Source organism: Numenius arquata, chromosome W, assembly GCF_964106895.1.
Source record: "Numenius arquata chromosome W, bNumArq3.hap1.1, whole genome shotgun sequence".
In the NCBI taxonomy this organism is placed as follows: domain Eukaryota; kingdom Metazoa; phylum Chordata; class Aves; order Charadriiformes; family Scolopacidae; genus Numenius; species Numenius arquata.
This window is the reverse complement of record NC_133615.1, coordinates 22088599-22160687: the sequence shown is the minus strand read 5'-3', so window position 1 is coordinate 22160687 and position 72089 is coordinate 22088599. Positions and strand designations below refer to the sequence as shown.

The 72089-nt window shown below is 43.3% G+C and overlaps 1 protein-coding gene across 1 annotated transcript; it reads right to left on the bottom strand.

The window, feature by feature from the left end:
• Positions 1-22682: 22682 nt before the first annotated feature.
• LOC141476565 (5'-AMP-activated protein kinase catalytic subunit alpha-1-like) lies at positions 22683-66672 on the bottom strand. The gene is made up of 9 exons (XM_074165259.1): positions 66470-66672; positions 41204-41345; positions 38767-38860; positions 31947-32091; positions 30016-30103; positions 28885-29109; positions 26343-26829; positions 25826-25952; positions 22683-22927 (listed from the first exon to the last, which is right to left on the bottom strand). Exons 1-9 carry the CDS (start codon positions 66597-66599, stop codon positions 22683-22685), a joined length of 1683 nt encoding a protein of 560 aa, XP_074021360.1. The 5' UTR covers positions 66600-66672.
• Between the last annotated feature and the right edge of the window lie 5417 nt (positions 66673-72089).

Sequence of the window (72089 nt, the reverse complement as noted above, 5' to 3'; positions counted from 1 at the left end):
CTTCTGTTGTTAATGAATTTATAGAAACATTTTTAATTATCCTTAACAGCTGTAGCTAGGTTGAACTCTAGCTGCGCTTTGGCTCTCCTTATTTTCTCCCTGCGCAGCTTTGCTACATCCTTATAGTGTTCATGAGAGACTTGCCCCCTCTTCCAAAGGTCGTAGACTCTCTTTTTGTTTTTGAGATCCAGCAAGAGATCCCTATTTAGCCAGGCTGGCCTCCTACCCCGCCTACTTGTTTTTCGGCACATGGGAACAGCCTGCTCCTGTGCCTTTAAGACTTCTTTCTTGAAGTATGTCCATCCTTCCTGGACTCCTGTATCCTTAAGGGCATCCTCGCAAGGGATTTTGTCTAGCAGTCTTCTGAACAGGTCAAAGTTTGCCCTCCGGAAGTCTAAGGTGGCAGTTTTGGTAACCCTTCTCCTTGTTTCTCCAAGGATAGAGAACTCAATCATCTCATGATCACTGTGCCCTAGACTGCCTCCAACCTTTACTTCCCCCACAAGTTCTTCCCTGTTCACAAGGAGCAGGTCCAGGAGGGCACTTTCCCTGGTCGGCTCACTTACCAGCTGCATGAGGAAGTTATCCTCCACACATTCCAGGAACCTCCTGGATTGTTCCCTGTCTGCCCTGTTGTATTCCCAGCAGATATCGGGGAGGTTAAAGTCCCCCACAAGAACAATGGCAAGCGACTGTGATATTTCTCCCAGTTGCTTATAGAAGGCTTCATCCACCTCACTGCTTTGGTTGGGAGGTCTATAGCAGACTCCCACAGCGATATCACCTTTATTTGCCCTTATCCTAATCCAAACACTCTCGACCCTGTTATCACTATACTTGATTTCTGAGCTCTCATAGCATTCACTAACATACACAGCCACTCCACCACCTCTCCTTTCCTGTCTATCCCTCCTGAAGAGCTTGTAGCCTTCAATTGTGGCACTCCAGTCATGTGAGGCATCCCACCACGTTTCTGTGATAGCCACTATGTCATAGTTTTCCTGGTGCATCATGGCTTCAAGCTCCCCCTGTTTGTTGTTCATACTGCGTGCATTGGTATAGATGCACTTCAGACGAGCTAATGGTTTCAACATCTTTTTGTGAGTGTGGGCCCCATTTCCTACCGGGCCCCATTTCCTACCAGGCCCCTCTCAGGTGTTTCCATAATTTCTAGGTGTCTATCACTTCTCTGAAATGAATTGGTAGAGTAAGAGTCCTTGCTAGTCCACCATCCCTCAAGCCCTGGCATGTTTCCCTTGAGTTTAGTCCTAACAGGCCCAGATATCCCCCCCTCCCCCCTCATATCTAGTTTAAAGCCCTGTTAACGAGTCCTGCTAATTCCTGTCCCAAAATTCTTTTCCCCCTCTGGGACAGGTGCATCCCACCTGCCACCAGCAGGCCAGGTGTCTCATATGGCAACCTATGATTAAAAAACCCAAAGCCCTGTCGATACCACCAGTCCCGAAGCCACGAATTGACCTGCTGTCTCTTCCTGAGCAGAAGATGGTGAGCAGAAGATCCAAATGCTCAATTAATTATTTTACCCCTGAATGTAAAGATGAAATTTGATTTTGGGATGTGCCCACCAGGGTATTTGCGACATTATTGGCTCCTAAAGTTGCGGTAGGGAAAGCCCTGGGAGACATCGAGAAACTGGCCTGTTGGAGTATGAAGCAATTTAATCTTACCGCGGATATCGTTAGTGCATTATTGACAGATGTAGATAGTGTTAGGCATGCTGTATTGCAAAATCGCGCTGCTATTGATTTTTTTTTTTTTTTGCTTTTAGTGCAAGGCCATGGCTGTGAGGAATTTGACGGTATGTGTTGTATGAATCCTTCTGACCATTCGACTTCGATTCATAAGCAATTAGACCAGCTCAGAGCTAATATGCACAAGTTAACCAAGGATCGTTCATGGCTTGACGAATTATTTGAGGGATGGGGATTAACAGGATGGTTAAAAGGGATCCTAAAACAAGGGCTATTGATTCTTCTTATAGTGCTGATAATTCTGATACTTGTGCCATGTATAATATCTTGTGTAAAGCGATCGATACAGAAATCTTTAGAAGAAGTTTGGGCCGCCGAACTAAAACAAAAAGGGGGAATTGTGGGAAACTTTTTGGAAAGCAACGGACACGTTGAACTGATGAGCTTATGAACTTTGTGTAACAGAAGAGATACCGAAATACGGAACGAGCTAGTACAGTCTGAAGGTCAACATGAAGGAGGAAATCACACGCTGATACTGAAACTGCTGCTACGCCTCAACAGATGCTGAATGTGTGTTAGTAAAAGATTGACTTGGCATAAACAGTAACATAGTGTAGATAATAAGTTACAGCTGTGTTTAACCAATAGTAGTTTGTGTGTATAAGTTTAGAAGCCAATGAGCACAGAGCACGGAGCTAACCCACGTTGTAGTAAAGTATATAATGGTTTAAGTATTTTAATTAAACGGCTTCAGCACGATCGTATTGGTCTGCGTCTGAATCCCACCGCAGGGCAACAAAAAAAGTTTTTATGAATACGTCAACAAAAAGAGAGTCAGGGAGAATCTCCATCCCTTACTGGATGCGGGGGGAAACATTGCGACCAAGGACAAGGAGAAGGCCGAGATGCTTAATGCCTTCTTTGCCTCTGTCTTCAGTAGTCGGACCAGCTACCCCCAGGGTGTTCAGCCTCCTGGGCTGGAAGATAAGGATGGAGAGCAGAACAACCCCCCCATAATCCAGGAGGAAGTACTTAATGATTTGCTTATGCACCTGGACCCACATAAGTCTATGAGGCCGGATGGGATTCACCCAAGGGTACTCAGGGAGCTGGCGGGAGAGCTCACCAAGCCTCTCTCCATTATCTATCAACAATCCTGGTCAACAAGAGAGGTACCAGATGAGTGGAGGGCGGCCAACGTGACGCCCATCTACAAGAAGGGCCGGAAGGAGGATCCGGGGAACTACAGGTCTGTCAGCCTGACCTCAGTACCAGGAAAGATCATGGAGAGGATCGTCTTGAGTGAGCGCTCACAGCAAGTGCAGGGCAGCCAAGGGATCAGGGCCAGCCAGCATGGGTTTATGAAAGGGAGGTCCTGCTTAACCAACTTGATCTCTTTCTATGACCATGTGACCCGCCTTCTCGATGCGGGGAAGGCTGTGGACGTTGTCTACCTGGACTTTGGTAAGGCCTTTGACACCGTCCCCCACAGCGTTCTCCTGGAGAAGCTGGCGAATCATGGCATAGACAAGTGTACTCTTCACTGGATAAAAAAACTGGCTGGATGGCCGTGCCCAGAGAGTTGTGATTAATGGGGTGAAATCTTGTTGGCAGCCAGTCACCAGTGGTGTCCCTCAGGGCTCAGTTTTGGGGCCAGTCTTGTTTAATATCTTTATTGATGATCTGGATGAGGGGATTGAGTGCACCCTCAGTAAGTTTGCAGATGACACCAAACTAGGTGGGAGTGTTGATCTGCTTGAGGGTCGGAAGGCTCGACAGAGGGACCTGGACAGGTTGGATCAATGGGCCAAGGCCAATGGGATGAGGTTTAATAAGGCCAAGTGCTGGGTCCTGCATTTTGGTCACAACAACCCCAGGTAACGCTACAGGCTTGGGGAAGAGTGGCTGGAGAGCTGCCCAGCAGAAAAGGACCTGGGGGTGTTGGTGGACAGCCGGCTTAACATGAGCCAGCAGTGTGCCCAGGTGGCCAAGAAGGCCAACGGCATCCTGGCCTGTATCAGGAATAGCGTGGCCAGCAGGAGTAGGGAAGTCATCGTGCCTCTGTACTCAGCCCTGGTGAGGCCTCACCTTGAGTACTGTGTTCAGTTCTGGGCCCCTCACTACAGGAAGGACATTGAGCTGCTGGAGCATGTCCAGAGGAGAGCCACCAAGCTGGTGAGGGGTCTAGAGAACAAGTCATATGAGGAGAGGCTGAGGGAACTGGGCATGTTTAGTTTGGAGAAGAGGAGGCTGAGGGGAGACCTCATTGCCCTCTACAACTCCCTGAAAGGAGGTTGTAGAGAGGTGGGTGTTGGCCTCTTCTCCCAAGGGAATAATGACAGGACCAGAGGAAATGGTCTGAAGTTGCGGCAGGGGAGGTTTAGATTAGATATTAGGAAGAATTACTTTACTGAGAGAGTGGTCAGGCACTGGAACAGCCTGCCCAGGGAGGTGGTTGAGTCGCCATCCCTGGAGGTATTTAAGAACTGTGTAGACATGGCACTTCAGGGCATGCTCTAGTGCCCAAGATTGTTGGTTTGTGTCTGTGGGTGGGTGCGTGTGGTGTGTGGTGTGTGGTTGGTTTTTTGGTTTTTGGTTTTTGTTTTTTGGCTTTTTTTGTTCTTCTTGTTGTTTGGGGGTTTTTTTTGGTTGGACTCGATGATCTCAGGATCTTCAAAGCCGCTGAAGGACAAGGTGAATTGAGCCAGTTTGCAGAGATGAAAGCCTTCCAGCTGGCTTTAGACAGTGCTGAACGAGAAAAATGGCCAGTACTTTATCATACTGACTCATGGATGGTGGCAAATATTCTCTGGGGGTGGTTACAGCAGTGGAAGCAGAGCAACTGGCAGCGCAGAGGCAAACCCATCTGGGCTACCCCGTTGTGGCAAGATATTGCTGCCCAGATAGAAAATCTGGTTGTGAAAGTATGTCATGTAGATGCCCATGTACCCAAGATTTGGACTACTGAGGAACATCAGAACACCCAGCAGGTGGATCAGGCTGCTAAGGTTGAAGCGGCTCAGGTGAATCTGGACTGGCAACATAAGGGTGATTTATTTATAGATACATGGGTCCATGATGCCTCAGTCCATCAAGGAAGAGATGCTACATAGGTGGGCTCGTGACTGAGGGGTGGACTTGACCATGGACACTGTTGCACAGTTTATTCATGAATGTGAAATGTGCTGCAATTAAGCAGGCCTAGTGGTTAAAGCCTCTCTGGTATGGAAAACAATTGCTGAAATATAAATACGGGGAGGCCTGGCAGATTGGCTATATCACACTCCCACAAACCTGCCCAGGCAAGTGCCGTGTGCTTATAATCGTATAGGCAACCACTGGATGGCTGGAAACATATCCCATACTGCCATGCCACTGCCTGGAATACTATCCTGGGCCTTGAAATACAAGTTTTATGGCAATACGGCACCCCAGAGAGAAATGAGTCAGACAACAGGACTCATTTCTGAAACAACCTCATAGACACCTGGGCCAAAGAGCGTGGCATTGAGTGGGTATATCACATCACCTATCATGCACCAGCCTCTGGGAAGATCAAGCGATACAATGGACTGTTAAAGACTACACTGAGAGCAATGGGTGGTGGGACCTTTAAACACTGGGATACACATTTATCAAAGGCCATTGGTTAGTTAATACTAGAGGATCTGCCAATCGATCTGGCCCTGCCCAATCAAAACTTCTAGGTACCGTGGAAGGGGATAAAGTCCCCGTAGTGCACATGAAGAATATGTTGGGGAAAAGAGTCTGGGTTGTTCCTGCCTCAGGTAAAGGCAAACCCATCCATAGGACTGCTTTTGCTCAAGGATCTGGGTGCACTTGGTGGGTGATGCAGAAGGATGGAGAAATCCAATGTGTACCTCAAGGGGATCTGATTTGGGGGGAGAATAACCAATGAATTAAACTGTATTATATTAATTGCTAAATTACTACTGTATGTCATCACTACTACAGTTGTTATATGCTATATCAATGGTATTACAATAAGAATCGTCCAAATTAATGAGGAATTAACTTTGATGAAACCAAGAGAAGTGCAGGCAATGGAACCAGAACTGGCTTCAGCAACTGGCGCCTGGCAACTTTCTCGAGATTGACATCTTCAACCCACAGACCATGGGCATGGGCCGTGCCAGATAGACCAGCTGTGAGTTCCAGATGCAGCTTGCCACAATTCAACACCACATATAATCTCTCCCACCCTGAAAGACTGTTATGACAGATGGAGCCCAAAGTCATGGACTAAATGAACTCAACAGACATTTCAGAGGGATGACCCATAGACTAAGGGAATGATATTTCTCTGTGTGTGTGTATATATATATAGAGAGAGAGCTCACTCAACGACAGGAAAAGTGGTGGTGATTAACTGAAAAATGTAAGACCTGGGTATGACATAGATGGTATAGAATAAGGGGTGGATACTGTCCTGGTTTCAGCTGGGATAGAGTTAATTTTTCTTGCTGTGTTTTGGATTTAGTATGAGAAGAATGTTGATAATCCACATTGTTTTAGTTGTTGCTAAGTAATATTTACATTAGTCAAGGACTTTTTCAGCTTTCCATAGAAGCTGAGAGAGAGCATAGACAGGACAAGCTGGCCAAAGGAATATTCCATACCATAGACATAATGCGCAGTATATAAATGGGGGTTGGCCAGGGGGCAGAGATCTGTGATCCCTGCTTACAATGGGCTGGGCAACTGATCATCAGGTGGTGAGAGCGACTTGTGTTGTATCACTTTATTCTGTATATTCTTTTACCATTATTATTATTATTGTTCTATTAAACTGTCTTTATCTCAACCCATGAGGGTTTTTTTTTTTTTCCTTTCCCTTCCTTTTCTCCCTCTTTTCCCTACCCTACTGGGGGAAGCAGGGGGAAATGAGTGAGTGGCTACGTGGTCCTAGTTGCTGGCTGGGGTTAAACCACAACAACCATCCACATCAAATCTTTCTTTAACTGTTATTAAGCTTTGATATTTCAGGAAACAATCTAAGTATTTAAGTCTTTACATGAATCTGCTTATGTTGTATAAGGGTACATTCAAAAATTAGACCATGTACATCTAAAACACAATTAGAATAAACGCTTTCCTCCAGAGAGGGTAAACATACCATTACAGGGAACTTGAAGAAGCAGACTGAAAGGAATGTTAACTTCCCACTATGTGCGTAGCATCTAATATTTGTGAAATCTCTTTTAAAATTAAGATCTGACTGAAAGTTGTGTGCCCTGACCACCATACACTCTACAGTGTGCTAGTGTAACTAATGGAAAATACAAGTTAGAACTTCTGTTAAGCCTCAGATATAAGTGTAAACACCAAAGCAAGTAAAAAGCCTCCTGAAAGTTGCATTTTTATTTCTTGTATTTCTCAGTAGCTGTCATAAGTGCTTCTGATATGATATAGCCCTCATTAAATTTGAAAAAAAAACCCACATGTTGCTACTTATGGATGTGTTAAGTTTTTGTATTGTTTCCTAACTGATAGAAAAAGGAAAACCTTAGTCTTGGAGACTGAGTGTTGTCCCAACTTAATATTTGAAGATCACCAAAAATTACCTGCTGTTCAAAATGAATATACAGCAGTCTGTATCTCCCTGCTGTAAACCACACATACAACAGATTATTTGCTGCCATTCAAGAGATTTATTGCACTTTACATAATACACAAAAGCAAATAAATCAAAAAGAACACCAAAATACAGAGAAAAGCAGGGTCTTCCACAATATAGAACATCCAAACCAAAATACAAGGAGGGCAAAGGTAGGAAGGGAGATATGAGAGAAATACATATAATAAACAGAAGTTGATCTTTAAATACAGTAATATTAGCCATTATCAAATGTAGAATGAAAGCATTTAGAAATACTTCTACTTTCTCAAGCTTAAAAACACAATCTCTATATTGTTAGGAAAATCTCATTCCCTAACCATTGTACCAATTAGTCTTTATAGTATGAAACTGTATGAAAGAAAGCATGAGATTTTACATTGTATACTGCATAGTCATGGTTAAGTAAGCATGACTAAAGGACCCCAGCTCATTGCAAGGACAGCCCTCATCCTGAAGAATAAAGGATACCCTGGACTACCAAGATAATGGCAGCATCCTAGCCCCTCTAACACCTCTGTGAAACCCTCCCATTATCTGGCATCATAGATAAGTAACCATAGCAAGACAAACTCCGGGGACATCTAGATCAAGAAAACAGCAAGCGGATGATGATGCCATAGAATTATAGTTGCTTTGCAAAACAGTAGGATGTGTGTAAGTAGTGATTGGTCAAACCATGTTGTATCCAAATGCTTGAAATGTATAACAACCATGTGTAAAACTGCATTTGTGGTGCCTCAATTTGAATGGGACACCTCATGAACATGAATAAAAGAATTACTCTTGTAATTCTATACTTAGTGGTCTAGCCTCTCTCTCCTCAGTCAGCATGGGCCAGTTGTGAAATTTTTGTGACAATATCCCAAAAAGGACAGAATAGACCTACCTTTCTGTAGACCACTGTATGATTTTTTTTCCCAGTGTTAATAACAAAGACGTTAACAAAAGACTCTTAATTTGTGTATTCTGTGTTTTAAACTATTAATATTAATGTAATCAACTTATGCAGCTACTGCATTAAAGGTATTGATAGCAACATGCTTAAAACTCATTTAGCTTAATTTGGTTTTAATTTAAGTCACCTTTAAAACACTTCAAAGTTTTATTCAGGAATTATAGAACTCAGGAACACAAAAGGATGTACAAAAGTGAATCACTGCCCCCCTGAAGTGTCACCATCAGACTGAACAGTACAAAGAGGAAACTATTTAAATATTTTAACAGAAAGCCTTTTCTCAAAGAAAGCATTTCATTTCTTTATTATTTTTTAAACCAGACCACACACACAGCATGTTTATTATTATAAATAAACTTGCCTGCTTTAAACTTCTAAGTTGTTCTCTCTTCCAGACTGCCCAGGGCATCTTTTTTTAGGCTGAAATTTCTTAACACAAATAGTTTAACAGAACAGGAGCATATACTGACTTATTATGGAATTATCTGTATCAGGAAAATAATGTCATCACTGGTCTGGGACAATGAATAAAGTGGAGATGCTCATACAAGTTAACTCAGGATACATTTTTAGATGTCAAGCATTCTGAAGATTTTAAGGAGACTGTTCTTGGAACTGTCCCCCACATCCATCTTCCCATCCCCCCTCCTCCAAGATCAATACTCAGTACTGCTACCAGAAGATGTTCAGAGTAGCTACCTGAACCTGACTTTCCAAAAGAATTAGACATAATTACAGTGCATTAGCTGTTTTGCATTATTTGCCTAGGCACTGTATACATGAAAATAAGTTTAGTCTTAATAAGAGAAAAGTAAGATTACCACACATTTACAGGAGAGGAAAAAGCTACCAGAGTAACTAAAGCATTACTTACAGTATGGCTTATCTCATGGTAAATTATTTACCCTTTCAACTTTCAAATACAGTCAGTTTTTCATCTCCCTCCTCCTATATTTTTTTTTTGTTATGTGAACGCACAAAAATGAGATTGAATACAGGCTTCATTTCACAGCTACCAACACCACCAAATAAAACAACTTATTTAGTACCAGACAGTAAAGGAAGAATGAAAGGAATGATCAATTTTTCAAATATGAAAAATGTGAATGCAGTCACTAGCAAATTACCTAGTGTTTAGAGAAGGGATTAAAATATTATTTAACACTTATTCAGTCAATGAAAAAAGGAGTAAGATAGTATCAGTACCTATTTGCAGCCAAACTTGCACCTTCAGCTGCTTACTTTTCTTTACACAGACTTCTAAGAGAATTCCTTTCTTCTTAGTCGCATGCACCCAGTTAACATCGTCATCATCAACCAGATCCTTGTCATCCCCAGCTTCTGCTTCAAATTGCTGGGAAATAACTTTTGAAACTTTTTCACCAGTCTTTCTCTTCCACTCAAAAGAAACCATTTGGAGAACTAGAGAAAAACATATTTTCAATAGTTAGGTAATTTAGTTTTTAAGTACGTAGAAAAAAAAACAATATGAAACTCACTTATCTTGATTCTAAAATATTAATACGTAACAGACTGCCACCCACCCACACAAATTCTGCCCATCAGCTTTACTAGAGGTGTTAGTCAGGCAATTATAATTTTGAGCCTAGCTAGAAGATATTCTCGAGCAAAAACACCACCACCCCCCAAAAAACAAACAAACAAAAAACCCCCAACAAAACCCTGCAGCACAAAACCAAACCAACCAAACAAAAAATCACACCACAAAAAAACAGACCTCCCACTGCACAGCCCTAAATGCCTTTGTCCCAGCCACCTGCAGGGAAGCTTCTCCACGCGGCCGCTCCTCAGCCAGTGAGATTCCCCCAAGATGGGCGTCTCTGGTGGGGCATGGCCATGAACAAGGCCAAGCACAACAGACTGATGAAGGAGATCATATCCTGCATCTGCGTCGTGAAGACAACAGTGAAGGGGAGGATGGGCAAGAGGTTATGTCCCCATCTAGAACTAGAAGGGGGACACAATATGAAGCACCAAGGGTGCCTAAAACCCAGGAGGCAAGAGTTCATCAGATGCCTCTACGCCAGGTCCCTTTGGGCGGACAAAGTGGGTTTGGGTTTGTAATTGTACCCCTTACAACTCAGGACATAAGAGGGTTGAAAAAGGAATTACCCCCATATTTGGATGACCCCATAGGGGTGGGAGGAAAAGGTAGACAAATATCTAGGGAACGCAGATTATACCTGGAAGGACTGGGATTTTCTTCGGGGAATTTTATTTGGGCCACAGGAAAAAATGGATGATTTTGCAAAAAGCCTGTCAGTTGTGGTAAGATGAACACCCACAGGCAGTGGGGAACGCAGGGCAGAATGCGCCCATGGTTGATGACACAATCCCACAAGTGGACCCCAATTGGGATCTGAATAATCAGGCTAACCTAACCCACCTTCAGGATTACAGAGCCTATTGATTAGAGCAATTAAGATGGCGGTTCCCAGAACTAACAACATGTCAAAGGCTATGTCCCTAGAACAGGAGAGAGACAAGAGTCCTTCTCACTGGTTGGAAAGGACCAGAAATGCCTTAAGAAAACAGGGACGGTTGGACCCTGAGGGACCAGCCTTTGACACACTGTTGAGGGTACAATTTGTCACCAAGTCCTGGCCTGACATAAGGAGAAGAATACAGAAAGATGAGGAATGGCAGAACAGGCCTTTGGATGAATTAGTTAGAAAGGCACAGCAGGTGTATGTAAGAAGGGATGAAGAAAAGGCAAGGATAAAGGCAAGAGTGATGATGCAGCTTTTACAGCCTCCAAAGGGAAAAATGCCGGGACCTCCAGGATTGAAGGGAAGGGGGCAACCGTCAGGATTTAACAGAAATGTGTCTTCCTCAGTGGGGAGGGTTCAGCCCAGGCCTCGGCTGGGAAGAAATCAGTGTGCTATTTGTAAGAAAGAAGGACATCGGAAGAGAGAGTGTCCGTGGAGGCAGGTGGATTCTAATGAGGAGGACGTCCACTGGTTGATGGAAATGGATTGTTAGGGGTGTCAGGGGCTCCCACTATTCCAGGGACCCACCACCTTGGAGCCCTTGATAACCTGTCGGGTGGGTCCAAATCGGGAGGAGGTACACTTTTTAGTGGAAACTGGAGCCTCTCGATCTACTTTAAACTTTGTGCCTAAGGGGGGACAGTTGTCAAGAGAATGTCTAACTACCCAAGGAGTAAGTGGAAAGGATGAACGGGTACATTTCATCCAGCTGCTATTAATAGATATAGGAGATAAGTCTGAGATGCATGAATTTTTGTTTGTTCCTAATTGTGATTGTAATCTATTGGGGAGGGACCTGATGGCTAAATTGGGGATGCAGATTAATATCATAAAGGGTGACGAAGAAGCGAGTACTGTTGTGACTTTGTGCAAATTGTCTGATAAAGCTTATGCTAAAATAAACCCAGAGGTGTGGGCAGTCCCAGGGAAATATGGAAAATTAGATATGGAACCTCTTCAGGTTACTTTGAAACATCCTGGTCAAGTGGTCTCTAAGAAGCAATACCCTATTTCAAGAGATGGAAGAAAGGGACTGCAACCCATTATTGAGTCCTTACTGAAGGCAGGTCTTTTGGAGCCATGTATATCTCCCTATAATACTCCCATCCTGCCAGTTAAGAAACCAAATGGAACCTACAGAATGGTACAAGACTTAAGAATAATAAATGAGTATTAAACCAAGGCATCCCACGGTTCCAGATCCTTATACTATCCTGAACCAAATTCCCTCCTCGCACCACTATTATTCAGTGCTTGACTTAAAAGATGCTTTTTGGGGATGCCCACTTACAGAGGATAGTAAACAATATTTTGCCTTTGAATGGGAACAAGAAGCAGCAGGGAAAATAGTGAAGCAACAATTGACGTGGACAGTCCTTCCGCAGGAATACACAGAAGCACGGGTTCTGTTCGGGCAGGCCTTACAAGAAATACTGAAGGAATTTACTCCACCCCTAGGGATTAGGTTGTTACAATATGTAGATGATTTACTCCTGACAGGGGAACAAGAGGAGGCAGTGGAAGAGACCACTGTGGAATTGCTTAATTTTCTAGCTAAGAAAGGGCTTAGAGTATCTGAAAAGGCGGCACAACTAGTGGAACAGAAAGTTAAATATTTGGGACATATTTTGACTGAAGGTTTGCGGTGTATTGATCCAGAAAGAATTTGAGGAGCTGTAGAGGTGCCATTACCTAAGACTAAAAAGGAGCTGCGACAATTTTTGGGACTAATAGGATATTGCAGGATCTGGATTGAGGACTTTTCTGCTTTAGCCAGACCCCTGTATGATCTCTTAACGCAAGACAGCCCCAATGTTGTAATATGGACACCAGAAGGGAAGCAGAGCTTTGAAATGTTAAAGAATAAGTTAACCAAAGCTCCGGCTCTAGCCCTTCCAGACCGGGAAAAAGAATTTGAATTATATGTGGATGTTAAACAAAGCCATACTAAAGGGATTCTAGTGCAAGAACACAGGGGTAGTCAAAGACAAGTGGCCTATTTTTCTAAAATGTTGGAATCAGTGGCCAGGGGATGGCCTCATTGTCTACAAAATTGTGCAGCTACAGCTTTAATGGTAACCAAGACTCAGAAACTGACGGCAGGAGGAGCTCTCATTGTTAAAGTACCACACCAAATTAAAGCTTTGTTAACTGAAAGAGCTTCTAAATGCATGACCAGTGCTAGGTTATTACAGTATGAAACTTGTTTAATGGAACAAGAGGATTTAGAATTAAAAAGCGGAGAAAGGTTTAATCTGGCCTCCTGTTTAGCTGGTCCTGAGGGAGGAGGTCCGGAGGAAATTCATGACTGTGTTCAAGTAATAGATCTTCAGACCTGGGCTAGGGAAGAACTAAGGGCCTTTGTCCTTGGCCAAATGGAGAAAATGTGTTTACTGATGGATCCTCAAGGGTAATAGAAGGAAAATGAGTTACGGGATATGCTGAGGGCAGTAAAAAGAGGACGCCCAGGGAGGGCAGTAAGGGAAAGTCGAGAAAGGGTCTTGATGACTGGGATGAAGATCCTGAAATACCCCCAGAAAGTCCCTTGGGGAGACTGTTAAGATCTTGGGGAGATCTACACGTTCACCCAGAAATAACTAAGGATATGATGGTAAAGTTTTGTTATTTCATCTGGCCTGAATATAATTTGCAAAAAGGTTTTAGATGGCCTCCTCTGGGGTCAGATGATGCTAGGTTTTGTCAGTGTTTACGCTTATACTTGAAGACACTGAGAAAGGACTTATTGAAAAAGAATGTGGGGAAATATGGTTAAGGACGCCACCAACAGGAATTTATGTAGTCAGAGGGAGAAGAAATAAGGGAGAGTTGGAAAATGGGGAGAGAAAGGGAACAGATAAGGAGACGTGGCATGTTCTTCAGTGTCTTCCCCTGCCTTATCCCAGAGCCCCTCCAGGTCCCCCAGGGGACCCAGGAGTGGCTGCTGGGCCTTTATACCCCCAAATCCCAGATCAAGAAAACCAAGGAGAAACTGTCCCTACAGCCCTTCTTGGTGAGGACAACAGTGAAGGGGAGAATGGGCAAGAGGTTATGTCCCCATCTAGAACTAGAAGGGGGACACAATATGAAGCACCAAGGGTGCCTAAAACCTTGGCAACAGGATTTTCTGCACATGCAGAAGTACTACTTGTGGGAATGCAAGAGGATGATTGTTGGGGCCGCACGACCTGGCCAGGAGGAGAGTGAGAAACCAGCCCCAGAGCCAGCCGAGCCTGTCCTCATCCTGCCAGGGACCCACTGGTGCCTCTGGGACTCCATGCATTATTGGGGCCATGCAGAATATTTGGAAGATCGATTAAGACTGATTTTGGAGCCCTTCTGAGCATGTCACAGATCAAGCAAAACTTGATTAGAAATAGGACTATATTGCTTTAAGAATAAGATTGTTTCGAGCTGGCCGGACAGAAGAGAAAAACATTGTGTGTGTGTGTGAAGGTCAGGCTGGAAAACCACCTGGAGGAGTGTGTGTAGAGAGATGTGGCTGAAGACAGTCGCATTCTGTGAGAATGAGAGTGCTCATCCTGTTTGGCAAAACAGCTCAGAAACTAGCTCTATATATAGAGCTTTGTGTATGTGAATAAAGTGTGGTGCTAGTGTTTGTGTGGTGCTTGTGCTTCTGCTTTTGCTGCTGCTTCTGCTGCTGCTTATTGCATACAATTGCATCCTGATCAATCATCGCTGCAGATGATAGTATGCAAGTCTGGGTGGTTATCACCTGCTAGTGATGCTCAACTATGAAGGCAAGGGAGAGGTGAAGGAAGATGGGAATACTATCTGTCACACAAAACTCTTGACAATATGTGACTGTTACGTATGAGAGCAGTCATCACTTAACAAGGAATCTGTTAAGAGCAAGAACTACAAGGGAAAATGGCCAAGAATGACGATGAGGAAGAAAAACAAAAGACAGACTATAGGGTTTTAAATTGCTCCCTAGTTATAGGGGCAAGTATCAAGATAAAAGAACCATCCATGGTGCACGAAAAGAGCAAAGTGCAAGATGCTAGATAAGTTGAGTTACCACAGGGCAGTGCAAAACGGGACTTTCCCAGTGTTCCTTCCATCTCAAATTCCATTTTGCTGTAAGGGAGTTTATAGGATCTAAGCGAAAATACTAAGTCAGTCACCAGGCTAGCAGTTGGTGACACCCAGCCTGCCTAGCTAGGAATTCTGCAATAATTTTAGTTGTCATGTTGCTGCTTACTCTAAAATGGTAATTAAAGTTGTTTTTAAAACAAGTGTAAGTTTGTATATTAATTTATAACTGCTATGGTTTGAGAATCACAGGAATCACAGAATTGCCGGAGTTGGAAGGGACCTCTAGAGATCATCTAGTCCAACTCCCCTGCTAAAGCAGGATTGCCTAGAGCACATTACTCAGGACTGCATCCAGGCGGGTCTTGAAAATCTCCAGGGAAGGGGACTCCACAACCTCCCTGGGCAGCCTGTTCCAGTGCTCTGTCACCCTCACCATAAAGAAGTTCTTCCTCATATTTGAATGGAAATTCCTGTGTTCCAGCTTGTGCCCGTTGCCCCTCGTCCTATCACTGGCAACCACTGAAAAGAGTCCGGCTCCATCCTCCCTCAAACCACCCTTTAGATACTTGTAAGCATTAATAAGGTCTCCCTTCAGCCTTCTCTTCTCCAGACTAAAGAGTCCCAGCTCCCTCAGCCTTTCCTCATAAGGGAGATGCTCCAATCCCTTAACCATCTTTGTTGCCCTACGTTGGACTCTCTCCAGTAGTTCCCTGTCTCTCTTGAACTGGGGAGCCCAGAACTGGATGCAGTATTCCAGTTGTGGCCTCACCAGTGCAGAGGAGAGGGGGAGAATGACCTCCCTCGACCTGCTGGCCACACTCTTCCCTACGTGGCCCAGGATTCCATTGGCCCTCTTGGCGACAAGGGCACATTGCTGTCTCATGGATAATTTACTATCTACCAGGACCCCCAGATCCTTCTCCTCAGTAGTGCTTTCCAGCAGGTTCATCCCTAACCTATATTGGTGCCTGGCATTCTTCCTCCCCAGGTGCAGGACCCTACACTTGCCCTTGTTGAACCTCATTAGGTTCTTCTCTGCCCAGCTCTCCAGCCTGTCCAGGTCACGCTGGATGGCGGCACAGCCCTCTGGAGTGTCGGCCAGCCCTCCCAGTTTGGTATCATCAGCAAACTTGCTGAGGATACACTCTGTCCCCTCATCCAGGTCATTGATAAATATGTTGAACAGGACTGGACTGAGTATTGACCCCTGGGGGACACCGCTGGTTACAGGCCTCCAACTCGACCCTGCTCCATTAATTACACCTCTCGGAGTCCTGTCACACAGCCAGTTCTCGATCCACCTCGCTGCCCCCTCATCTAGCCCACACTTCCTCAGTTTCCTAATGAGGATGTTATGGGAGACAGTGTCAAAAGCCTTGCTGAAGTCAAGGTAGATGACATCTGCTGCTCTCCCCTCATCCAGCCATCTAGTTATAACATCATAGAAGGCTATCAGATTGGTCAAGCATGATTTACCCTTGGTAAATCCATGTTGACCACTCCCAATAACTTCCTGTTCTTCAATGCGTTTGGAGATGACATCCAGAACGAGCCGTTCCATTACCTTCCCAGGGACAGAGGTGAGACTAACTGGCCTGTAGTTTCCCGGGTCCTCCATCATGCCCTTTTTGAAGACTGGAGTGATATTTGCCTTCCTCCAGTCCTCAGATACTTCTCCTGTTCTCCATGACCTTTCAAAGATGATGGAGAGTGGCCCAGCAATAACATCTGCTAGTTCTCTCAGCACTCGCCGGTGCATCCCATCTGGGCCCATGGACTTATGGATGTCCAGTTTGGCCAAGTGGTCTCTAACCCAGTCCTCCGCTACAGAGGGAAAATCTTCCTCTCTCTAGAGCTTCCCCCTTGTCTCCAGGGTCTGGGATTCATGAGGGACAGCTTTAGCAGTGAAGACCGAAGCAAAGAAGGCATTCAGTAACTCTGCCTTCTCTGTGTCTTCCACCACTGGGGCACTCACCTCATTCATCAGTGGGCCTACATTTTCCCTAGTCTTCCTTTTTCTATTGATATATTGAAAGAACCCCTTCTTGTTATCTTTAACTGTAGTGGCCAAGCTGAGTTCTGCTTGAGCTTTGGCCCTTCTAATTTTCCCCCTGCATAGCTTCACTACGTCTTCATATTCCTCATAAGAGAAAACCCATAACAATTTGTTGTTGTTTAGACGATTATTCTATCACCTGATGACCCCTTCCCAGTCAGAAAGGGGAATCAGGAAAAGCAAGGAAAAACGAGGGTTGAAATACAAATAGATTTAATAGAATAAGACTAAATAATTAACAATAATACCAAAGAGCCATTATTATTCCTGATACTAATATAGGATATACAAGAATTATACTCAACCAATTATATCAGTAGGAAGCTGTGCACGCCCAGCAGTGGACAGCAAATGTCAGACACTTCAAGCACAACGGCTTTGGGAGAAAAGGAAGGCCTCAGGGGTTTGGCACCGGGGCAAGGAGTTGTCTGGACCGCTGCTATCAAGGGAGAGAGAACTATACAGCAAAGTTTTCTAATTTATATTGAATGTGACGTTCATGGTATGAAATAATCCTGTTGGCCAGCCTGGGTCAATGCCCAGGCCTTGCTCCTCCTCGTCCCTGCACCTGGCAAGGCTCGAAAACACTGAGACCTTGAATCCCACGGAGCCTGGCTGGCTATAAAGTAAATATTTTTGTGACTTCAGTTACTAGAGTCTTCTAAAAATGCAGTTTTAGTTTTCCCCAGCATTAGAAGCAAAATTAGTCCTGTGTTGCTCAACCCAGGACAATCACATATATAACACTAGAAGATAACATGCACACAGTTTCAAACAAAACGGTTTAGTATTTTACGTTTACTTAGTTTTAATTTTTGAGAATTTAAAAAGCTATAGTTATAAACAAGCATTTGAGCCATTCAGCTTTGTGAAAAATCCCACAACACAGGAAGTAGGCACATCTTTGTTAAAGAACAGGATTTTATATCTTACAATAGTAATCAACTGGTAAAATAAAATTTATTTTCAAGTTTGTATTTAACACATATCAAAACAACCATGAAAGTTTTTTTAAAATATCGTACCACCAAGATGAAATTTTTATCCATTACCTAGTGAGTTATATTGCACATGGACAATCAGGTTTATCCATGTTTTTGAAAAAATTACAATACAAAGTCAAGATAATTCAACGTACTCCTATTGGACTCAGCTTGGGAATATAGAGTAACAGACTTGACTAATTTGTATATTTGCATAAACTGCCTCCTTACAATCCTGGCAGATTTCTCAGTGAATTTTTGTTTCACAGCCTATTGGCAGATACTAGTGTGATGTTAAAAAAAGGTCTGCAAGATCAGTAGGAACATCTAAAGAAAGCAGTTTCAACAGCAAGATCTACAAAGCATGGGAAAGTTATGCAACAGACAACTGTTCTGGATTCAAATAGCTTGTCAGTCCCCCTTTCTCCCTCCTCCACACTGTATAAAAAAACCCCAAACCAAATCAAAACAAAAAACCCCAACTGTTCCATCGGGAAACTTTTGGCCATCACAACTGATTTATCACACCAATAAAATTTACTTTATTTAAAATGGCACATACAGTGCACTCCTACCAGAAACTTACTTTAGCTTCCAGATACCAAGACAAAGTAAAAGCCATGGTTGCCTTAATGCACAAAAGGGCCATGTCAGCATTACAAATTTGCAAACCAGGAGCAGATACCATTTGCAAATATTTAGTTTAACATATGCAAGAGATTCTTTCAGTGATCCCAAACCAGTTCCAGATGAGGAATTACAGCAATAATAGAAATCTGTGCATTTGTTATGCTGTACAAGTGCAATATTTAACATTTTCAAAATAAAAGGGTAATGAAAATGAGTACAATGATTTATTCAGTACATCAGGACCAATTCTTACAAGGCTAAAAAAAACCCAACCAACAACCACCTTAAGTAGCATTTGCAGCTGGTCCCTCATGTTGACATCTCAATCTCAGGAGTTTAAACCCAAAGCTTTAATTAAGAGAAATCTTCCACTTTGAGATACAGTAATAGAACCTTGCATTACAGGGACTGTGTGTGACATGAGGATAAAGAACTGAAGTTGTAACTTGTACCTACATACTAGGCAGACCACACCATTGCCCAGTTCAGAACACAGCTATAGTAGCTGCAGGGTTCAAGCAGCTTTAAGTTTTTTCAAATTCTGTACTTTGCATATTCATAACATGAATTTCTGAACTGAAACCATTTGACCTGGATTAGACTGTTCTTACAGCAGTACCTAGCGGTTTTCAGCTAGTCATTAGCAAGATTCATTTCAAGAGTCAAGGTTTGACTATTCATAGTAATGCCTTGATTTCCAGTCTCTAACTAGGAGGACAATCTGAAACTGAGTAGGTCAGGAAGTGTAATTTGAAGAGAATGCCCTTCAATGAATGCAAAACTAAATGTTTAATTTAATTTTATTAGTTTATTGTTGAATGTTTACATCTATCAGTGCTAGATGAAAATGGAACTGTGGATAACTGCATCTAGTTTACAAGCTATTAAATGCTTTTGTGCAAGTACTAGCTGTGACATTAACATTTAAGGTTCAATTTTCTTCCAAAAACATTGCAAAAACCATAAACGCAGAAGGATTTATATCATTAGTAATGGCAATCTACTGTTGAAAAATTTTTTAATATTAGCAGTCAAGTTGTCATAATGAGTTTTAAATGTTCAACTGAAAAGTTGGACTGTTGATGTCACAATTTAAATAGCTGAGTTCACTATAAAGGGGGCCTGGAAAAACCTCAACCTAAATATTCAGGAAAACCTTTTTCACCATTTTTATAAAGGAACACCCGGGAAAGAACAGTCTGGCCAGTCTCACCTCTGTGCCCAGCAAGATCATGGAGCAGATCCTCCTGGAAACTCTGCTAAGGCACGTGGAAAATAAGGAGGTGATCGGTGACAGCCAACAAAAAGCTAATCATGCCTGACAAATTTGGTGGTCTTCTACGGCATGGTTACAGCATTGGTAGATAAGGGAAGAGCAACTGATGTCATTTAACTGGACATCTGTCCTGCATGACATCCTTGTCTCTAAATTGTAGAGACATGGATTTGACCGACAGACCACTTGGTGGATAAGAAATTGGTTGGATGGCCGCACTCAAAGAGTTGCGCTCAGAGGCTTGATGTCCAAGTAGCAACTAGTAGCATTCCTCAGGGATTGGTGCTGTTCATCTTTGTCAGCGACATGGTGTCCTGGGTTGAGAGACACAGGACTAACTTTTCTTCTAATGCTGGGGAAAATTGCACTTTTAGAAGACTCTAGTGTCTGAATTTGTGAAAATATTTACTTTATAGCCAGCCAGGCTCTGTGGGATTCAAGGTTAGTGTTTTTGAGCCTTGCCAGGGGCAGGGACAAGGAGGAGCAAGGCCTGGGCATTTGACCCAGGCTGGCCACCAGGATTATTTCATACCATGAACGTCACATCCAATATAAATTAGAAAAGTTTGCTGCGTAGCTGGCTCTCTCCCTGATGGCGGTGGTCCAGACAACTCCTTGCCCCGGTGCCAGAACCCTGAGGCCTTCCATTCCTCCCGAAGCCATTGCGCTCGCAGTGTCCGATACTTGGTATCCACTGCTGGGAGTGCACAGCTTCCTACTGATATAGTTGGCTGAGTATAATTCCTGTATATCTTATATCAGTATTGGGATTAATACTGGTTCTTTAGTATTATTGTTAATTATTTAGTCTTAGTCTATTAAATCTATTTATATTTCAACCCTTGTGTTTCTTTGTGTTCCCCGATTCCCCTTTCCGGGTGGGGAGGGGTCATCAGGTGATAGAATAATTGTCTAACGACAATAGATTGTTATGGGTTCTCTCAAACCATAACACATGGACAGTGGGATTGAGTGCACCCTCAGCAAGCTTGCCATCAAAACCAAGCTGAGTGGAGTGGCTGATACTCTAGAGGGAAGGGATGACATCCAGAGGGACCTGGACAGGCTTGAGAGGTGGGCTTGTGCAAACCGCATGAAGTTCAACCAGGCCAAGTGCAAGGTCCTGCACCTAGGATGTGGCAATCCCAGGCACAAATACAGGTTGGGAGAATGGCTGGAGAGCAGCCCTGAGGAGAAGGATTTGGGAGTGTTGGTGGATGAGAAGCTCAACATGAGCTGACAGTGCGCACTGGCAGCCCAGAAAGCCAACTGCATCCTGGGCTGCATCAAAAGAAGCATGGCCAACAGGTCCAGGGAGGCGATTCTGCCCCTCTACTCCGCTCTGGTGAGACCCCACCTGGAGTACCGTGTCCAGTTCTAGGGCCCCCAACACAAGGAGAACACAGACCTGTTGGAGCGAGTCCAGAGGAGGGCCACAAAGATGATCAGAGGGCTGGAGCACCTCTCCTATGAGGACAGGCTGAGAGAGTTGGGCTTGTTCAGCCTGGAGAAGAGAAGGCTCCAGGGAGACCTTACAGCACCCTTCCAGTACCTGAAGGGGGCCTACAGGAGAGATGGGGAGGGACTCTTTATCAGGGAGTGTAGTGACAGGATGAGGGGTAAGGGTTTTAAACTGAAAGAAGGGAAATTTAGATTAGATATTAGGAAGAAATTCTTTATTGTGAGGGTGGCGAGACACTGGAACAGGTTACCCAGGGAAGTTGTGGATCCCCTAGAGGTGGTTCAAGGCCAGGTTGGATGGGGCTTTGAGCAACCTGCTCTAGTGGGAGGTGTCCCTGCCCATGGCAGGGGGGTTGGAACTCGATCTTTAAGGTCCCTTCCAACCCAAACCATTCTACAATTCTATGATATGCAGTTTCAACTGCAAAGTGAATTCCATATAATATATGCTTAGTTAGCATACAATATAAACAGCTGTATCAGAGTATTAACATATATTTTAAAAAACCTGTAAACTTTAGCTTCTGGAATAGCATTAGGGCTGTGCTCTTAGCTACGTACACACCTTTATAAGGAGGATTCTCAGCCTGCTGTAGCAATGGGGAGCTGCTGTGTTGCTCCCACACTAAGGTGTGAGCTAGCAAATCTGCGCAGATCAGGAACCTGCTGACACAGTTCTCCTTCACAGAGCAACATCTTGTTTCAGCCTACAGGATGCCAAGTCTTCTCAGCATTACGTGTCTCACCACCGTTGTGGCCTCAATTGTTCTACTTACAGCCCACAGAATTTCACCCTTAGTGCATTACAGAGCACCTACATACATTTCCACGTGGATGGCTTTGCAGGCATTTAATCAAATTTATCCATTTTTAAAAGTAGTACATTATAATGCAATAAACTATTCTTTTTCATTTACTGTCAAAATAAGGGGGAGGAAACACAGCAGTTAACACATTACTGTTAGATGTTGACAATTCTGATCAACTGAGGCACAACTGTAGATGGTGACCAACAAGTCATACTTAGGTCATTGAACTAGTAAGTGTACATTTACTTACAGGGCATCAGATGTATGTATTACCAGTGAAAAAACCAAGAAGGTGCATGTAACTTTGCACATTAGGCTTCATATAACATCTATGTAAAGTGTTATGAACACTACCTCAGGGGCGTGTGACTTCCTGCACTCATATTATGCTATTGGACAGCAGACAATCAGAATTCACTCCAGCTTCAAAGTAATATACATAACTACCCATAATCATTCCAATCCCTCTGCAAATTGCATTCTGTGGCTAGTTTTTACAGCACCTTAATTTAACTTGATTATAACTGGAAGCATCTGACTATGATTTAGGCATGCTTATTGCTGTAAAAGAAATAAGCCCATCTTCAAAATTATTGTGCAAGTATTTTAATAAGATTCGCACACATCTCAAAGAATTCTATCGTATGACTCCCTGGTCTTGGAGTTAAGTCAGCTTTAGAAGAGTCAAATGAAGAGGTCACTGATGGTGTAAGGGATACATCTGCAGATTTTCCTTGAGCATCAGCATCTGAATCTTTTTGATAAGATCTACAGTTGCTCACAGAACCTGATCTCCGTGGAGTTGCAGTCCCAGATTTTGCTTCAGTAGTTTCATCTGGGTGGCAAGTAGAGAGAGGAGGAAAATTAGTTATCGGTATCAAATCAGTCATAGGAACAGCAAACATGTTCCCCTTCTCACACTTCTAATCTTGTATTTTAAATCTTGATAAATATATAAACAGCTTTTGCAAACTGTATATAGTTGATGCAAAAGTAAAGCTTATACATATAGCAGCAAAGAATCAAGTGTCCTTATGCAAATTATTTTTGTGCTCTGAATTGTGCTCTAGGACTATCTGATCTAGTTTAGACCAGCACTCACCATATTTTACATGAACTAGTTTCAGCAGCTAATAGTTCAATTGATTTAGTTTAAACTTTAAACAGAAACAGGATAGCATCATAAGGTTAAGTCAAATAACAGTTCAAACTTTTTGTATATGCTTTTTGCTAGTATCAACTTTATTTTTATTATCTGTTTTCTTTCTATTTGGTTATTTATACTTTTTATTTGTATTTTTATTATAACTCATTGATGCATTAATTGCTAGCATCTACATAAATTTATCCTTCATTTTTGGAAGTTTTTCTCCTTAAAATGCATTTGGGCTACAGCAGTTTAAGTTTACTTCTAAGATCGAAGTATTTCCTCCTCATACTGCGGGTAGCGTTCTGCTGAAGTATCTCTATTTTTACTTTAAATACTCAACATTAGTTTTGACTCACACCTGGCACCAGAAAAAGTTACTTCCAGGAGAAATTAGTGAACACAGGAGAGACTGCCTTTTCATATTGAAGCTACTTCAAACTACAGTTTGGTAAGAGGAATAGAGAACAATTAGCTGTGGCAGAGGGAATTCACTATTGTAAGAGATGCCAAATCCATGCCCTTGGGTTGTATTTCCTCAAGAGTTGAGGCCAGGACTGCAGCAGGCTGCCCTCCCTCAGCTGCATGGCAGCCATCTCCCTTCCCACAGGGATGGCATTTGTCCTATACTGCAGGAGGTGAGTATAGTAAAGTGATTCATCCCCTCTATCAAATACTACTGGATCTAAGCAAGCACTTGTATTATACTGTAATCCAGCCCTATTCCAGCAAATCCTTTTTCCACGCCATATGTTTTCCTAGGCATGTCATGTACACCATTGGCTGTAAGTAATTCTGCTTTAATCTACTATGCCCTTAAACAAGCATTATGACCAATCTATATTAGCTCCTCCATTTTCAGGAAGGTATCAGACTTGGAGTTTGTGCTGGTTTTGGCTGGGATAGAGTTAATTTTCTTCATAATAGCTAATATGGGGCTATGTTTTTATTTGTACTGAAAAAAAGTGCTGATAATACAGGGATGTTTTCATTGTTGTTGAACAGTGCTTACACAGAGTCAAGGCCTTTTCTGCTCCTCACAACACCCCACCAGTGAGTAGGCTGGGGGTACACAAGACAGCTGACCCCAACTGATCAAAGGGACGATTCCATACCATATGACATCATGCTCAGCAATAAAAAGCTGGGGGAAGAAGGAAGGGGAGAGACATTCAGAGTTATGACATTTTGTCTTCTCAAGTAACCGTTACACATGCTGGAGCCCTGCTTTCCTGGAGATGGCTGAACGCCTGCCTGCCAATGGGAAGTAGTGAATGAATTCCTTGTTTTGCTTGTGTGGCTTTTGCTTTACCTATTAAATTGTCTTTATCTCAACCCACAAGTTTTCTCACTTTTACCCTTCTGATTCTCTCCCCCATCCCACCAGGGGGAAAGTGAGCAAGCAGATGTGTGGTGCTCAGTTGCCAGCTGGGGTTAGACCACAACAGAGTTATATGCTGTGTTACTGTCACTCTATAAAATAGATTTTTCTACAGGTTAGTTCAACTGCTTTTAAGACTTCACACTTACGGCAAGCATACAATTCCCATCTCAAATTTTGTCTACTACTAGCATTGATGGGTTGGACCTGGCTGGCAGCTAAGCCCCCAGCCAGCCCCTCATTCACTCCACCCTATCTCAGTGCAATGGAGGAAGAGGATTGGAAGGACAAAAGCAAGAAAACTCATAGGTTGAGATAAACACAGTTTAATAAGAGGAAGAAGAAAAAAGAAAAAAAAAAAAAAGGGAAAAATGAAGTGATGCAAAGGCAACCACTCACCATCTCCTACAAGCAGGCTAATGTACAGCCAGTCTCTGAGCAATGGCTACCTTCCCCAAACCCCCATCCCCTCAGTTTTTTTGCTAAGCATGACATCATATGGCATGGAACATACCTTTTGGTCAATCTGACTCAGCTATTCAGGTTGTGTCCCCTCACAACTTCTTGTTTCCCCACTGTGCTGCACCCAATGAGTAGGCCGCGGGTGAAGAGAAAGACTAGATACTATGCAAGTACTGCTCAGCAACAGCCAGAACACTGGTGTTATCATCAACACTGTTTTAATCACAGATTGAAAACAGCACCATACAGGCTGCTATGAAGAAAATTAACTCCATCTCAGCCAGACCCAGTACAGCAATGTACAGCCCAAGTAAAATTTGCATGTGTAGATACCAAGCTTTATCTTCACTAGGAAAATATGTTCACATACTTACTTCAGATCTAAATTAATGTTTAAATTTGGGGGTGAGGCCCCAGAGGCAGTTTAGGTTGATCCAAATCTCACCTCCCACAATCCTTCCCCTTTTGCACCAGTGGTGTTAGTGCTGGTGCAGACACAAAATGGAACAGTTTGGGAGTCGATATAGGTAAAATATGATTATTTAAGGGATGAAGCAGCTAACTGTCTGGTCACAGGAACGCTAGACCAGGAAGGAATAAAGAAACACCAATTCAGACCTAGCTTGGCTTAAACTAATAAAGGGCAGCACTTACTTCACTTCTAAACAAGTAAATTAAGACATGTTTGCATTTAGAATTATTTCCCTTACAACTCCATTAACTTATCGTAAGCCTTCACATACCGTCAATGCTACGGAAGTCCAGTAAGTATGTCCTGCTGTCCACCTGATACAACTGTAGACTCATTTTGGAATATGCACTTGTCACTGGATTCTTCCTTCGAACACGCAGATAGTATGGATTTACAACCTAGTACAAAAGAGATTTGAGTTAGTAACTAGAACTGCTTGAGAAGCACTGCACACTGTTTTTCTTATTTCAACTCACTGGTATTAAGTTATTTCAGGCTTACCTGTCAGAGCATTTTTTTTTTTTTTTGGCCAACATCCCCCCCAAAAAAACCACACGACTCAACACATTCCCACAGCCCCAGTAGAAAGTTTAAACACATTAGCAAGAGGACTTCTGTCAGCATAAACAGCCTACCCCAAGACCCTTCCTTCACAGCAAGCACAAGCAGTCAGCACAGGCACATGAGATTATTTTCCAGCACAGGAAGAATAATTTCAGACTTCGAGGCTATGTAATTATACAGCTCAAAAATTTACTGTTATCTGCCGTTGTCCTTTATTCTTTTACCTTCCATTCATAATCCAGTTGTTTAATTGCTCGACAAACTTCAGCCATGATATCATTAGGTCGACTCTGACTCCGTATTCCCAAGTGCCACTTGGCTCTTCTTACACCTTGGTGTTTTGACTTCTGTGGATTCAGCTCATCAAGAGTATGGCGGGGACGTGGTGCTTCAGCTACTAAGAATGGCACTCTTTCAGGATGGGGGCGAGACAGATTGTGGTCATCAAGAAAGGAATCCGGTGGGCTTGTAGCCAAGTAGAAGTCTTTGGCCTCGTTCATTATTCTTCTATTATCTATAATGAGGTGATAAGCAACCACTAAAGGGTCCTGATGATTTTGGCCATATAGACAACTTAGCACTTCCTCTTCAGTGCATTCAAACTTATCACACACTTCTTTTAAGGCTTCATCATCAATCATGGTAGAACTGTATGATGGGTCTTCAGGAAACAAGTATTTGGGAAGGTCCTGCTTAAACCATTCATGTTCCCTAGATTTAAAAATAAACAAAGTCTGAGTATATATACATAAAGCAAGCCTTTTTAGTATTAAATTATTTATTAAAATAAAATTATTCTTAGTCTGTACAAAAAAAAACCCCACAGGTGTCAGTTCAAGTCCCCTTCTGTGCAGCACAACAGTACATAATGGAAACTAATCACCTCCTTCACGAGATTTTACTAGACATTTTGCAGGAGACTGAAAAAAAAAAAAAAATCCTCTTTCCTGTAAGGGCTTCAACTATCTGATCTCCAAAAATATGTTTGTATAACTCATCAACAAGCTTTTATATAAATGGTTGTTTTTTACGGTTTTGATGTTTGGGGGGTTTTGTGTGGTTTTTGGGGTTTTTTTTCCTGCCACTATCTTAGTTTTGAGATATTTTGAACTGAAATTTGTATGCTACCCACTTGAGTTGTCCCTCCCCAAGCACACATGTAACAAATTGAAGCAATCTTGATATTAAATAGTTTCTTTGGTAGATGTCTGGACAAGGATTTCTGAACATTAAAGTCACGTGCTCCCCACCCCCAACAAGCTGTCTATGATTTTTTTTTCATTCAGAAAACCCCCTATTGTCTCTTCAAGACTTAAAGAGTTGAGGGAGGGTATGGAAGAGTCAATCTGTACCTCTTTACTACTGTATCCATAGGCTAGTATTCATAAGAGGATAAAGAAAATATAAAGAAGGAACCAAATACTTAAGTTGCCCAGTCATACAGAAAAAAATAAAATTGTTTTGTGTCTAGAATAAGCTCCTTAACTAGTCAAAGGATATGGCATGACACTAATTTTAAAAGTATCCTAGTCTATAGCATAAAGACTTGCTACAGATTTAAGAGCAGTTACATGGATCAAGCTCTAGCCAGTATGAGCCTGAGAACATGCCTCAGCACAAATGCATTGAGCAAAATGCACTTTCATCATAAGCAAGAAGTTAATTTGGAAGTAGAAAAAGCTTTTCCTATATGACTACAAAGCACAGCTCTAGCTGAATAACTGAGTCAAGAGGAGTATTTTGTTACTATTAATTGCAGTGGGCCTCTTCCCTTGCACGCACATACGCACCCCTTAGAAAAATTACAGTATTCAATTAAACTCAAGAGTTTGTCCTTTAAACTGGGATGACGTGTCTCATGGTTAACAGGACAAAATTGTTTAGGATTCAAAATCCATCCATGCTCTGTATTCAATGGTTTTCAACATTTTTTTTCACATCACTTCTCTTCCGGACTTATTTAACATGACTTAGATGAGTGGATAGGAACTTAGCTTAAGTTTTACAATGCTTAGTTCTCACAGCACTTTGATTTCTGCAAGAAAGTACTTCCCACTGTAATAAAGTAGCAAGGGATATGCATACCACATTTTTTTGTTCTACTGAACTTCCAACCCTAAAAGAGGAAGCATTTTCACTAAGGTAGTATTTCAGAGCTCTCTCCTTAAAGCTTCTTACAAAGGAAACAGGAAAACCTAACAAAGCTACTGCACAAAGGACAGCTTTATCAGTTACCATTTTTTATTTATTCTACCCACTGCACACTTGTCAAAGCATCACCCTCTTCAGGGTTCTGAAGCTAGAATAGAAAGTGCCATCTTACACATGGAATATTCAGCTTTAACAGATAATTTTTCAGAGTGCAGAAATATGAATAAAAGCAGTAGTTATCAGGTTAAAGAGTCATAGCTTCCCCTCAGACGTTTACAGTACAGAAGAGCGGTTCTTAATAAAGAATTTTCTTGCCCAGAGAAGTCAATACAGTGTAGTTTTTGCAAACCATTCTGCAGGTAAACAGGTTTGCTTTATCACTCTTAAATCTAGAGTTTCTCAGAATTTCTATATGTGATATATATTTGTTTTACTGTGACCTCCAATAGATACTTCATTGACCATTGGAGGTCAGAGCCAGAGCTAAAGCCAAACAACCAGAAGTTAAATTTTTCATCTTGGACTATAAAACAGGGACAAGCTATATGAATGATTTCTTTGTTCTGCACATTTTCATTCCAGCATCCTGCGATCAGACATCAATTAATGTTTTACCTAATGTTTCTGATTGTTGCTCTCTTCATTGGATCTACTTGCAGCATGTGTTTCAGAAGACTAATTACAGATGGATTCAAGTACTGAGGGGTATAAAAGATACCATCACATATCTTCTTGAAAAGGGTTGGCACGTGATCATCATCAAATGGAAGTGTTCCACATAACAAAGCATAGAGAATAACCCCACTGCTCCAAATATCTACTTCTGGACCTGCATATAATCTGGGAAAAAGTTAACTATTAGCAATTTGTGCTTAATACATTTATATATAGATTTTTTTTTCCTGCTTGCTTACATTGTATCGCATTTAATTAAGCGTGTGTGAACTTGGGGGCAACTTATCTGCAATTACTATACCATTTCAGTGCTATGCCTCCCTTGAACCCTAGTGTCCTTCCCCTTCAAATATGTAACAAAAGCTAGGGCACAAGTACTTAGTTTTCCTCTCTACTGTATAAAAATAACCCACAGATACAATTTAAGACAATGGTAAACTGAAAGAAACTTGCACCTACTACCAAGAAAGCCTATGTTATATATTGTTATCACTGTTTGAGTAGAATCAGTCATTTGAGCAGTCATCTAGCCTCCAAATCTTGGAGGCTGAGAAGTTTAAGACAAGTCCATATAGCAGAACTTGTCATATCTTCTATGTTTCTGCCTGAATAAAACATACATTTGGCCTCCAATCAGCAAGAGATATATCCTGCTGAAAGCAGCAGATTTGACAATCACCGAGTCAAAAAAAAAAAAAAAAAAAGGGGAAGTTACCTTCAGACTGAATATCTATTCTGCAGCAGATATTTCACTGCTACTCAACTTCACAGTAGACTTTTTGCCTGTATTTCTATCTGTACCTCTACTTCTAAGATCTGAGCTGTGAGATTCTTAAACCAACTCAGGCACACTGTACGCACTGGATTTGAGACATTAGACATCACCTCCACCTTACAGGAACTATTCAAAGCTAGTTCATTGAAGCCTTAAATACTTATGAAAAATTATCAAGTCAATTAAGAGTTCAGCCCACAGTTTCTCAGCATCAAGCTTGCCAATTGCACTAGTTTTGTAGTCTTTAGAATTAAGCAGCAAAATGAAGTACATGCATCCAATAGAAAATAAACTACCTTCCTGAAATTACTTCTGGTGCAGCATAGTTAGGGGAACCACAGCTTGTTCTTAAAAATTCTCCATCTGACATCATATTTGATAGACCTGAAAGTGTATAAGAGCAACTACTAAAGATTCAGAGAGCAAAACGATTTCACACTGCATATACCACCTAGAACAAATCACTAGCAATTCAAATTAGAAAGGTAACTAATTTATCTCAGTAAGGAAGCAACATTGCTTGGAATTATTCAAGTTTTAATATAAGAATGCCACATGATCTTGCATTTAGTTTACCAGAAATTTGAGTAACATCAATCCATTATTGCACACAATCTAGGAATGTTTGAAGACATATTAATTCCAAGACAAAACCCAGTCCATTTTGGATTACACAGGCATGACAGAGAACAAAGTTGCTCTAAGGGAGAGAGCAGCATAGCAAGACAGGATTTTGGTCATTAACAAGAAAGTGTCTTAAACCACATTCGTTTCTAAATGCCAAAGTGGAAGATGCTACCACAGAATTGCCTAAAATTTCGTTAAGAGGTTATATAGAATAAAGAAACTGAGGAATGCACACAGCTTCGCCACAATTTAGACACCTATACTGCTTCAAATGGTTCCCGAATCACTGCAGTTTAGTATAGCTTTTTAGATATTGTTAGTGATTAAAGCATACTTCAGAACTAGGCCATCTTCATTCACCAGACCTCAGTATACCCTATGATCAGTAAAGAAAAGAATTACCACTTCCAGAACAGCCAAGGAAAATATCTTCTAGTTTCCTCAGTGGAGGCTGCATAATCAAAATTACTAAAGGCCAGAGAACTCTGTCTCAGAGAAGAAATTATGCCCTTTTACTGGGGGGGGGGTATGAAAGAATACAGCTTGGCTAGCTTTCATATTCTAATATACAAAAGCTTTTATTAAGTTCTTGCTTAATAAGCTTGTCACGATTAACTGAGTGCTACAGCTTTTCAGATAATTGAGTTACAGGAAGGTATTTTATAAGTTACTGTACTTCATTTCTTCACCAGGTAAGCCATTTCACCCAAAGCATTTTATATTTCTACATCTGAGAAATCACTATGAATCCCAGTGACCACATACTTGAACACCATACTTTTAAGATATACTTAGAATAGTCAGCATTACCTAGCATCTTTCAAGGACCTCCAAATGCTTTACAAAGGCAGGCATTATCTACTATGCCTACAAGAGATATATCGTGATGACATAGCAGCATGGATACCTTACTATGCTTATATGGTCAGGTTTCCCAATTCAGATAGTTCCAGGAACTAGCTACCAGTCTTCTCAGCAACTGTGTTAAACAGTTAGTATAAAAAAAATTAAGCTTTCTTATTAGTTAGGCAACTAATATAACAAAAAGCACAGGATTTTGCAAAATTAACTGTTCTTATTTAACCTTTTATGCTTTAATTACATTTTTTCAATCACATCTTTAGAGTTTTAAAAGTTAATTTAGAGTAGTTTCGTAGGAGGAGTAGTGTATTTTATTAGAGCAACATGGTCCTTAAATATGATGAACTGTCCTTGCACTGTACTTCCAAGAGAGCTAAGCATCTGCATTTTACAGATGGAGAAACAGGCAATAAGGGAGTGAATTTTGAAGTTGCAAGGTAAGGAACCAAGTCTATTTAGCATTTCAGAGACAATATTAGGCAAGACCAAACAAAGCAGTTCACAATTTCACCCAGTCACAGAAAATATCTGACTCGAAGAGAAAGCTTTAGAGGAAAACAAATTCTACACGTGTGCAAGAACACAATTTTGCTTTACAGTCATACTCTTCAGGTTTTCTTGTATTATGTCCCACACCAGGATATTCAAGTATACACATTTTATTAATTATTTCCCATAGTAATTAACAGGATCTAAATAACACCAGAAATGTGATCACATATAAAATAAGAATGCTTACCAAAGTCAGCTATCTTGGCATTCATGTGTGCATCAAGCAGCACATTTTCAGGCTTCAGATCTCTATGTACTACCATATGCCTGTGACAGTAATCCACACCAGAAAGGATTTGCTGGAACAGACGTCTACTTTCCTTCTCATCAAGCTAAGTCAAACAAAGGTTTTAAACAATTTTGAGACAGTGGAAGATAACTTGTTTTTTCTCTATATGAACTGAAGGCAGTTTTCCCACAACCTAAAGTCATCAGACATAGTTTTGATACTTTATACAGCAGATGATCAGAACTTGTAGCAAAAAGCTTCATAGCTTACATAATTTTGTTTGTACCTGTCCTGGTTTGAGCTCTAATTAATGAAATTTGATATTTAAGCACAGTGTAAGATTTAAGTTGTCTCTCGCCGAGACAAACAGCTCCGGTGCTGGCACGTCCGCAGCAGAGCTGGGCGATCGCAGTGAAAAGGGGCTTTTCCCGAGGTTTTCTGAGGACGGGAGAAGCCAGGGCAGCAGCAGGAAGCCGGCAGCGAGGGCAGCTGACAAGGCAGGGGCGGAGCCTGCAGCAGCAGCGGCCAGCCCCGCCCCCTTAAAAGGCAGCCCTAGAGAGCGCAAGGCAAGCTCAAGGGAGGAGTTCAGCTATGGCCTCTACCATATGCAGAAAGCTATGTCTAATGCGTTTGCCAGAACAGATGTAGCCATACAGACAGAGCTCCTGTGGAAGCATGCAGCCACCCAGGTCTCTGGCTGCAGGGAATGCTTTAACCTCTCATGGCTAATGGTTGGTAGAAGAGATGACAGCTGTGTGAGGTGCGACCAGGTGGATGATCTACTCAGCCTGGTAACAGAACTAAAAGAAGTAGAAAGGCTCCAGAGCATCAGGGAGTGTGAGAAAGAAATAGATTGGTGGAATCAGGCTCTGACCTCCCTGAGAGAAAAAACAGAAGAGCCACCAAAAAAACCTTGAGCTGAAAGAGATCTGATACCCTCCCCCTGCCAGACTGAAGACAGTGGCCAAAAGGAGAACTGTGAATGGAGGCGAGTCCATGCTAGGGGTGGCAAGCGAGCCCCCTCTCTGCCCACCTCCCCTAACCAGGTGCCCCTGTACAATAGGTATGAGGCTCTCAAGGAGGTAGGACAGCCCATGGATGATATGGAAGATGGTTCAACCACACCAGAAGAGTTGCCAGGATCAGCAAGGCCTACTTCCTGTTTAAAAACCACCTCCATGAGGAAGAAGAGGTGGGTTGTAGTGGTAGGTGATTCCCTTTTGAGGGGAACAGAGGGTCCAATATGATGGGCAGACCCTCTTCTTAGGGAAGTATGCTGCCTCCCTGGGGCCTGGGTCAGAGACATCACTAGGAAACTTCCTAGCCTGATTCAGCCCTTGGACTACTACCTGCTGTTGCTCTTCCATGTGGGTGGCGATGAGGTGGCGACGCATAGCCCAAGAGTAATCAACAGAGACTTCAGGGCCTTGGGAAGGTTAATAAGGGAATCTGGGGTGCAGGTTATCTCTTCTTCTGTTCTCCCAGTTATAGGCAGGGACTCTGAAAGAAGCAGACGTGCAGTCTGTCAATACATGGCTCCATGGACGGTGTCACTGACACAATTTTGGGTTTTTTGACAATGGGATAGCCTACATGACACCAGGCTTGCTGGCGTCAGATTGGGTTCATCTTTCTGAAAGGGGGAAGAGGGTGTTAGCTCATGAGCTAGCAGGGCTCATTGACCAAGCTTTAAAGTAAGCTTGTTGGGGGACGGGGATATCATCCAGCTAGCTCTTGACAAGCCAAGTGATGATGCTCCAAGATCTAAGGGATGGGTAACTAGCAAAGGCCCTCAACCTGTTGCTCTGAGATGTGCTGGGTACACTGCAGCACACTCAAAGCCCTATGGGGACAAGCCAGGGGCTCCTGAGGCAATAGGAACCAGGGAGTCGCAAATAAAACACCTCAAAGGAAGGTCACCTGAAGAGCAACACAAAAGAAATGCAGCAACTCCAGCCAGTAAGTCAGCTCCATTGGGCGCCCAGCTGAAGTGCCTTTATGCAAATGCACATAGCATGGGAAACAAGCAAGAGGAGTTAGAAACATGCACACGCCTCCAGGGCTACGATCTTATTGGCATCACAGAGATGTGGTGGGATGGCTCTTATGACTGGAGTGTTGGAATGAAGGGATACAGACTCTTCAGGAAGGACAGGCTGGGGAGATGGGGTGGGGGTGTTGCCCTCTATGTCATTGACCAGCTGGAGTGTGTGGAGCTCCACCTGGGGATGGATGAAGACCCAATGGAGAGCTTATGGGTCAGGATTAAAGGGAACAAAGGGACAAGTGACTGTAACAATGGGGGTCTGCTACAGACCACCTGACCAGGATGATGGAGTGGATGAGGCCCTCTATAGACAGATAGGAGCAGCGTTGTGTTCACAGAGCCTGGTCCTCATGGGGGGCTTCAACCACCCCGATATCTGTTGGAAGGACAACACAGCAGGGCACAAGAAATCCAGGAAATTCTTGAAATGTGTCAATGACAGCTTTCTTCTTCAAATGGTAGAGGAGCCATGCTGGACCTTGGCCTTACCAACAAGGAGGGGCTGGTGGGGAATGTCAAGCTCAAGGGTAGCCTTGGCTGCAGTGACCATGAAATGGTAGAATTCAAGATCCTTAGGGCAGCAAGGAGGGTGTGCAGCAAGCTCACTACGCTGGACTTCAGGAGAGCAGACTTTGGCCTCTTGAGGGACCTGACTCGCAGGGTCATGGGAAAAAGTACTGGAGGGGAGAAGGGCCCAAGGAAGCTGGTTAATATTCAAGGATCACCTCCTCCAAGCTCAGGAGCAGTTCATCCCAAGAAAGAAAAAGTCAGGCAAAAAAGCCAGGAGGCCTGCATAGATGAACAAGGAGCTCCTGGATAAGGTCAAAAACAAAAAGGAAGCCTACAGAGGGTGGAAGCAGGGACAGGTAGACTGGGTGGAATATAGAGAAACTGTCCGAGCAACCAGGGATCAGGTTAGGGAAGCTAAGGCCCAGACAGAATTAAATCTGGCCAGGGACATCAAGGACAACAAGAAAAACTTCTATAGTTATATCAGGGATAAAGGCAAAACTAGGGAATATGTGGGCCCTCTCTAGAAGGAAACAAGAAACCTGGTCACCCAGGATATGGAAAAGGCTGAGTTACTGAACGACTTTTTCACCTCAGTCTTCACTGGCAAGGGCTCTAACCACAACACCCAAGTTGCAGAAGGCAAAAACAGGGGCTATGAGAATGAAGAACCACCCACTGTAGGAGAAGATCAGGTTGGAGACCATCTAAGGAACCTGAAAGTCACAAGTCCATGGGACCTGATGAAATCCATCCATGGGTCCTGAAGGAGCTGGTGGATGAAGTTGCTAAGCCACTTTCCATTATATTTGAGAAGTCGTGGCAGACTGGTGAAGTTCCTGCTGACTGGAAAAAGGGGAAACATAACCCCCATTTTTAAAAAGGGAAAAAAGAAAGGCCCAGGGAACTACAGGCCAGTCAGTCCCACCTCTGTGCCTGGCAAGATCATGGATCAGATCCTCCTGGAATCTCTCCTAAGGCACATGGAAAATAAGGAGGTGATTGGAGACAGCCAACATGGCTTCACCAAGGGCCAATCATGCCTGACAAATTTGGTGGCATTTTACGATAATCCCACAGCATTGGTAGATAAGGAGAGAGCAACAGACATCATCTACCTGGACTTATGCAAAGCATTTGACACTGTCCCACATAACATTCTGGTCTCTAAATTAGAGAGGCATGGATTTGATGGCTGGACCACTTGGTGGGTCAGGAATCAGCTGGATGGCCACACTCAAAGCGTTGCGGTCAACGTCCAAGTGGAAGCCAGTGACGAGTGCCTCAAGGGTCAGTACTGGGACCAGTGCTGTTTGACATCTTTGTTGGAGACATGGACAGAGAGAGAGTGCAAGTTTGTGGATGACACCAAGATGTGTGGCATGGTCGACATGCTGGAGGGAAGGGATGCCATCCAGAGGGACCTGGACAGGCTTGAGAGGTGGGCCCACACAAACCTCATGAAGTTCAGCCAAGCCAAGTGCAAGGTCCTGAACACAGGACATGGCAATCCCAGGCACAAATACAGGTTGGGAGGAGAATGGCTAGAGAGCAGCCCTGAGGAGTGTTTGTGGATGAGAAGCTCGACATGAGCCGGCAATGTGCACTGGCAGCCCAGAAAGCCAACCGCATCCTGGGCTGCATCAAAAGAAGCATGGCCAACAGGTCCAGGGAGGCGATTCTGCCCCTCTACTCCGCTCTGGTGAGACCCCACCTGGAGTACTGTGTCCAGCTCTGGAGTCCTCAGCACAGGAAGGACATGGACCTGTTGGAACAAGTCCAGAGGAGGGCCACAAATATTATCAGAGGGCTGGAGCACCTATGCTATGAAGACAGGCTGAGAGAGCTGGGGTTGTTCAGCCTGGAGAAGAGAAGGCCCCGGGGAGACCTCATAGCAGCCTTCCAGTACCTAAAGGAGGCCTACAGGAGAGATGGGGAGGGACTCTTTATGAGGGGGTGTAGCGATAGGACAAGGGGTAATGGTTTTAAACTGAAAGGGGAGAGATTTAGATTAGATATTAGGAAGAAATTCTTTATTGTGAGGGTGGTGAGGCACTGGAACAGGTTGCCCAGAAAAGCTGTGGATGCCCCTTCCCTGGAGGTGTTCAAGGCCAGGCTGGATGGGGCTTTGAGCAACCTGGTATAGTGGGAGGTATCCCTGCCCATGGCAGGGGGGTTGGAACTTGATGATCTTTAAGGTCCTTTCCAGCTCTAACCATTCACACCCATTTTTAAAAAGGGTAGAAAGGAGGACCCTGGGAACTACCAACCTATCAGCCTCACCTCTGTGCCTGGGAAGATCATGGAACAGATCCTTCTGGACGCCATGCTTGGGCACATGGAGGACAGGGGGATGATTCAGGACAGCCAACGTGGCTTTACTAGGGGCAAGTCCTGCCTGACTAACCTAGTGGCCTTCTATGATAGAGTGACTATGTCACTAGATAAGGGACGACCTATGGATGTGATCTATCTGGACTTCTGTAAGGCCTTTGACACGGTCCCCCATGACATCCTGCTCGCCAAACTGGAGAGATACGGATTTGATGGGTGGACGGTTCAGTGGATAAGGAATTGGCTGGATGGTCGCATCCAGAGGGTAGTACTCAATGGCTTTAAGTCCAGATGGAGAGCAGTGACAAGTGGTGTCCCTCAAGGGTCTGTGCTGGGACCGGTACCGTTCAACATTTTTATCAACGATATAGACAGAGGGATGGAGTCCACCATCAGCAAGTTTGCAGACGACACCAAGTTGTGTGGTCTTGTCGATACACCAGAGGGATGGGATGTCATTCAGAGGGACCTGGACAGGCTGGAGAGGTGGGCTCAAGTAAACCTCATGAGGTTCAACAAGAGCAAGTGCAGAGTTATGCACCTGGGCCGAAACAATCCTCACTATCAATACAGACTAGGGGATGAGGTATTAAAAAGCAGCCCTGAGGAAAGGGACTTGGGGGTGCTGATGGATGAAAAGCTGGACATGAGCAGGCAATGTGCTCTTGCAGCCCAGAAGGCCAATCACATCCTGGGCTGCATCAAGAGATGTGTTGCCAGCAGATCCAGAGAAGTGATTCTGCCACTTTACACTGCTCTGGTGAGACCTCACCTGGAGTACTGTGTGCAGGTCTGGAGCCCTCAATATAGAAAGGACATGGACCTGGTGGAGCGGGTCCAGAGGAGGGCCACAAAAATGATCAGGGGGTTGGAACACCTCTGCTACGAGGACAGGCTGAGGGAGCTGGGGTTGTTCAGCTTGGAGAAAAGGAGGCTCCAGGTAGACCTCATAGCGGCCTTCCAGTACCTGAGGGGGGCCTACAGGAAGGCTGGGGAGAGTCTGTTTACAAAGGCCTGCAGTGACAGGATGAGGGGCAATGGCTTTAAGCTGGAAAAAAGCAGATTTAGATTAGACATTAGGAATAAGTTCTTTACCATGAGGGTGGTGGAGCACTGGAATATGTTGCCCAGGGAGGTGGTTGAGGCCCCTTCCCTGGAAACATCCAAGGTGAGGCTCGACGAGGCCCTGGGCAACCTGGTCTAGTTGGGGGTGTCCCCGCTGACTGCAGGGGGGGGGGGGTCGGACTAGATGACCTTTGAAGGTCCCTTCCGGCCCAGATGATTCTATGATTCTGTGATTCTAAAATCCACTGGCACTCAATACCGAAGTGATAAATTTTAGGTGCTACTTATGCTCGTATTAAGCAGCTGGCCCTAAACATCAGACTTAAGTGGAGATTTCCTATAAATACCCCCTAATCTATGTCCAAGTCTGCTCAGTCTAACAACTAAAAGTATCCTGGCTATCTAGATTGTTTGTCAAAAATGACTTCAGGACTTTCACAGAAACCATTCTATTAGTAGAAAAGGGTAATAAGGGCACAATGGTAGCTTTCCAATAGGTTATACTGAAGAAATAGTTTTCAGCTACTCCAACTGGATACATAACCATCCAGTTCATATGCAGTAATTGTAAATTAACGTATCAGTATCATTTATTCTTCAGTAGAGTGGAAAAATGCTATGAAGTCATACATAAAGATCTGAAACATGTTAACATATAATCATTTTTAGTTTCAAAACAAGATGCAGTCATAAATTAAATTCTAATTGTTAACTGCAAAAATAACACTGAATACGTAAAAACAAACTTTCATTTAACAGGAATGTTGCAAAAGCAATAACAGAATGCAAGTCATTGATTTGTGGAGTTGGACTACTACCTACCTTTCCATTTTTACAGATATAATCAAACAGTTCTCCTCCTGAAACATATTCCATCACCATGAAAATGTCAGTTGGTGTACTGATGACCTGGTACCTGATAAGAGAAAGTATCTGTTAAGTCTACGCAACTCAGTAAAAGCAGCTAGTTACATTTAGTAAAACCAAAATTGTGCAAAGAGTCAGATAAAAGTATACTTTTAAAAAATTATCAGCCAATTTACAGCTACTGGAATGATAATATTTTTCAGAAGCTATTTCCTCTCCTTTCATTATGTGATGCTATCATTGCCAAGACTAGGAGGGAATTTTTATTTCCCAACAGGAAAAATTCAGTCTTCATACTTTCAGAGGACTATTCTTAGCCCAAATGATTTCTATGAAGCCATTTACAGTGCTGCCTCACAGACATCTTAGTGCAGTGAGGAAGGAATTCAAAAGGACTGTGCTAGTGTCTCAAAAGCATACACCTTTCAACTTTAACAGGCAAAAAAAAACCCTGCCTTACCATAAATAAAAAGAAAGTGTACTTCAAGACTTGAAAAAATATTCATGATGATTGAGAGCAATTATCTTTTACAAAGAGACCTAAATTTGTCATTAGTATTTAAGAGCATTGATTGACACCCTAATTGTTGTATTTTTATCACTATAAGTTTGAAAAAAGCTTTGATGTTTTAAAATAACTAGTTTATGGCCAAACTCCCCACTTAAGAGATTGATACGTTTTCTATATATCCTTACCTAAAAGTTGTTTACTTCCCCCCCAGCAGTCAGAAATGATTGATCTTTAATGTAACAAGAAAATGCACACTGATAAACCTTCAGTCAAAATTCAGATACTATATTGAGAAGACAGGAGGTAGCAACTGGATCAAAGTGATGTTTCAAGGTACTATGCTTAAGCATACAAATATCCCAATTGTAATAAATAAATAATTGAATTCGCACATAAAATACAGAACTGAAGTGTTCTTCAAAATGCTGATTCTAGGACAAGAAGGAAAAACAGACATGCTTCAGCTTACTGAGACAAGTTATTCTTGAACTGCATAGACAGCAATTAGTTCAGACTATCCAGGTGAATGTATGTGTGCATGTACATATGTGCGTGTGTTTATTTTAACAGCTTAGTAGTATAGTGTAACATTCCAATAACCTTGGATGAAAGTATGTCATGTACTTAAATATGAACATTCTGAAGCCATGGCTAAGACACTCTACAGAAATAGTATTTTAATCCTTTTAATCCAAAAGTTACAGTACAACCTCTTTTCTAACAGCATTATTGTTAATGACCTTTCCCATAGTTGTGAGTAATTGACTTAAAATTTTAGCAGCACCAGAAGTACACATTCCTGTTGCACTCCCGTATCTCAGTTGGTACACTGACGCTTCCTGTTTTGTTTTAGCTACAGGTATGTGCTTTAGACTTGTTAATGAATTCAAACCGGCAGCAATAGCAGTTCTGCATCCAGACAAATCAGCTCAATAGTCTTCTGAAAAACTGACCCACTGAAGAAGTTAGTGTGATGATCTAACACAGTCTGATTTAGCTCCTGTATAAGTGCTGTTGCCAAATGAAAGGAGTGTATAGGGATGGCATCTGTCAGTAGCAGCACGGTCTTAAGAAAAGACTCTGCCAGTAAAAAAAAAAAAAAACTGAACTCCAACACCATGATTAATGGTGAAAGTCACCCACATTCTAGATGTGCAGGTTCACTTTATAGAACACAGAAGTAAAAAAGTAATTAGCGTTTATAATTTATTTCCTCAGACCAGATATAAGGGGTCTACTCTAGGATATATTTAATTGTACTCTGAACTCTGCTGATGAACTATTGATCAAACAGATGTAAATAGGCACACTGTAAATATTACATGTATTTAGACAAGTGGTAATAGCTATATTGAAGAGCTCTGAAATATCAGATCACATTTAACAGACTGCACGTCTTTCAGAAAAACCTTGCAGAGCACCATCTACATAGGGAAAATATAGGTCACTGACCAACACATCTCTTAAAAAATGTTTTGAGTAAAGAAAGCACAATAAACTTACTACAGAAACGCCCTTTATAATCTTGATCTTAACTCAGTTTCTAAGCAGAAACAAAGATCAAATATAACCAGAAAAAGAATACGGAAGCAGCAGCTAAAAAAACAAGATGGGTGTTACTATAAGTATCTATCATGCCACTACCTTTTATATACCTGCCCAAAGAATTTGCAAGTAAAGATCTAATGGAAGCTCTCTGCCCTGCAGAGATCAGTTTTGTGAAAATGCATTACAGGGAGCACTGAAGATGGTTGCATACTTGGAAATTGGTTACTTTCCTAACAATGTACTGCTAGTAGTACTGCCCTTTAAACGTGTTTCAGATCAGTGAGACAAGAGATTACTGCTTAAATAGATTTGATTACAGCAAGAAAAACTTACAGCTTAATTATATGAGGATGTCTGAAGAGTTTGAGGTTCTGAATCTCCCTGCGGATTTTTCCTACAACATCAAGGCTGCGAATCTTCTGTCGGTTCAGGATCTTCACTGCAACTTTATGTCCAGTTAACTCATGTTTGCCAACTGCAAGGAACAAGGAAGTATTTAGTCAGAGTTCTCAATTGCTCCATAAAGACATTAATTGGACCATTTCAACTATAGCCAAGAAATACCACAGTTAAGATGTTAGCGTTCCACATATCCCCATTATCTTTGGGGAGGTTGAAAACCAGATGGCATGTCATTTCTTCTGCCCTACCCCAATTCTTCCCACAATTCTATCATTAGAAGATGAATTGGATATGTAGGAACAAACCTTAAACCTAACCCTCAGAAGTCTTGCAGCACGACTACATTTTTGCACTATTGCAAACAAACAAAACATTTTGCACCCCAAAATATTGCCATCCTTTCTAATTGGGAAAACCATTTTCTTTCCCTGTACAAGTCACTCCAAGCTTTTGGCTCACTTGGTAACCCACTCAGACATGCTTTCCTACAGCTTATCTACTTTATCTGCAAGGATACTCTTACTGAAGACATCACTGCTATCCTTCCCTCAAGAAGCCCATTTCAGCAATTGCTCTGAACTACTGCTAAGACTATCTGATCACTTAACTTGAAAAATAATTATTTATCTGTCTTTGGAGCAGTCTGACCCTATATAAGCTCCACATTCTGTGCAGTAAACACCAAGGCTTTATTATATAAAATAAGTGGCAAAAGTTATATGAAATGCACAAAATAAAATCCAATAGTAACTATGAGAAGCAATGCAAACATGCAACCTCATACATTTCTCAGTTTCTTCCCTACTTCCAGGAGTATTCCATTTTTCTTTCAACAGGGGAACTTGAAAGTGTAAAACATTGCCTAGTTAGTTACCCTTCTTAAATTCCTTAATTTTGCAGGTGCTATTGGAAGTAGCCACAACAGAGTTACTAAGAATATTTTTCTTAAACCCAACATTGGATCACAGATAAGCCAAAGGCTTCGCTATCCGCAAGCAGTGATTTAATACTACTAATATCATAACTACATCACTTTCATTTGCCACCCTGAATCTTACCTTCTGAAGACAAGCCAGATTCCAGGGACATCTACATGGTTCATCCTTGTTCACTTGAATGGACATTGGTAACAGATCTCTGCTGAACACAGTACTCATTCATCTGGGTGCCTCTCCTCACTCGAAAATTTAACTAAGGCCCAGGCTACAAACTTCATTTAAATATATCCATGGGAAGTTGTGATAAACAGCAGTGATCAACAACAACAAAAACAACAACTTTCTGCATTCAACAAATAATTTTGACAGGATTAGCAAACACCTATCAACCTGTAAATCTCATTCCCAACACAAGACTTTCCCGTTGCCTTTTGCCTCTATATTGAGCTAAAAACCAACGCAAGCGAAAAGAAATTTTTAGCAGGGAGACAGATAACAATAAGCATCTCCAAGTGATTATTCTTACAACAAAAAAATGGCTACTGTGTAAAATAAAGCAGTTTTTCTAAACTCCTGTAGGGAAGTAACTAAGTAGTGGATCATCCAAGACCCTGAACCATTATGATGCAGTGGCAAGATGTCTTTTGTACCTAAGAATACAGAAAGGCTCCACCTGCAAGGTGAAAGAAAACATCCCCTCATTCAGAGGAGCCAACATCTATCGCAAGTTCTAGACAGACCACAAAGCAGTGATAGATGAGTGCCTAGAACTGTAAAATCACATCACCTATGAGAATTATTTGCTTTCAATCAGATCTACAATTAAAGCAATTACATCCCAATTTTTCTTCAGTTCAAATGTGATTGAGGTTTTAAAGGAACCTAACAAATTATATCACCTATATCCAAACACTAAGGGGTAATGAATCACTAACATAAAACACTAGAAAAGCAACTATTCCATTCAAATTACAAAGTCTTTGCCTATCAATAATGTGAACTGAGGTAAGCCAGAAGTATTTAGGAAAAAAAAATAAATCTTTAATCAGCAAGTTAAAATTTAACAATTTGTTAGTAAGAAACAGCTTCTTTGAAACTAACCAAAAATCAGACACATTAATTCGCATCTTCCTTTGGTTTACAAAGTACTAAACACCTCCTTAAATGTAAGTAGCATATACATTTGAGCTTAGCATATACATATACATTACAGCTTAGCATATAAATATTCAGTTCTGACATGCATTGTGTCATGAAGTTTCATTTGTCAGCAAGGTTGTTTCCTTTTTATTTTTTTTTCAGTCTACCTCAGATGAAAACTGGAATTAGAACTCAGAAAAACATTAGAAGGTCATTTATTAGCGACAATATTCTATGTTCAATATGCAAGGCTGTCCTGGTTTGAGGTAAAACAGAACTAATTTTCTGTTCAGTAATTTTACCTTTTTAGCTGGGCCTCTTCTAACTAACTGAACTCTGAAAATTAACAGCATATTGTTCAGAAACTGTTCACTCTCATAGTGATAAGACTTGATTATACCAAGGAATGGTATGCAGAGAGGCTCTTGCTTATACTTATTGCTATAACAACCAAGGTCAGGTAAATTTGTTATTTGCCCCGTTGGAGGGTCGGAAGCGGAAAAGCATAGAGGGGTCACACCTGTAGGGAGGAGCGGACAGGACAGGTGACCCAAAACTGACCAACAGGGTATTCCAACCCATCTGCATCATGCTCAGTATAAAAGCTGAGGGATCAAAGGGTCAGTTCTCTCTCTTCAATGGCCGACATCTGAGGAGGACCCTGTCTGTTTGTCTGCCTTTAATCCCGATTCATAGATTGGTCCAGGCCGGAAGGGACCTCCAAAGGTCATCTAGTCCGACCTCCCCGCAGTCAGCAGGGACACCCCCAACTAGACCAGGTTGCCCAGGGCCTCGTCGAGCTTCACCTTAAATATCTCAAGGGAAGGGGCCTCAACCACCTCCCTGGGCAACCTGTTCCAGTGTTCCACCACCCTCATGGTAAAGAACTTATTCCTAATATCCAATCTAAATCTCCCCTTCTCCAACTTAAAACCATTGCCCCTCATCCTGTCACTGCAGGCCTTTGTAAACAGACTCTCCCCAGCCTTCCTGTAGGCCCCCCCCTCAGGTACTGGAAGGCCGCTATGAGGTCTACCTGGAGCCTCCTTTTCTCCAAGCTGAACAACCCCAGCTCCCTCAGCCTGTCCTCATAGGAGAGGTGCTCCAGCCCCCTGATCATTTTGGTGGCCCTCCTCTGGACCCGCTCCACCAGGTCCATGTCCTTTCTATATTGAGGGCTCCAGACCTGCACACAGTACTCCAGGTGAGGTCTCACCAGAGCAAAGTGGCAGAATCACCTCTCTGGATCTGCTGGCAACACTTCTTTTGATGCAGCCCAGGATGTGATTGGCCTTCTGGGCTGCGAGAGCACATTGCCTGCTCATGTCCAGCTTCTCGTCCATCAGCACCCCCAAGTCCCTTTCCTCAGGGCTGCTTTTTAATACCTCATCCCCCAGTCTGTATTTATACTGAGGATTGTTTCTTCCCAGGTGCAGAATCCTGCACTTGCTTTTGTTGAACCTCATGAGGTTCATCTGGGCCCACCTCTCCAGCCTGTCCAGGTCCCTCTGAAAGACATCCCGTCCCTCTGGTGTATCGACAACACCACACAGCTTGGTGTCGTCTGCAAACTTGCTGATGGTGCTCTCAATCCCTCTGTCCATGTCTTTGATAAAAATGTTAAACAGTACTGGTCCCAGCACGGACCCTTGAGGGACACCACTTGTCACTGCTCTCCATCTGGACTTAAAGCCATTGAGTACCACCCTCTGGGTGCGACCATTCAGCCAATTCCTTATCCACCGAACCGTCCACCCATCAAATCCGTATCCCTCCAATTTGGCAAGCAGGATGTTGTGAGGAACCGTGTCAAAGGCCTTACAGAAGTCCAGATAGATCACATCCATAGGTCACCCCTTGTCTACTGACCTAGTCACTTCATCATAGAAGGCCACTAGGTTAGTCAGGCAGGACTTGCCCCTAGTAAAGCCACGTTGGCTGTCCTGAATCATCCCCCCGTCCTCCATGTGCCCAAGCACGGCGTCCAGAAGGATCTGCTCCATGATCTTCCCAGGCACAGAGGTGAGGCTGACAGGTCGGTAGTTCCCAGGGTCCTCCTTTCTACCCTTTTTAAAAATGGGTGTGATGTTTCCTTTCTTCCAGTCTGCAGGGACTTCACCTGACTGCCATGACTTTTCGAATATCATGGAAAGTGGCTTTGCAACTTCATCAGCCAGTTCCTTCAGGACTCTGGGATGGATTTCATCAGGTCCCATGGACTCGTATATCTTCAGATTCCTTAGGTGATCACGTACCATGTCTTCAGTTATAGTGGGATGGACTTTGTCACCTGGATCCTCAACTTGTGGGCCATCAACACAAGAGCTAGGAGGAGAGGGGTTGCCAGTGAAGACTGAGGCAAAAAAATTATTGAGAACTTCCACCTTCTCCTCCTCCGTTGATACAAGTTCCCCACTGCTGCTCATTAGGGGGGGTACCTTTTCCTTAACCTTCCTTTTCTGATTAATGTACCTGTAGAAGCCTTTCTTGTTTTTCTTTATGTCCCTTGCCAAGTCCAATTCTAGCTGTGCCTTGGCCTCCCTGACCTCATCCCTACACAGCCGAGCAACATCCCTATACTCTTCCCAGGCTGCCTGTCCCTTCTTCCATTTCCTGTATAGCCCCATCTTACCCCTTAGTTTGACCAGCAGGTCCCGGCTCAACCATGGTGGTTTCTTGCCTTCCTTACCCAATTTGCTACGTGTTGGGATTGAGATCTTTTGTGCTCTATGGAGAGCATCCTTAAAGATCTGCCAGCTTTGTTCTGCTCCCTTGTCCCTAAGGGCAGTTTCCCATGGGGTCCTATTTACTAACTCCTTGAAGAGCTGGAAGTTCGCTTTCTTAAAATTTAGCATCCTGACGGTGTTCCTCTTGGGCTTCAAACTTCTTAAGAGAGTGAACTGCACTAGAGCATGATCACTGCAGCCCAGACTGCCTTCAACTTTGATATCCCTGATGGCCTCACTTGCATTTGTGACTAACAGGTCCAACAATGCATCTCCTCGAGTAGGGCTGGTGATTTCTTGTCTCAAGAAGTTGTCGTCTAGGCACTCTAGAAGCTTCCTGGAGTGCCTGCAGCCAGCCGTGTTGCTTTTCCAACAGATGCCAGGGTGGTTAAAGTTACCCAGCAGGATGAGAGCCTGTGATCGTGATGCCTCTTCCAGCTAGAGTAAGAAGATATCGTCGACAGGCTCTGCCTGGTCAGGGGGCCTGTAGTAGACTCCTACCACAAGGTTCCCTTTGTTGTCCCGATCTCTAATTCCTACCCACAAGCTTTCTACCTGCTCATGGCTACTCTTTAGCAACGATCCAAGCATTCCTGACTCCAGATCCGGAATCCAGCTCCTGTCCATCACCAAGTCCAGCCTGGGACTTTCCCCTGTGCCTCCTAGTGACATGATCATCATCCTGGGAGCTTGATATGGTTTTATATATACTGTATACTTTTTTCTTTTCTTCTTATTTATTATTTCATTATTTATTAATATTTTCAATAGTTTCGTTTTTTCTAAACTCATAAATCTCTTTTATCTCTTCCTCTCCTCTCTTTTCCTTAGAGGGGGAAGGGAAGGGCCACCTGTCATTCTGATTGGTCAATCCGGTCAAAATCACGAGAAAGGCACATAAGAGTTTATGTTAAAACACATTTTTCATTCAAAGTACTTCAACAGTAACATTTGCAGTTGACTAAAACCAATTCTAGCCATCACAGCCTTCAATCTTGTGTGCCTCAAGCCTTGATTTTATTCATTGAATAGGAGAAAACAAGCTTTTCTGCTTCTTCAGCTGTTTGACAACTTGAGATAAATTATTGAAATGAAAACATACTGTGGTTTTGTGCAGGCGCAAAAAGATCCCTAAAAGCTTGTTCACTTGCTTAAGACTTTTCAAATTGAACAGCAATTTTCTTCAGTAATTTTTGGCCCCCCCCCCCCTTCACTCATTTCAAGATTATATCAAATTTATGTTTTTAAGATACGAGTTCCCATTAACCATCTACTTCATTAAATGAAACTGTCTTCTTGGATTAAATCCACTAAGTATCCATTAACACTGTTCAGCTACCACAAGCCACACAGTTTAAGTCTTAAACTATGTATTCTTTTCAGAAATATTTCAGTCTTCCCAGACATAAGTAATCTTCACTTTGCTGCATAAAGTAATAGCAAATACAAGTTTTTCCACATGGATTTAATCAAGATAAAGAGTTGTAATTTTTTTCTACTATCAAGTGGCTTTGCAGCTTTGTTATTATTTGTGTACTATCACATTAGAACTAAACTGTTAATTCCAAGGAGGAAAAAATACTCTGGTTGAAGGACCCAAGGGAGTACCGGTGGGCATTTGGTGTAGTGGCAGTGGAGATGGAGAAAGTTGTGCAACTGTCTACTTGGCCTGGCCTGTCTCTCAGAGGACCCTTCTATTGTAGGGCTGCTGAGGGTCGAGAAACAAAGTGTGCCCATTGCTACTACAACTGTGCATAAGCAACAATATCGCAATATTGTAAAATTCCTTCTACTCATCATGCCACCGATGCTACTTGGAGTAAGTGGGTTGACTTAATCACACAGCAAGCTCAAATAAGAAAACCCAATGGTCCAGGAATCATAGAAGTGATCACAAACTGGCCCGAAGGCAAAGATTCCAGAATGCCACCAGAGGAGGTGGTAACATGTGCTGAGGAAGCCCAACCATATAATTAACTCTCAGATAATGAGAAACAGTATGCTCTGTTCACTGATGGATCTTGTCATATTGTAGGGAAACATCGAAGGTGGAAAGCAGCTGTATGGCGTCCTACACGACAAGTTGCAGAAGCTACTGGCGTCCTACACGACGAGTTGCAGAAGCTACTGAAGGAGAAGATGAATAGAGTCAATTTGCAGAGGTAAAAGCCATTCAGCCGGCCTTAGACATTGCTGAACGAGAAAAGTGAACTAGTCGTGGAAGTACGCAGTATAGATGCCCACGTACCCATGAGTAGAGCCACTGAGGAACATTGAAACAATCAGCAAGTGGACCAAGCTGCTAAGTTTTTCCAGACAGATTTGGACTGGGAACATAAAGGTGAACTGATTTTAGCTCAGTGGGCCCATGACGCTTCAGGTCATCAAGGAAGAGATGCTACATACAAATGGGCTCCTGACTGAGGGGTGGATTTAACCACGGATGCTATTGCGCAGGTTATCCACGATTGTGAAACATGCGCCAAAATCAAGCAAGCTAAAAGGTTAAAACCTTTGTGGCATGGAGGACGGTGGTTGAAATATAAGTATGGGGAGGCTTGGCAAGTTGACTACATCAGACTCCCTCAAACCCGCCAGGGTAAGCGTTATGTGCTTACAATGGTGGAAGGAAGCACCTGATGGTTGGAAACCGATGCCGTACCCCATGCTACTGCCTGGAATACTATCCTGGGCCTTGAAAAGCAAGTCTTGTGGCAACATGGTACTCCAGAAAGAATTGAGTCAGACAATGGGACTCACTTCAAAAACAATCTTATAAGTAATTGGGCAAAAGAACATGGCATTGAGTGGGTATATCATGTCCCCTATCATGCACCAGCTTCTGGGAAAATTGAATGATACAACAGATTGTTAAAAACTACCCTGAAAGCAATGGGGGGTGGATCCTTTAAAAATTGGGACAAGCATTGGGACAAGCACAAGCTACCTGGTTACACCAGGGGATCCATCAATCGAGCTGGTCCTGCTCAATCAGACCTTTTACATACTAGAAGGGGATAAAGTCCCTGTGGTGCATGAAAGGAATACGCTAAGGGAAACCGTATGGGTTTTTCCTGCCTCGGGCAAAGGCAAACCCATTTGTGGGACTGTTTTTGCTCAAGGACCTGGATGTACTTGGTGGGTAACGCTGAAGAATGGAGAAGTTCAATGTGTACCTCAAGGAAATTTGACCCTGGGTGAGAATACTTAATTCTGAGTATGATGTTAGTTCTTATATAATACTAACAGTGTTCTATAAGTGTTTTTCAGGATAACACAGCAATGATGAAACCTAAGTCGGATTCATCAAGTGGCATCCAGCAAAACTTCTCCGAGATGGACATACTACCCACGGGCACAAACCATAATGAATTTCACATCATCTTTCCTACCCTGAGAATCTGATCTGCTATGAAATGGACTTAAACTTTTGTATATAGAGATAAATCATAACTGAGTGACCTACATATATCTATCTACGTGTGTGTGTATAGATTTCATAGATAAAAGTATTAGTGATCTGAGCACGATGCAAATGTTATGGAATAAGGGGTGGAATGTCCCGGTTTGAGGTAAAACAGAACCAACTTTCTGTTTCAGTAATTTTACTAAAGTAGTTTAGTTCATTCTAAACTTGTAAATCTCCTTACGTCTTCCTTTCCTCTCTTGGGGTGGGGTGGGAGCATCTGTCATTCGGATTGGTCAATTTGGCCCAAACCACGACACCAGTGCAAAAGCCTAATGGGGAATGGAGATTGACAGTACACTATTGTGGCTTGAATGAAGTCACACCACCATTGAGTGCTGCTGTCCCAGATACGTTAAAACTTCATTATGAACTGGAGTCAAAAGAGGCTAAATGGTATGCTACAATTGACATTGCTAATGCCTTTTTCTCTATTCCTTCAGTAGCAGCATGCAGGCCACAGTTTGCTTTCACCTGGAGGGGCGTCCAGTACACCTGGAATTGACTGCCCCAGGGGTGGAAACACAGCCCTACTATTTGCCATGGACTGATCCAGACTGCACTGGAGAAGGGTGGAGCTCCAGAACACCTACAATACATTGATGACATCATTGTATGGGGTAATACACAGCAGAAGAAGTTTTTGAGAAGGGGGAGAAGGTAATTCAAATCCTTCTGGAACCAGGTTTTGCCATCAAACGAGGTAAAGTCAAGGGACCTGCACAGGAGATTCAGTTTTTAGGAATTAAATGGTAAGATGGGAGTCGCCAGATCCCAATGGATGTGATTAATAAATAACAGCTATGTCCCCACCTACTAACAAAAAGGAAACACAAACTTTCTTTGGTGTTGTGGGTTTCTGGAGAATGCATATTCCTGGTTACAGTCAGATTGTGAGCCCTCTCTATGAAGTGACTAGAAAGAAGAATGATTTTTAAATGGGGCCCTGAGCAGCAATCAGCCTTTGAGCAGATTAAACGGGAGATTGTTCATGCAGTAGCCCTTGGGCCAGTCCGAACAGGACAAGATGCAAAAAGTGTGCTGTACACTGCAGCAGGGGAGAATGACCTTACCTGGAGTCTCTGGCAAAGAGCACCTGGAGAGAGAGAATCACACAGAATGATATGGGGTTGGAAGGGACCTCTGGAGATCACCTAGTCCAACCCCCCTGCCAAAGCAGGTCCACCTAGAGCAGGTTGCACAGGAACATGTCCAGGCAGGTTTTGAATGTCTCCAGTGACGGAGACTCCACTACCTCTCTGGGCAGCCTGTTCCAGGGCTCTGCCACCCTCAAAGTAAAGAAGTTCCTCCTCATGTTTAGGTGGAACTTCTTATCTTCAAGTTTGTGCCCATTTCCTCTTGTCCTGTCACCGGGCGCCACTGAGAAAAGACTGGTCCCATCCTCTTGACACCCTCCCTTTAAGTATTTATAGGTGTTGATCAGATCCCCCCTCAGTCTTCTCTTCTCCAGACTTAAAAGACCCAAGTCCCTCAGCCTTTCCTCATAAGAGAGATGTTCTAGGCGTCTAGGCATACAATCATCTTTGTAGTCCTCTGCTGTACCCTCTCCAGCAGTTGCCTGTCCTTCTTGAACCGGGGAGCCCAGAACTGGACACAGTACTCCAGATGGGGCCTCACCAGGGCAGAGTAGAGGGGCAGGATAACCTCCCTCGACCTGCTGGTCACACTCTTCCTGATGCACCCCAGGATGCCATTGGCTGCCTTGGCCACAAGGGCACATCGCTGCCTCATGGTCATCCTGTTGTCCACCAGGACTCCCAGGTCTTTCTCCTCAGAGCTGCTCTCCAGCAGGTCAGCCCTCAACCTGTACTGGTGCATGGAGTTATTCTTCCCCAGGTGCAGCACCCTACACTTGCCCTTGTTGAATTTCATCAGGTTCCTCTCTGGCCAACTCTCCGGCCTGTCCAGGTCTCGCTGTATGGCGGCACAGCCTTCTGGTGTGTCAGCCACCCCTCCCGGTTTTGTATCGTCAGCAAACTTGCTGAGGGTACATTCCATCCCTTCATCCAGGTCATTGATGAATATTTTGAAGAGGACTGGACCCAGTACTGACCCCTGGGGAACACCACTTGTTACGGACCTCCAACTAGATTCTGGGCCACTAATCACAACCCTCCGAGCTCTGTCTTTCAGCCAGTTTTCAATCCACCTCACTGTCCATTCATCTAACCCATACTTCCTAAGCTTACCTATGAGGATGCTGTAGGAGACGACTTCAGCAAGGCTTTTGACAAAGGTAGACAACATCCACCGCCCTCCCCTCATCTCTCCATCCAGTCATGTCATCGTAGAAGGCTATCAGGTTAGTCAGACATGACTTCCCCTTGGTGGATCCGTGTTGACTACTTCTGATAGCTTTCTTTTCCTCCATATGCTTTGAGATGACGCCCAGAACGAGCCGTTCCATCATCTTTCCAGGGATGGAGGTGAGGCTGACCGGCCTCTAGTTTCCCGGGTCCTCCTTCTTGCCCTTTTTGAAGACTGGGATGACATTGGCTTTCCTCCAGTCTTCGGGCACCTTGCCTGTTCTCCAGGACCTTTCAAAGAGGATGGAGAGCAGCCCAGCAATGACTTCTGCCAGCTCCCTCAGCACTCACGGGTGCATCCCATCAGGACCCATGGACTTGCGGATATCCAGTTTACTTAACTGTTCCCTAACTTGATCTTCCTCCACCAAGGGGAAGTCTTCCTTCGTCCAGACTGTCTCTGTTTCCTCCAAAGTCTGCGGCTCCTGAGGGCTGGCCTGAGCAGTAAAGACTGAAGCAAAGAAAACAAAGAAGGCATTCAGCAATTCCGCCTTCTCTGCATCCTCTGTCACCGTGGCACCTGTTTCATTCAACAGCAGGCCCACATTTTCTCCAGTTTTCCTTTTGCCTCCAATATACTTGAAAAAACCCCTTCTTATTGACTTTGACATCCCTTGCCAATTTTCATTCCAAGGAGGCCTTGGCTTTCCTCGTTTCGTCCCTGCATACTCTTAGCGGCATTCTTGTAATCTTCCCAAGTGGTCAGTCCCTTCTTCCATACTGTAAACTTCCTTCTTCCACTTGAGCTTTTTCAGAAGCTCCCTGCTCAACCACGCAGTTCTTCTGCTTCCTTTGCCTGATTTTTTGCTCTTAGGGATTAGACTCAAGGCCGACCCCTAGGGTTTTGGATTAGAGCATATAGCGGATCAGAGGCTCACTATACTACCACTGAAAGAGAGATACTAGCAGCTTATGAGGGAGTTCAAGCTGCTTTGGAGGTAATTGGTACTGAAGCACAGCTTCTCCTGGCACCTCGGTTGCCAGTGTTGAACCGGATGTTCAAAGGGAAAACTCCTTCCACACATCACGCAACTGATGTGATGTGGAGTAAGTGGGTAGCACTAATTACTCAGCAAGCCCGAATAGGGAACCCCAATCGTCCAGGAATTCTGGAGGTGATAATGGATTGGATGCAAGGCACAGAGTTTGGAGGGTCCCCAGAGGAGAGGGTGGTGCGGGCTGAGGAGGCCCCACCATATAATCAGTTACTGGAAAACGAGAGGCGATATGCGCTGTTCACTGATGGATCTTGTCATATTGTAGGAAACAAGCAAAGGTGGAAAGCTGCTGTGTGGAGTCCTACTCGACGAGTCGCAGAAACGACTGAGGGAGCAGGTGAGTCGAGTCAGTTTGCAGAAGTGAAAGCCATCCAGTTGGCTTTAGATATTGCTGAGAGAGAAAAGTGGCTGGTGCTTTATCTTTATACTGATTCATGGATGGCGGCACATGCTGTATGGGGGTGGTTAAAGCAATGGAAGAAGAGCAGCTGGCAGCGCAGAGGTAAACCCATCTGGGCTGCTGACTTGTGGCAAGATATTGCTGTCCGATTAGAAAAGCTCTCTATGAAGGTACGACATGTAGATAGATGCCCATATACCTAAGAGTCGGGCCACAAAACAACCAGCAGGTGGATCAGGCTGCTAAGATTAAAGTGTCCCAAGTAGACTCAGACTGGCAACATAAGGGTGAATTGTTTTTAGCTTGGTGGGCCCATGACACTTCAGGTCATCAAGGAAGAGATGCAACATATAGATGGGCTCATGATCGAGGGGTAGATATGACTATGGACACTATTGCATAGGTCATCCATGACTGTGAAACGTGCTGAAATTAAGCAAGCCAAACTGTGGAAGAATGGCTGAGTGAAAAAGGGCACGACTTGATTACAATGAGCAACCCAGTCTTTGATAGGGATGAAAGCCCGGAGGAGGCTGTGAACTCTCCTTGAGAAACAGAAGTATGAAGAAGTAGCTACATGATAAGTAAGAGATAAGCGGTACTGCCTCCGGGAGATAGAGAAACATCTGCTGCGCGTGGACAAGAGGTCTGCACTAATTGTGTGAGCGCTCTAGGCACGTGAACAGAGACTGTAAGCCAATCGTATAATTGTTGCTAGCGCGTGCTCTGCTTGTCTGTCTTTATATACTCTGTGTGAACTTGAATAAAGGGAGAACGACCATACTCATATTGAGACTCATCGTTACTCCGGGTCCATCTCCCACTCCGACATCTGGTAGCAGAGGATGCCCAGAGATCCATAGCTCAGCGGGACTGAGTTCTCCGAGTCTGCGGTAAGCAGCTAGAGGAGGGGAGTGGGAAACCACGGCTGGGAGAAGTGCTGCTCGGGCGCAAAGGCGGGAGCAGACAACGGTGCGAGGTGGCCTCTCGCCTCCCAGGCGCAGTGATGCAAGTAGAAGCTGCGGCCACGCTACTCGCTGGAATCCTCTCTAAGAGAGAGAATGAAGTACCGGCGAAACTGTTGATAAAGTTAATTAAATTAGGACAGCGATGGGGTCATTTTTCTGACACACCTATGCTGTTTTCTGTTTCGGAATGGCAAGATTTTAGAGGGACGATGTGGCAAAAAACAATCGAGGGGGATGAAAAAGAGGAGAAAGAGTTAAAAGCCGTCTGTGGGTTGTGGCATACTGTGCTAGAGACTTTAGAAGCGATGAAAGCGGAGCGGGAAGTAGCCTGTGCAGCTGCTCAAATGTTAGGTCCAGGAGCGGCCGCCTTAAAACCTCAAAGTAAGCCTGGACCTATTGCGCGCTTCTTTGGGCTGCCCGCGGTAAAGGGAATGACCGGGACTGTGTGTAAAACTGTTGCTGAAATTCGAGCTAATGAGGACTCTGACCCTCCTGAGAAAAGTAAAGACTTGCCGCTGAACCCCTTGCAAAACTCGGGAAAAGCGGAAGTGACTGATGCGAAACCAGAACAGAAAAGTAATGCAAATGCGGAAGCGCCTCCTCAGAAAACTCCGATAGGGGAGGGGCCTGAAACGTCTACTGATCTCATCGATTTGGGAGGAGCAGCATGTCGGCCTCCGCCCACAGCACTGCCTCCAGCAACTCCGCCTCTCTTGTATCCACCGCTACCCCCCTCCAGTGATTCGTCTGGTCCGCCAACTCCACCCCCGGACAAGAGTCGTAAACTGTCCACAGACAAACTGCTACAGACAGTTTTAAGGCGCCTCGACGAGTTAGATTTATGTGTGGCGAGGAAGGATGATAACATGCCTCCATGGCTAGTGAATCCCTCAACACCTCCGAGAACTGCACGCTGGAATGGCATTATTAGAGACGCTATACTAGAAGGACAGTGGGGAGCAGCCGCTAGTCTGGGCGGAACTCCACCTCTCGCGTGTCCCGTTGTACATGTAAACAATACTGGCAAATGGGAACCACATGATTGGAAAATTTTACAACAAGCTCGCACCACCATCTCAACTTATGGAGTAAAATCTGAGGCTACCCGACAAATTGTCAGCTGGATTTTTTCTGCTGATCTGATGTGTCCATATGATTGTTGTAACCTAATGAGACTGTTGCTTACTCCAACACAATATTTGTTGTGGGAGTCCTCCTGGCAACAACGAGCCATGAATGAAGCAGCTCGAAGACAAGGGGAGGGAGACCCCCTCCATGGAGTCACAGCAGAGATGTTCACAGGGCACGGAAAATTTAGTGACTTGCAAGTACAATTGACGTTTCCAGCAAACCTATTACAGCGATCGGCGCAACTTGCCCTAGAGGCGTTTCTCGGCCTCCCAGGATCTACTATTCCGTCATTTGGTACCATGATGCAAGGAACTACAGAAAAATATAGTAACTTTGTTGACCGACTGTGGGAAGCAATCATGAATCACCCTGATTTAGATGACAGCGGCAAACAACAGATGTTCAAAGTACTGGCTTTTGACAATGCCAATAAGACCACCAAGCAAATTCTAGCCAGTCTACCAAAAGGAGCAGGCGTTGAAGAAATGTTATTGAGAGTAGAAAGGGCTGAAGCTCAAAAACAAAGCACCACGGTCTATCATAGACTCCAAGATTTGACCACAAAAAACCGAGCTTGCGACTCAATTGCGCACACTGACTGACGTCCAAACCCTGCTTGGAGACATTCAATGGGTGCGGAACTGTGTTGGCATTTCCAATACCGACATTGCACCCTTAACAGAATTATTGAGAAGCAATCATCCAGCCAACGGCGTTACTCTGACAGCGACGCAGCAAGCAGCACTACAACAAATTGCACAAAAACTGCAATCGACGTGGTCATCTCGACGCATTTTAATGTTGCCAGTGTCTCTGATAATATGTAATGGGAAAGATTCACCATATGCAGTCATTTGTCAATGGCAAAACAAAAAGGGGGAACTTGCTACTCCCTTCTCCTTCTTTGGTGATGCCACTGACAAATGCGAAGGGAAGGTAACAAAAGAGAATGTGTTCAATGTCTTAGAATGGGTATTCTTAAGTGTACAACCAAAAACGAGCATTCAAACGTGAACTGAAGCAGTAGGTGAATTGATACGAAAAGGAAGATCACGAATCATAGAAATCAGTGGTAAAGAACCAGAGGATATTAGCATACCTGTTAACGCTGAAGATTTAGAATGGTGGCTGCGTAATGACGCTGCTATGCAAGAAGTCTTGTTAGGCTACAGTGGGAGAGTGCATTCACAACAGCCACAAGGGAAACTGTGGCAAGTTCTAAAAAGAAATCAGTGGCTAGAAAGACCCAAGGTACAGAAAGACCCATTGTCAGATGGTATCACTGTGTATACAGATGCAGGCAAACGCTTGCAGCGTGCAGCCTGTGTTTGGCAGGAAAAGGGTCAATGGTGTCAGCATATCATAGAGGGACAACCTCGAGATTCCCTTCAAACATTGGAACTAACTGCAGTAGTATGGGCCTTGAACAATTGGCTAAGCACTCCCTTGAATGTAGTAACAGACTCATTATATGTGGCTGGAATAGTGCCACGCCTGGAAGACGCTCTACTTAGAGAGACAGCTAATCCTAGGCTGGGGAGTTTATTTATTCGGTTGCGATCTGTACTTGGCCAAAGAACAGCTGCCTGTTGTGTTATCCATATTCGTAGTCATCAGCTAGACCTTGGATTAGGCCAGGGCAATCAACTTGCTGACAGCCTGGTTAGTCCAGTGTGTCATGTGCCTCCTATGGATAAATTTCAACAAGCTAGGCAGAGTCATGAGAATTTTCACCAAAATGCAAAAGGGCTAAAAAGACAATTTAATTTAACAGAAAATGAGGCTCGAGGCATTATCCAAGCCTGCCCAAAATGTGGGAGCCATGGCCCAGGAATAGGGTTAGGAGTGAACCCAAAAGGACTAAAGGCGTTAGAGTTGTGGCAGATGGATGTCACACATATCCCAGAGTTTGGTCGCTTGAAGTATGTACATGTGACCATTGATACATTTTCAAAAATGATCTGGGCAACCGCATTGCCCAGAGAAAAGGCACATCATGTCTGTAAACGCTTGCTTGCTTTGCTGTATTAGGAGTGCCTGAATGCATTAAAACTGATAATGGGCCTGCTTATGTTAGTCAAAAGGTTAGAAAGTTCTTGCTAAGATGGGGGGTCGATCACACGACAGGGATCCCACATTCGCCTACAGGACAAGGATTAGTGGAACGCACTCATCAAGTATTGAAGGACTATCTAGGTAAACAAAAGGGAGTAGAGACAGATGCTCAGCAAAGGCTACATCGTGTGCTTTTTATGTTGAACTTTCTCTGTCTCATGGGTGATCGAGAGGAACCGCCAGTGATGATTCACCATCAAAACCTTAAGTTCAATAGTACAACAATACTCCCGCAACTCAAAGTGATGTATAAAGATCCAGTCTCTGGAATTTGGTTGGGGCCTGTTCCTGTTATATTTAATGGTCGAGGTTATATGTGTGTCTCCACAGATTGCGGTCCAGTGTGGGTGCCTAGTCGAGCTGTAAAACCTGCTTTGACTCGACATGATCCGCCTGACAACCAAGATGTTCAAGATCCTGACCCTGGGGATATTGATTCCGGCGGTAATGACCCTCCACAAGATTGAACCTAGGGAAAACATGTGGGTCACCTGGGCGAATAAGACAGGACAACAAGCCTTTTGTCTATCGCTTGCCTCTGCTACAGAGCCTTTTCGGACATGTTTGATAGGAGTACCTGGTTTTAAGGTAGAAGACTTTAGCAAGTATAGTAAGCAGAACTGCACTAATTCTCAGTGTTAGTAATTGTAGTGCCATGCTCCTTAATAGCTTGAAAGTTAGGCTGCCTTGGGACCCTCAAGAATTAGAACTGTTAGGATCAATGAGAATTGGAAATGTCTCCCAGAACTGGACTCAAACCTGCATATTTTTTGGAGGACCTGCCTTTACTGGCGTAAATTATTATCGATCATTTAATTGGACGGGGTGGACAAACGTCACTCCGAAAGCAAACTACTATGACTATAGATATAAAGGCGCATTTTGTGGCACAAATGACACATCAAAACAAGGATTGGGAGCCCTTGGGGTTGGAACAAAAGGGGAACAGCAAATTTGGAACAATGGCACCCCAAAAGCCTTGCCGCCAGACGTGTTTTTGATATGTGGTGACAGGGCATGGCAGGGAATTCTGAAAAATGTGATAGGTGGTCCATGTTATCTTGGCAAATTAACGTTGTTGGCCCCAAATCAAAACTGGTGGAAAAATGTGACCAAGGGAGAAAATGCCGCACGTACAAAACGGGTGGTCACGTGTCTCCCACCAGATTGCAATGATGAAGTTACCTTACTCAATCCCACTGAGAGAGTGTTTTTATCCTTGTTTGTACCTGGGGCAGCAGCAGGCAGAGCTTTGAAGGAGATAGGACGGTTAGCTTGTTGGGCTGAAAAACAAGCTAAAGTCACCACTGAGGTAATAGAAACTCTGTTAGGAGATCAAAATAGCTTACGCCACGCAATTTTGCAGAATAGAGCCGCAATTGACTTTTTGCTATTAGCTCAAGGTCATGGTTGCGAGGATTTTGAAGGCACGTGCTGTATGAATTTGTCCGATCACAGCGAATCAATTCATAAACAGTTGCAGTGGTTAAAAGAGCATGCAAACAAAATTCATCAAAACCATGGTTTTTTAGATGGGTGGCTGACTAACTTGTTTGGGAATATGCCACAATGGTTAGTAGGCTTGCTTGTTGAAGGCTTGCGCATTATAATAACTCTTGTGATTATAGGTCTGTGCTTATGTTTAGTGCTTAGTTGTATTAAGAGAGCTATGTTAAAAGTAGTAAACCAAGCCTGGATTGCTCAAAAACAAGAAGGGGGAATTGTGGAGGAATGGCTGAGTGAAAAAGGGCACGACTTGATTACAATGAGCAACCCAGTCTTTGATAGGGATGAAAGCCCGGAGGAGGCTGTGAACTCTCCTTGAGAAACAGAAGTATGAAGAAGTAGCTACATGATAAGTAAGAGATAAGCGGTACTGCCTCCGGGAGATAGAGAAACATCTGCTGCGCGTGGACAAGAGGTCTGCACTAATTGTGTGAGCGCTCTAGGCACGTGAACAGAGACTGTAAGCCAATCGTATAATTGTTGCTAGCGCGTGCTCTGCTTGTCTGTCTTTATATACTCTGTGTGAACTTGAATAAAGTGAGAACGACCATACTCATATTGAGACTCATCGTTACTCCGGGTCTGTCTCCCACTCCGACACCAAACGATCAAAACCTTTGTGGTACGGAGAACAGTGGCTGAAGTATAAGTATGGGGAGGTTTGGCTAATTGACTACATCTCCCTTCCACAAACCCGCCAGGGAAAACGCTATGTGCTTACAATGGTGGAAGCAACCACCGGCTGGCTGGAAACATATGCTGTATCTCATGCCCGTAACACTATTTTAGGCCTCAAAAGACAAGTCTTGTGGCGACATGGTACTCCAGAGAGGATTGAGTCAGACAATGGTACTCATTTCCAAAATAGTCTTGTAGACACCTGGGCTAAAGAGCATGGTATCGAGTGGATATATCACATCCCCTATCACGCACCAGCCACTGGGAAAGTGGAACAATGCAATGGACTACTGAAGACTAACCTGAAAGCGATGAGTGCTGGAACATTTAAAAAGCAGGATGAACATTTAGCAAAAGCCACCTGGTTAGTCAACACCAGGGGAACTGTCAGCCGAGCTGGTCCTGCTCACTCAGAGCTTTTACCTACTGTAGAAGGGGATAAGGTCCCTGTGGTGCATGTAAAGAATATGTTGGGAAAAACAGTGTGGGTTACCCCGGCCTCAGGTAAAGGCAAACCCACTCGTGGGGTTGCTTTTGCTGAAGGACCAGGGCATACTTGGTGGGTGATACAGGAGAATGGAGAGGTTCAATGTGTACCTTTAGGAGATCTCATTTTGGGTGAGAATCCTTAATTTAAATGGTATGGTGTTAATCGTTACATAATACTAACAGTGTTCAATAAGTGTTTTTCAGGATAACGTAGTGGTAACGGAACCATAGTCAGCTTCATCGAATGGCGTCCAGCGACAGTGAACATGGTAACCGTGAGCACAACATGTTATATTGCTGCGCCCAACTCCACCCATCTGTCATCCTGTATTGAGGCCTGCTCCTGATCTGACAACTGAGTGGATGCCACGTTACTCGTTTCTACCCTAAGAGACTACTATGATAGATGGAACTCACATTTTTTGGACTAAAGAAATTCAATGGACCTTTTAGAGGAATAGTTCATAGCTTTAGAGGATTATGTGTGTGTGTATATATTAGAAGATAAATATAATAGTAACTAGAGTGTGACATATATATGGTATGAAATAAGGGGTGGAATGTCCTGGGTTGAGAGACACAGGACTACCTTTCCTTCTCATGCTGGGGAAAACTGCACTTTTAGAAGACTTTAGTGTCTGAATTCATGAAAATATTTACTTCATAGCCAGCTAGGCTATGTGGGATTCAAGGTCTCAGTGTTTTCGAGCCTTGCCAGGTGCAGGGACGAGGAGGAGCAAGGCCTGAGCATTTGACCCCAGCTGGCCAACAGGATTATTTCATACCATGAACGTCACATTCAATATAAATTAGAAAACTTTGCTGTGTAATTCTCTCTCCCTTGATGGCGGCAGTCCAGACAACTCCTTGCCCCAGTGCCGGACCCCTGAGGCCTTCCTTTCCTCCCGAAGCCGTTGTGCTTGCAGTGTCTGACATTTGCTGTCCACTGCTGGGCGTGCACAGCTTCCTACTGATATAATTGGCTGAGTATAATTCTTGTTTATCTTATATCAATATCAGGATTAATACTGGTTCTTTAGTATTAATAGAATAAGACTAAATTAACAATAAATCTATTTATATTTCATCCCTCATGTTTCTTTGTGTTCCTCGATTCCCCTTTCCAGGTGGGGAGGGGTCATCGGGTAATAGAGTCTTAATGAGCAATCAAGCCTTCAGAAGAATCACCGCAAAAGGAAGTTCCCTTTACAGACCTAACATTTCCCTATATTTCTTTATCCTTTGATAATGCAAATTCCCTTCAAGCTTCACTATGGCTATGCATAAGATCAAGATTTCCAAGACAGTCTCAAAGCAGTAATGACTTGTTTTAACTGTTCAAGTGCAGGAGCAAGTGTCTCTAAACTTAGTTCACCAGGTCTTGAACTGGGAAAGAAAACAGATCACGAGGCCATTCAGAGTAAATACAATATTCTTATGAAATGCAGGTACCAGTCATGAATGCTGTAGAAAAAAAGCTGAACAAGCATATGCTGTGTTTAAAGAAGCATTACTGTCATATGCCAAAAAGTCAACCTGAGGCTCAGAGGAAGGTAGTCATTAAAAATACAAGCTAAAGAAATGTTTTCACTAATATTAAAGAAGTTAACGCTGTGCAAAGACATATTGCTGCACAACAAGATTAGATAACAAACTGATCTTCACTATCCATTCACAGGTCTCTCATCACTGCCTTAAATCAAGGAGGCCTATTTACATCAGTTTTCCAGGCTATACAGACCAGTTCTACAGACTGGAAGAAATATTCAATATTTACAATCTTAATTAGTCCTCTCATTTTCCCCAGTACAAATCACTGGAAGCCTGACTAGTGTTCCCTTTATGAAAGCTATTTCTAGATATTTTTTTGAAATAAAGTTAAAGTTTGCATTTGGTTTCAGCAGAAAACATCAGCTTTTCAAAAAAAAAAAAACCACAAACCAAAAACAACAACACAGAACCGATTTAGAATCATATAATAGTTAGAGTTGAAAGGAACCTTTAAAGGTCATCTAGTCCAACCCCCTAAAATGAGCAGGGACATCTTCAACTACATCAGGTTGCTCAGATCCCCATCCAACCTGACCTTGAATGTTTCCAGGGATGAGGCATCTACCGCTTCTCTGGGCAACCTCTTCCGGTGTTTCACCACCCTCACTGTAAAAGATTTCTTCCTTATACCTAATCTTAATCTACCCTCTTTTAGTTTAAAACCATTACCCCTTGTCCTATTGCTACAGGCACTACTAAAAACTCTTTCTTATAAGCCCCCTTTAAGTATTGAAAGGCCGCAATAAGGTCTCCCCGGAGCCTACTCTTCTCCAGGCTGAACAACCCCAACTCTCTCAGCCTTTCTTCATAGGACAGTTATTGCATCCCTCTGATCGTTTTTGTGACCCTCCTCTGGACCTGCTCCAACAGGAGCATGTCTTTCCTGTGCTGACAGCTCCAGAGCTGGATGCAGTACTCCAGGTGGGGCCTCACCAAAGCAGAGGGGCAGAATCACCTCCTTCAACCTGCTGCTGGCCATGGATGGTTTGGGTTTGTTTGGTTTTTTTTATGCAGCCCAAGATACAGTTGGCCTTCTGGGCTGCAAGCGCACACTGCTGGCTCATGTCCAGCTTTTCATCCATCAGTGCCCCCAAGACCTTTTCAGCAGGGCTGCTCTCAGTCTCTTCATCCTCCAGCCTGTATTGATACCAGGGGTTGCCCTCAACCCATGTGCAGGACCCTGCACTTAGCCTCTTGAAGTGAATTTAGTTTCAGTACTTTCTCTTACACTGCAGCTTCTGCGATATTTTAGCTTTGCCTGGATATTGGCTCAAAACAGCTGTCTTCTCCAGGACTGCCAATCTGAGGCACAGTCAAATGAATTAAGTCAGTCAGTAGTTAATTCAGGCTACTACAGCCACATGAACAGTTAAACTGGAAAAACACCACATCAGTAACAGTTATCTGGGAAGGTAAAAGGGTAATTAGGAGGATGAATTCATCTGACAGCTACCTTGACAACAGGAGACCTTTAGGAATTAAGTAAAGCACTGGTTTTCCAACTCATTTTTTGGGGCTGCCACCACTGTTAAAATTCATGACCCACTTTCAAGCAGCTATATGCCTGACTCCCTACATCACATGAGCTCTCAAGGAAAACCCTGACTGAATAAAATAAAAAAAGCTACAGTTTTTCCTTTTATTGTCAATTGATGAAATCATATCAGTCGCTAGAGAAGGAAAATGCTAAAGATTACAGGAAAACACACACAGATCTGGCATTAAAAGAGTAAAACGTGCTCAGGAAGAAGACTAGTGTATCACAGATAAAACATGCCCTTTATGAAGTACAGCTAGAGCAAGACAAAACCAACGTAGTACATCATCTAGGGACAAGATAAGAAAAAATTTCTTTATGGAAACATAGTATTATTCCATGAACATTAACACTTGCTTCCAGTTCCTAAATAAATTCCCAGACCACTTAAGGCAGGCAATTCAGTATGCAGAACGAAGCTGTGTTTTACCACAAGGTGATTTCTCCCACCACTCTTAAAGTTACGTTCATACATGCATGTGTGTAGTCTTCACATGATCAATAGCTACAACCCAACTTCAACCAAATAAGGTTGACAGAGGGATATTATGGAAATAGAGCAATAATAAAACTGACAGCTCTTTTCTCAATTAAGTGTTTCAATAGGGAGGATTATTAGCCCTTCAAGCTAATTGTATTTGATGAAATATTAATAGGAGTGACATTCAATAACCTGTTAAAATTCTAACAGTAGCTCCACCAATTTACCATCTTTCAAGGATTCAGACATATTTTCGCCAATACAGATAAGAACAGGAACAGCAGTGCAAACAACACACTAAAATATAAGAGGAAACATTGGAACATTTATGGGTATGCCAACCTTAACTTTGTGCAGTGCACTGAAAAAAAAAAACTTTGACTCCTCCCCTCAACCATGTAGTCCCTCCATGAGAAAAGAGAATCTGATGCCTGTCTTCTCCCTTACCTCATTTCCTCTCTATTTAAGGAGGCATCAAGTTATCAAGGAAAGGAATGGTACTTCAGCTGCTAGTTGGGGGTCACTGCTTGTGGGAAAATAATGGAAGATTAGTGAGGAGGATTGTAAATGGGCTCAAGTGACTTGCAGCTGGAGCATCAAAAACACATAAATCATACTAATGGCTGTTTAGCCTTGTGTGCTTGACAAGCAGAACAGCTGTGTTTAGATAGCATAGGCCTGTGATAGACTCTCCATATTGAACATGCTTGAGATTCCTGCCCTGATGTGGGAAAGATCAAAGCACAGTGGCAAACTATACCTGCTTGAATCCCTGATATACAGGCAAAAGCATAGACCGAGCTCAACAGTGCCTGCATCCCCACTTGTGTGCCTCTGCCTGGGTGCTGCTTCGGGGATTCCCCAGTCGGAGAGGTAACAAGAATAAATTTACTCTTTGTATTTTGCTCGTGGTTTTGTGGTTGTTCCTGCCTGTGCCAGCTCACACACTGCTCCCCAGTGGCTGGGGGGTGGTAGCATCACTTTATAAGCCAGCCTTGAAAAAAAAAAAAAAAAAAAAAAAAAGGAGATTCAATGGGCTTTACTCTCAAATTATTCTTCCACTGGTTTCCTAGATATTCTTATAGTCAAATTTATTCCTATTTTCTATAGCCTGCCAGAAGTTCCTTATTAACAAGCAAGTTCCAGGTAGGATTTCGTTCTAGTATTATACAGAGTACCATCCATAACATCACTTCCAATTTCTAGAGAGGGAAATCTATGCACCCACTTTCTTAAATCACAAAAAGAGATGCCCATAATCTGATGCTACTTCTGGGAGGAAGAATTTAAACTAAAAGGAAGTAAATTTGAAGTGAAACATGGTAAGACTGCTGAAACATCAGTAATTTCTTCAGAACATGCCAATAGTTGAAAGAGCTTGTGCAGAGAACACGCAATAGGAGCATCTACGCTGAAAAAAGATAGCATGTTAAAAGCCAGCTAGCACATTAGATACAACAGAATAACCTGTGGGTTTTTTTTACTGGTTACATGGGTACATAAGCAATCCATTAGGTTAACCATAAAAAAACCAAACTTATTTTAAGAACACAACCTGAGTCTAGTCTAACTTGTGAAACTGTTTTCAATTCGCATACCCCAATATTTCAACAATTCTCACAAACAACACAGCAGGAACAGTTTAAGATAATGCTATTCATCACAGGTGAAAAAACTCTGCATCAAGAAAAACCTTAATTTCTATTTTATTTCTACTAGGCTTCAAGTTTACTGCATAGCATCTGCACCCCTACTGGGAAAAGTTGTTTAAGTCTGAGCTGAAAAAAAACTTTGATAACCGCTGGTCAACTGTTTTCAGCACAAAGTCTTTCCATGTCTGTGTGTCAACTGTGTTGCCACTTAATCCAATAATCTCAGGCCCATCTTTTTATGTTTATTTCTCCCCTTGTAGAGGGAGAAAGCTTGCCTTCCTTATAAGGGCATCAAGTATTAGTATTTGTGCAGCAAAACATACAGACAGCTCGAGAATTAAGACTACCTACTTTCATCACATATCCGGTGATGCTTTAAATAAATATAGCATAGTTAGCTTCCAGTAATTATTTTCCTAAATAAATAAGAGAAAGCTTTTGCTCCTCCAGCAATTACTTTCCGCTGCAGAACTGCAAGCCTGAGAAGTCAACTAATACAGCTCCTCTTTCCTGAAAGACGTTCACAGAATACCAGGCGCTATTTCCACTCGGTCGGTGGCATTCAGACCATAGAGGTCCCCACCCTGCAGCCACCACAGCTGGGGCCGAAGCTCCAGATAACAGCCCATGAAATGCCTTCTCACGGCTGCTGCGACAACACATCAGCCCTGCAGTCGTTCTCCCCGGCCCCTCTCCCACTGCCCCCGTCGGCTCGCGGTGCTAGCGCCGCCGCAGCCCAGTGACTCACTCGGTCTAGCGGGTGCGGCCGGGCAGCGCCCAGCAGCCCAGGTTTCCCAGCGCCGCCTCCGGTGAAGCTCAGACCCTCCAACACACTGAGCAGGAGACGGAGCGGGGCCAAACCCGGGCTAGGGGAGCGGCCTGTCCCTCACACGCTCTCCAGCTTCAACAGCCGCCTGGCCCCAGCTCCAGGGGACCGGCCGCCCTAAAACGACTACAGGAGGCCACGTCCCTCAACCGACAACAGAGACTACGCTGCTCAGCCCGACACACCCTCCCGGCGCGCTAGCCCCCGCAGCCCAACCAAACTGTGCCGCTCCGCGGTACAGGCGACGACCCCACTCACCACCGCTCACCCTTGACTTTGCCGAAGGTGCCAACACCAAGCGTATCGCCCAAGATATAATGCCCGATCTTCACCCGCCCGTGCTCGTGCTTCTGTTTATCCGCCGCCGCCATCTTGAGCCAAGGGCCAACTCTGCGCATAGCACGCGTCGCGCAAGAGCGCTGGCGGGGGAGGAGCAACCACGCAACACCCACCCACACCGAAACTCGGAAGTGAACCCCGCACTTATCATTTTTCTGCCCTTTTTCTAGTAATGGTTTTAAATCTGATTCAGAGAACATTCAGTATTACTTATATTAGTCATGAATTTAACAGAAAGTTGGAAAACAGAAATTCTGGTCCCTGGAAAACCTTTATATTTTAAAACATCCCTCTAGCCTAATGGGATAAAAAATTAAAACCCATCTGTTCATTACTGTTATAGAAGAGTCCAAGAAGACCCTCCTGCCAAGTTGCGAGGTTCAGGCTGGATCCCCTTGCTTTCTAAACTCCTTCTCAGAGAGGAGTCTAGGCGTGGCTGGATCCAGTCTTAGCCTCCAAGAGTTTGGACCCTAGGTTCTGCCACAGAGTCGGTTTATTTCAGCTCAAGCTGGGTATCTCCAAAGAGAGATTCCCTTGGTTATTTTCCTGTGCCTTTTAAGGCCTCACAATCTACTACATGAGGTGTTCATGCACCTGCCCACGTGACATGCATGGACTTTTTCTCCAATCAATTTGTTCAATAGCCACTTTTCCTCTACAATGACTCTCAAATTTTATCTACTCATGCAGTTTCATCATCCTTCTGTCTTATCCACACTTGGGTCTCGTCTGTCTTCTGTTGACTTCAGATGGAATGGTTTCTCTCTTTCTTTGAAGGTCTTTCCCTTGAATTATAGGCTTGGTCCAGGTTATCTTGTTGTGCAAGACTCCCAGTACTACTCCTTTTTGACTAAGCAAAGGTTCAACTAAAGTTCAGTTATGGTTTGCAGCCTAAGGCTTCTGCACTCCAGTCACTCCTGCCAAGCAAAATCACTCCTGCCAAGCAAAGCAACTCAAGTTTCAATTCAACCTAATTTTAAGCAATCACACAATTAATTCTAATATTCTATAAGTAAACTATTTTGATCCCCAACAATTCAGCTAGTGCCAAAACATAGGCTGGTAAGCACTGTAGGGACTACTAATAATATCAACCCTGTTAAAATTTGCATGACATGAAATAAAATAATATTGTAAATGGTAAAATAGTAAAAACAAGGAAAACAAAACTAATACTTAATTTTTATTTGAGCAATTTAGAATTTTCATTTCAAACCTTTTCATGAAGATGTCCTGGTTTGAAGTAAAACCAAACCAATTTTCTGTTCTGTAATTTTACATCTTAGCTAGGCCTCTTCCAACTCTCTGAAATTAACGGTATATTGTGGAGAAAACTGCTCGTTCTCAGAATGATAAGACCAATGTTTGTGCTCCATGCCAAGGAATGGTATGCAGAGAGGCCCTTGCTTATACTTATTGCTATAACAACCAAGGTCAGCCAATTTTCGTTATTTGCCCCCTTAGAGGGTCGGAAATGGAAAAACGTAGAGGGGTCACATCAGTGGGGAGGAGTGGACAGGACAGGTGACCCAAACCTGACCAACTGGGGTATTCCATCCCATCTGCCCCATGCTCAGTATAAAGGGTGAGGGATCAAAGGGTCAAGGCTCTTCCTGCGATGGCCGACGTCCGGAGAGGACTCTGTTCATCTGCCTTTGATCCCAATCTGTGTGTTCCTGACTCCAGAGCTGGAATCCAGTTTCCATCCATCACTGAGTCCAGTCTGGGACTTCCCCAGTGCCTGCCGGGGACGTGACTGTCATCCTGAGAGCTTGATACGGTTTTGTATATATTGTATCTATTTCATTATTTTCTTCTTTATTTTTATTTTAATATTAATTCTTCATTAAAGTAGTTTAGTTCATTCTAAACTTCTAATTCTCCTTATCTTTTCCTCTCTCCTCTTTTGGGGGGGGGGGGAAGGGCCATCTGTCAGTCTGGTTTTGGTAAATTCGGCCGAAACCACGACAGAAGATCATTTTTGATCAGAAAATGTGAGAAGCTTTCAGCCTGAACTAATTGACCAGTATAAAGCTTCAATATAAAGATAATAAATTAATATTAAAAGATTGTATCTAGTGCAGGAAAAGCAGGTACTAGTGTTCCTCAGTAAGCCTGCATTAATCTGTAAAGGTGCCAGATTTTTCACTTCCTTACTTCTGAATTCAGATATGTTAATTATGCCCTTCCTGGACATCATCTAAAGAGAAGTATTCCCACAGAAATTCTAATTTGTATCACAACTGATGCTCAGCATCAGTAGGCTTGAGAATCATGTCGTCATGCAATTTTTTTGTTCTTATAATTGGAGAAGAAGAATAGAGAGTGTAGAAATCTGGAAATTTATCTTTATCCAGATTTGAGCTCTGTAGCAGAACTTCCTGTCTTCTGCTGCTGGACCCATTGGTTCCTAACAGAGCCTTGGCATGTGTAAAGAAAGAGCGGGGGGGGACGGGACACAACATGCGAGCATTAGGCTTTGTACCATCTCTATCTATGTGATTTCCTACAGTTCTGCTTAAATGTAAATGGCATCCCCTATTTTTAAGGAAAAACAGAAAAAGTTCAGAGCTATTAGCTTCCACAAACATGGCTTTTAAATTACTTAAATTTAAATTCTAAAATAAAATGAGGCCTTAGCTTTAAAAATGCTAACATTAAAAGGTATTTGACATGGACTAACATAAACTCACCAACTTTTTACTTCGTGGCATATTTTTTCCACCAGCACTCTGCCTCCCATATCCCACAGCAGAAAAATACTAAGCATCAGGGCTAGACATTGTTTTATTGAAAATGTTTTCTGTAGAAGGCCGGTTAGTAGATACACATCTGAGAAACCTCCAGTGGTGCCCTTGAAGAAAACACACAAGATAGAACCAAGAACAGTTGATAGAAGCCACAGAAATACAAAACCAATCATGGAAATAAAAACAAAAGTTCAGCTCCAAGAGTTTAATGCTTCTCAGTAAGATATGTTTGAACCAAGTGATAGCTGAGACCATCTGCAGCTACTTGAGCCAGTAAAAAGCCTGAAATAGTCTAGCAGTATTTCCAGGATATATGGGGAATATATAGTAAAAATACACCTATTTGATAAAATAGCTGAAAACAGTTCCTGCAAGTGTACCTGAGCGGATAACAGGTTTACAGTGATAAATTAAATTTAAAATGCTAAAAGAGAGGTCAGACGTTTATAGGCCCTAGTCCATAAAAAAACATAACAAGGCATGCAAGGCTGCATGGGCTTTTTCCCATGTTAGCACTTAGTGTTAGTGAAAACAAAATACAAGCTGAGACCAATAACATTTTTTTCTTCAGTTACTGATCTGCTGTGAAAGTACATTATTGCAGTGGGAATCGGGGTTTGAGTTTTGCTTTTATTTTTTCCTTTTCTTTTTCTCCCTTCATCTTCCTGTAAAATGCGAGATACAGCCCCACCAACTGGTCAGTGATTGCTCTTGCTTTCCTCCAGGCTATTGTAGACTGGGTCAAATCCAGTACAGAAGAAAGGTAAAGTTGAAGTATCTCTATAAGAGTACTTAGCAAGGGGCACTGGCTCCAAGTTAGAGGCTGTGTCTAATGTCTCAATCTAAAGCACTTATCTAAAGCATCTAAATGCTTACATTCTGTGTAGGATCCTATCTATAGCTTTGTGGAAAGGCTAATCTGTAACATTGTAGGAAAAGCAGTGTATTTTTAAAAATACACACTTAGGATCTACAGTACACTGATTTGATTTAGCTGCTTTGGCAAATTGAAAAATAAATTATATATTGGTCCATGCATGTTAGCTAGCTATTTGTTCACCATTTTCTCCTTGGAGCATCTCTCAGTAGGCAACATGCTTTCTGTTTTAACAAATCTGTTCCCTTTTGTGGCCTCTTTTGTTTCATCAAGATTCTCCTCTTCATACTTTCTAGAAGGTGCTTATGGATTTTCACAAGTTTTGATTCATTGTTCTATTGCAAAGTGTATGAACTTTCATGTGTTAATTTGTTCTTGTTGTGTTCCTTTTATGGCCTTTCCCCATAAGTGGAAGAGGAAGAGTGTTATAGTCAGGGTAGTAACCAGTGATTTCAGTCCTGTTCTTGAAGATGTGGCATCCCAAAAATCTTAGTCTCAGTTCCTCTTTTGTAACTCCTATCTGGTAATCTTTTGCTGCTTCAGTGCAGTATTGCAACAACTGCAACAGCGATTGCTTGAAACAGTTGCAGTGGTATTTACTGATACAGTAGGCAACATACTGTACCTTGTGCCATGACTACAGTACACCAGTCCCTTTATACACAACAGTTTAACAATAGCAATCAAATAGGCAAAGATCCATACTAAGTTCAGCTAATTATTATTTTGCATATAGACGATTAGAGGATCATTAGGTAAGTTTACCATAAGAAAACAAACAGGATAAAATGCATGTCCTGGTTCTGGCAGGGAAAGGTTTAATTTTCCCAAGGATCTGGCAGGGACACAGGTATTCCATACCATGTGACACCATGCCCAGTCTATAGCCGGGAGCTGGCCGGGGGAGGGGGCAGGAAGTCTATAGCCACTTGGGAGCCGGCTGGGGAGTCCCCAGTCGATTGGTTGGTCGGTCGGTGAGCTGTGGTACTGTAATTGTGTTTGTACATTCTTCTATCAGTGCTATTGTTGATTGAAGTGGCTCAGGTGGATCTGGACTGGCAACATAAGGGTGAATTATTCATAGCTAGATAGGCCCATGACACCTCAGGCCATCAAGGAAGAGATGCAACATATAGGTGGGCTCGTAACCAAGGGGTGGACTTGACCATGGACACTATTGCACAGGTTATCCATGAGTGTGAGAAGTGCTGCAATAAAGAAAGCCAAGTGGTTAAAGCCTCTGTGGTATGGAGGACAATGGCTGAAATATAAATATGGGGAGGCCTGGCAGATCGATTATATCACACTCCCACAAACCGGTCAAGGAAAGCGCCATGTGCTTACAATGGTGGAAGCAACCACCAGATGGCTGGAAACATACCCCGTGTCCCATGCCACTGCTGGGAACACTATCCTGGGCCTTGAAAAGCAAGTCTTATGTCGACATGGCACCCCAGAGAGAATTGAGTCGGACAACGGGACTCATTTCTGAAACAACCTCATAGACGTCTGGGCTGAAGAGCATGGCATTGATAGGGTATATCACATCACCTATCACGCACCAGCCTCTGGGAAGACAGAATGGTACAATGGACTGTTAAAAACTGCACTGAGAGCAATGGGTGGTGGGACTTTAAAACATTGGGATACACATTTAGCAAAAGCTACCTGGCTAGTTAACACCAGGGGATCTACCAATCGAGCTGGTCCTGCCCAATCAAAACTTCCATGTACTGTAGAAGGGGATAAAGTCCCCGTAGTGCACATGAAGAATATGTTAGGGAAGACAGTCTGGGTTAGTCCTGCCTCAGGCAAAGGCAAACCCATCCGTGGGATTGCTTTTGCTCAAGGACCTGGGTGCACTTGGTGGGTGATGCGGAAGGATGGGGAAGTCCCATGTGTACCTCATGAGGATCTGATTT

Coding starts and splice junctions, on each gene's coding strand:
- LOC141476565 (XM_074165259.1), bottom strand. CDS start 66,599: ATGCGCAGAGTTGGCCCTTGGCTCAAGATGGCGGCGGCGGATAAACAG. Junction 29,110..30,015: donor CCAGAAGTAATTTCAGGAAG/GTAGTTTATTTT, acceptor ACTTTTTCCCAG/ATTATATGCAGGTCCAGAAG. Junction 22,928..25,825: donor GGACTTCCGTAGCATTGACG/GTATGTGAAGGC, acceptor CTTGCCACCCAG/ATGAAACTACTGAAGCAAAA.